Source organism: Nymphaea colorata, chromosome 10 (assembly GCF_008831285.2).
Source record: "Nymphaea colorata isolate Beijing-Zhang1983 chromosome 10, ASM883128v2, whole genome shotgun sequence".
Taxonomy (NCBI): Eukaryota; Viridiplantae; Streptophyta; class Magnoliopsida; order Nymphaeales; family Nymphaeaceae; genus Nymphaea; species Nymphaea colorata.
In genome coordinates, this window is record NC_045147.1 from 5,755,681 (window position 1) to 5,827,769 (window position 72,089).

A 72,089-nucleotide genomic window follows, 5' to 3' on the forward strand; every position below is an offset into this window, starting at 1 on the left:
GATTTGAGGAACAAAAGTTTCAACAAAGTTGTGATATGAACCAAAGAAGCGAAAATGATTTTGAGAGAACCAAAATTCAGGAAATATTATTGGTTAAAATGATCAAAATGTACCATGGGAATCTAATGAAATTCATGTCAGAACAAAGATTCAAGTTTGTTCAAGCCAATCAAGCAAATGCATTTCAAAATGAGTGTTGAGTTGGTTCTATAATCAATACTTGAGAGTACCAGTTAGGCATAAAGTTGTATTTGCATCTATTTTGCAAAATTATGTGATTCATGAACTTTTATCTAGTCATGCCTTCTAAAGCCTTCTGAACTCAAGCATGTAAGTTTGAAGGGTGTCTCACTTCTAATACTCTAAGGCCAACTGGTATAGGAGTTAACAATCTGAAAGCTCATTACAAAGGTTTAGTAGAAAGCCCGATTAGCGAAGCTATACAACATCACCAAAGCAGTGAGACTTTGTAGTAGTTGTGGGGTGGTGAGCTTTTTTCCCCTACACTTGAAGTTGCTTGTATAGGCTGATTATAGAATAGATAATCAAAGTTGGATTACAAAAAAGAAGAGACAGTTTGGAATATGTAACTAGTGTGAATCAATTTTTCAACTTCGCTATCACACATAATGCAGTAGTGAATGGAAGAATGAGATGTTCTTGTGTGAGATACAATAATGTCCTCACTTAGGCAGCTAAAGATGTCGTCGATCACATCATATTTAATGGATTTGTACAAACGTATGTTTGTTGAGAATATCATGGGGAAAGAAGAATTTCACGTGAATTCACATCAAAAACAGTTATTAAAAACATTCACGGTTTCCTTTAAAATTTGTTTTTTGTAACTTTGAACTTTAGTTGTTCAGCTGTGACGTAATACAACTTCCAACATTTGTTATATATATATATATATATATATATATATATATATATATATATATATATACAACATAACTACTTGGATGGCTTTATTGTAAGCATGTTTATATTTGTATATGTGTTTTTGATTTTCGAAACTAATGTCAATTGTGGATTAGGAAAAAAATTTCAACAAATATTTACCATTGCATAGAATTGTGTCGATAAAAATTATTACCAACACACTGAACATTGATCAAAGTATTACTGACCCCTAGAAGCATGCTGATAAAATGTTTTACTAACGTCTAGTTGTCTGTCGATAAAAATTTTTAGACGTCCAGTAGAGTGCAGAAAAAAAACTTTTACCAACATCCAATTGAATGTCGATAGAAATTTGTATCGATGTCCACTAGAATGTTGGTAAAAGTTTTTTATTACTGACATCCAGGTAATCGTTTATTTAACTATGTTTATGACATCAGCAAACATGTCTACACCGATGCGCATAGAGACACATGTTATTAAAATGTCGATAATAGTTTTCACCGACATTATCATCACTGACGACAACTATAGATGTGGGTAAAAGTTTTACCGATGTTGATTCCTATTTTGCCGACTTTTTTTGGCTGTCAATGAATCCAATTTTTTTTTTTCATATGGGAAAGATAAAATTACCATTGAACTACTTTAGTACCTCAAAGCGAAGAGTTCAAGCTGATTTAATTCCTTTGCTTAGTGAAAAGTTCCTCCCATAACTGGTATTTCAGAAATTTTTTTGGTTGTTTGCCACTTATGCCAAGTTAGTAAATTTAATGCATGTATTCTGAATTCAGGAACCATGAGAATGATAAGGGGTAGTCATCTAGACATTCATATGCTATTTCGGATTTATGCCTTTTTTCTTCAATTGATTAGCATATATCTTGGTGGATTCCTTTTTTGGAACTCTCTTTTGGGCATCATTCCGAAATCTGTCACTATATATATATATATATATATGTCTGATTTTGTTGACATAGGTGTTGCTTTGATGGAGAACTACCATAAAAGTGCTTCCAATAAGTCATGGCAGGTTGGAACATGTGAAAGCTTGTGCTTTCCAGCATTCCCTTCTTAAATTAAAAGAGGAGGTCTACCTTGTAAAAAAAAGTGACCGTGATTGTTTTCTAGCTAGGATTAAAGGGCTAAAATAAAGATAGTCCCTTATTTGACATTTGCCAGTTTAAAAATAGGCCCATATTTGGCCAAAAGGTGATCCACAAATAGAAAATTTCTCCCTATAGAATTTGTTGGTGTTTTCAAAACCATATAGTTACGCTTTTGAACATGTTTGTTGCTAGCATATCATTGTTTATTGCTAGTTGGTTTCTAACAAACGTTACACCCCCGCCCAAGCTATCTTTTCATCAGTTCTTTTGACACAAGGGGTTTAGTGATCAAATTTATGAGAAATTCCTATCGTTAATATGTTTTTTTTTCCTCAGCTACCCTGAAAGGTGGTTTGTTGATACAAATGCAGTCCAAATTTTCACTAAGTGGTCAACTAATTTTACAGATATTATCCAAATCGACTTTCATCAGGTCAATGCTTCACATTCTTCACTGGTCATATATTTGTTAATAGTTGATGCATCCCTTGCCTTCAGTTCACCATTAGTGTTCATCTGGTCATTTGGTCTTACCGTTCACACCTTGATCTTCCTGCGTCCTGTGGACAAAGGAAAATTGAGGGTGAAGCAGCAAATTTTGGTTTTGTTTGGAAATAGATTTTTAGGAGAAATGGACCCCACCGATCGGTACGAGGATCGATTGTTCCTGCCGCCATTAATAGGGGTAATCGATCCAAGGTCACGGATTTCCTCAAGCATGATAAGTTATTTTTCCTACATGCACATGCAGAAATGGAATTTTAGATTTTGGATTTTAGAGTTTATTTTGAACAAGAATTAAATTTGATTGAGAATATTTCTATATTTCACAAATTTGGGAGATTATTTTGGAATGAGATTTTTGAATTAATCCAGGATTTTAGCAATTAAACTTTGATTTAGTCCAAAAATTGGAGTTAGGAAAGTGAGAATTTGGATATTGGATAGGATTGAGGATTTTGACATTGAATTTTGATTCGAATTAGGGATTACAATTGGATACAATTGGGGATTTCAAATTTTGTTTTCAAGTTGAGATCTTGAAATTGAGCATTGAAAATTGGAGATTTCTGCTAGACTTTGGTTTTTTTGCTTGAAAAATTCCTAGAATTGGAATTTGATTTTGAAACCAAATATCGAATTTGATAATTGATGTCTCAAATTTTTGGATCGTTGACATTTCTAAACTTGCAACAGCTGGAAATCAGCCAACATCTTGGGATTTTGAACTTGGGTTTTGGAAGTTTTGGGAAAAACTTGATTTGATTGGGGGGATTGGAAAATCAGATTTTGGATTTCAAGTCTAGCTTTTGAAAAATGTCGGTTTTTCAACCATTTTGAAATCTTGTGTTTTTGCATTGAAATAAGCAAGATGCTCAAGTTTTCGTCATAATATGACTGGGTCACAGTAGCGACTCCGACTTGACTCACTTAGATTTTGCAAAAGTGAGTGGGTGCATTCGTGAAGTGAGTGTATGCATGTATTTATAGTCTACATGTACATCCATGCTTTGCTCTCTTTTACTCCATGCGTAATTCAAATTAATCTTCACATAGATATAGGTCCACCTTGGAGGCGAGAAGTGTAGGACGTTGTTTGCATCCACAAAAATCATTTTTGGTTTTTGGAGTACTCTAGAAAAATGAGGTTTTATTTTGAAATAAGAGATAAATGGATTCAGCCATTGGTACGAGCATTGACTGTTTCTGGTGCCTTTAACGAGGGTAACCAATCCAATGGCTATTTTTATTCTTGATGCATTTCATTTTGACTTAAATATTTTTTCGTTATAAATGTATTGTAGTGTTTGAAAAAATATTGAAAATTTGATGTTTCAAAATTTTTTAGAAAGTTTTTGAATAGTCATTTGAGAGTATAAAATGCTTTGATTTGAGAAATTTTTACAAATAATTACTTGGAAACGTTTGAAGATCACCTTTTGAAGTTAATTTAATATTCTCTCAAGAAATTAAGTAGGTTTGAAACTTTGCTCTAATTCGATTGTCACCTAACTAGAGCTCCATCACATCTTGGTTCACAAGTGAATATGAATGTATGAATGCATTGACCCTACATGATTATGAGTAAATCATTCATTCCTACCATAACATTCATCTAAAAGCATTCCTTCCAACACATGCATCCAAGTTTCACTTTTTTATTTATAAAATTGTCATAAGTATTTTTATGAAAAGAGAAAAGCTTTTGAAAAAAAGACTGGGGTTGTAGAGCATCAAACATGATTCCGATATTAGGTCATTTATTGAGTTTTGGTTTTAATGAAGTCGGCAAATGAGAAATTAAAACTTCATATATTGGAAGAAAAATATCCAAAAGAATGGGAAAGAGAATATGTTTTAATAGGAATAGGAAAAAAGAGAGAGAGAAAGAGATTTTAAAATCATAAAATAAACGATTTTTTAAGAAGAAAAAGAGAGAGGTATATATATATATATATATATATATATATATATATATATATATATATATATATACACACGTATATGAAAGCTTGTAAAAAAGAAGTATTAAATCAAATGAAGAGGGAGAAGAAGATTTTAGAAAAAGAGAGAGAGAGAAAGAAAGAAAGAGAAAGTGAAACACACGTATATATATTCATTTATATATGTATGTATATAAAAATTTATAAAAGAATATGTTAAATCATAAAGAGAGAAAAACAAAGAGAGATAGTCATGTGCACGTATACATATATAACATGTATATACACAAATGCTTTCACGAGGGTTGAAATCAAGAAATAACTTAAAAATATCCGACTTCAATTGTTCTATGTAGGCCGGAGAGGAATTTAGGCTCATACAAGAGCCTATGCTAAGTCTCCAAGGCCTCATTAAAGAGGGTTCTTGCTTTGAAATTTTTTTTGAAAAACTTGATTCTAAATATTTTCATACATGAAGATAAAACCATAATTATTTCGTTTGTTACAAGAGATTATATTTCTTCCATCATTGCGTGTGGAAGAAAATCAAACAATGTAATAAAGCACTCATTAGGGTTCCTAATCTGGTAATTAAGAGAGAAACTAAACGTGAGAATAAAATGAAGATGCATTTTAACATGCACATATTCATGAAGGGTTTTCTTGGGTGGACAAATCTCAACTTCAAAATCAACATAATATTAAAAAAAAATCTCAAACCAAACACTCATTCTCGTTGTGCATTTGCTCATTAATTAAGGAAAGTTAATCCATCATACATGAGCATCATTTCAAAAATAAATGATGAGTAAAGCAATATAACAAGCATATTTTTTAAAATAAATGAAGAAATGAGATTTATTTTGCTTACTCATACTCCTAATGCACTCAATAGTAGCTCTCGACTTCGGAAAGAAATCTTTAGAGCTTTCTTGCACAGCTATAGGGAGGTGGCAAGAGAAAATGAAAAAAATGAAAACAAGAGAATGACTACATACCTTGAATATGGATGATATTAGGAATGAGTTTTCTCCTTTGGATGAACCTAGAGTCACCTCAAATGAAGCTCCAAGATAATGAAGGTGTCCCACAAAGAGATCTCCTCATGCTCTCTTGAAGGGTTTGAACTTGGAGAAGTTTGCTCCCAAGGTTGGAGTAGAAGAAGAAGAGGAGAAGCGAGAAATAGAAAGAGAGATCTAAGGAAAACTTTAGATTTTCAAGTAGAAAAATACTAGAGGTTTCCCAAGGGTTAGCTCATGCCCAAGAGGGAAGATTGTAAGGGTATTTATAAGGAGTTTTGGAGCCAAAACTCAAAATTTGATTTTTTTTTTTTTTTAAATTTAACAAGATTTTTATGAGAATTCCAAGTATTTTTGAATTATTTTCAATTTTTTTTTTAAATAGGTTTTGACTAAGTGGGATTGACCATTAGCCCTACAAATACCCCTTTGAGGTGTGAGTAAGGCTAACGCCCACCCAACAAAGCCAAAACCACCCCTCAAGGGGCGGTTTTAGCTTAGAAAAGGGCCTACGCAGCGCGGTCGAGCGTGACGTGCAACGACGCCAGATCGCGCGATTGCTCGTGTTGTGTCGAGTTCTCATAAAGGAGGGCGAAATGCCTCCCTTATTATCTCATGTGGACCAATAAGGGGTGGATTTCACCTCCCTAGCCTCCAAGAGGTTCGTTTATAAAATAAAATAAGAAAAACATGGGAATCATATTTTTAAATGTGTATTTATATGGGGTAAAAATGGTTTTTTGTTACAAATGGGGCCGATGCCGTTTTGAGTGACTCTGAGCTCATTCTAAATCGAAATTGAGTTCAATTAGTCACCCACGCATTCTAGTGAGAGATTTAAGCTCAAAAACACATCTTGGCGCTCAATAGTATCAAATTTTGTTGTTTTGATCACAGTTTTGGATTTTGAGTTTGAAATTCTCCATGTGGATCTAAACTTGGATTTTGGATCTAATTCAGATACGAGAATTGGATTTTGGATTTGAATCTCGCATCTAAAGTTGGGTTTTGAATTTGAATTTTGTGTTTGGGTTCTGACAAGGGTTTAGAGATTCATTTTGGATCAAATAGTCATGCATTTGTTCTAGGTCTATGTTTAGGGTCTAAAAATTAAATCCAAATGAAATAATTAAGAATTTTGTTTGGGTGAAAATGAAATACAGTTCTTTTGAAAAAAATTGGGTTGATAACAGATGTCCTTTAAGCTTAGTCATGATGCCAAGAAAAGCATTTGGGGTTAATGTTCGTGAGCTTAACTTTTGGTTTTGAAAACCGGATTTCAAGATGAATTTTGATTAAAGCATTGGTGAAGACGACTTTGAGTGATCAAGTTCCATCGTTTGTAAAATTGGGGATTTTGAGAAAACTTCTTTGAATGAGGAAAATCTCGTTTGTGAGTTCCTCTAGAGCTTTGGTTTTATTTGAATTTGATTTGGAAATGGACTTTGATTTTTCAAGTCGATTTCAATAGGTTTCCTAGATCGAGAGCATATTGTTTGGAGGTTCTAGAAATTGGATCTAGAGAAACTCTGTTTTGGGAACAAATTTTGAGTTGGAGATTGATAGAAAATTGCTTGATTTGAGAACTAGTGGCTTGCATTGGTTTTGAAAATGATCGACTATTTGGAAATGCATATTTTCCAAACGAGTTTGGTGAGAATCAAATTTCTCTAATAATTTTGGATTTGCCAAAAGTCCCTGTTTTGGATCTAGGGGCTTCTCTTGAAACCCAACTAGATGAATTTTTTAATGGTTGATTTTCAAAATCATAGAGATTTTTGAAGATTTCAGAAATTAGATAAGTTGAAGCGAGCCCATCTTGCTTGATTTGTTCCATTTTAAGATGGATCATACTCATCATGGATTGAGTAGATTCAATCCATTTTGGCAACATTATGAAATCCAATCCATTGTGCATTCAAGAGAACATCAATGCTTTGTTCATCTTTCTCTTCAAACATTCGTAGAGCATTTAATCACATAAATGGGTGAATGGAATTCTCGCCCAAATCGTGGTGCTCTTCTCTTCAATTTTGCACGAATGGGGATTCTTGAAATCAGGTTTTGAAAATGTCATTTCTGATTTTTGAAAACAGAAATTTGGCTCAAATAGGTTACGAGGATCATGGGGATGCATTACATTTTTGTCCTAACGACCCAGCTGAACATCATTCTTAGCTTTCTAAAATAGAGAAAATCTCAGCCCAAATAACATGCAAGTTGGAAAATGTACATATGGAATGTCCACCATTTTTATTATTCGTTTGTCATTTCCATTTGTCATTCATATGATGATGTACATATGAAAAGTCGACCATTTCTAGCAGCATAATAGTTAAGAAAATGTAACAAATCATGAGGAATAGAATGGAAAAACGTGCATGCAAGTTGCTGTTTTGGAACAGCAAAGGAGATGTTTTAGATTAGGTAGCTTGGCAAAGACCCCAAACCATGGAACTGGTTGGGATCTAGATCATGGTGAAGAATCATCAATATCTGGCAAGCTGAAAAGTAACTTGTTAATTTTAATTAAATAGCAAAAATGAAACCCATTGATTGAGCGTTAGATAGTTAAATACCAGGGGCATTTGAACCCTGTTTTTTGCTTTGATAGGAGGAAACGACTTTGCCAAGGCTGCTGCAAAGCAGGCCAGGGTGGAGTTGGTCTGACCAAGCCAGCAGCCAGCCAATTTGTGGCTGCCAAACAAGGTCCGATCCTCATTCTTTTAGGAAAAAATCAGACATGCATGGTAATATAATTAAATAACATGCAAGTTAGGGAAGTAGATGACCTGAGTTGCTTGAAAAATCGAAGCAAACACAGGCTGGAATGATGTCCAGAACAGGGCAGAACAGGAGTGCCGAGCTGGACTTGATGTTAGGGCTAAAATAATCCCGAGCAAGGGTTGGCTACTGAGCTGAACCACCTTGAGGGAGCCTGCCTTGATGGAGCTCGACTTAAGGACGCCTTGAGGAACCAGCTATGCTGCACAGAACCAGCTTGGGAGGCGTCCTTGCTGGCGATGCCTTGACCAAACAGCCGGCTGGAACAGCACGTTGCTTGGTTGAAGATTGGCTTGGCTGAGTCGTTTTAGATAGGGAGACGACTAGGTTGAGGTGCCTTGAGCAAATGAGTTGACTAGGCTGAAACGTCTAAACTGGGAGAGGGACTAGGCGGAGGCGCCTTGAGTGAAAGGGGGCGTCTAGGCCTGGCTCGGCTGGGCTATGACGTATCAAACAGGGACGTCTGGGCTAGGATCGAACTGTTGTCTTGAAGTTAGAATAAAATTGGTGATGCCTACCTCGTGTGTGCCTTGGTGGGACTGATCGGTTGGAGAGTTGGACCAAGTGATGTGGGATTGCACCAAGCTTGAAAGCTTCTTGGCAAGTAACGCCTCAAGCAAAGAATTGGCTGGACCAAGCTTGGAGGCGACGTCCTTGGACAGAGATCGGCTGGGGTTGTGGAGCTGGACCAGGCTTTAAAGTGCTTGGGCAGAATCAGATAACGGCTGGAGGAGTTGACGCCTAAGGCTGAAACGCCTCCTTGTGGCTGCTAGGAACTAGAGCAAGGGAGCATGAGAAGGCTGGAAGAGAGTGGCATGAGAGCTTGAGAGAGCTTCAGAGAGATGGCGTGAGAGCTTAAAAGAGATGCCAAGGGGTCCTTAGCTGATCCAAGTGCTGGATTGTATAGGCACCATGTCATGATGACTTAGTGCTAGACACTTTCCTTGAAAAGCAAAGGAATCAATGAGCAATCTCCATGATTTTGGCATGAGGAGGAAGCTAGAGCTGCATGCAAGGGGCACCTTCTCCCTTGCCAATCAGCTTTTCCTTTCTTGCATCTTTGTCTATCTTGCTTAGCTTGAAAATCAAGCAAGCATGTTGGAGCTATCTCTTCATGTCAGCTATAAAAATCTGGTTTTTAACCCGCTAGTTTGAATTCAAGGAAGAAAGAAGGGGAAAGGGGGACGTCCTTAATGGCTGGTTCTGCCTTCACTTAACCAGAACTTGATGGTAACCTTCTTGGGACCAGCTGAAAGGGCACACCCAAATGGCCTGCCCTATATATATATATATATTTTTTAAAAAAGCCTAGTTCAGCTTTCTTGAAATTGAAATTAGAGGAGGGGCAAGTCTTTTTCTTTTTTTTTACTTTCCTTTTTGCCTTTTTTGGAAATTCCAGACAAGAATGAAGAACGTCATATTCTTCGAATGCCTCCTTGGTTTTTCATTATTTCGAAAAACCGAATAGTTAATTTGGAAAATTATTGAAAGAGTAAGCTCCTTTGACCGACTCTTTGTTCGATTGGCCTATATCATTGACAATCTAGTCTAGAGCCTTTTGGCTCGTTTTAATTTGGAATGGGTCAATCCGACTGGGTTGGATCCATGTTAAATCCAAATTTGGATTCTTGTGAATTGTTTTCCTTGATAGTTTTTAGGAAAATTAAGGAAGTCTTCACTCTAGGAGATTCATTCCTAGACGTTTCTGAAAAGAGAATGGAGAGAGAGAGAGAGAGTCGCGCCAACTTATTTTGTCTCGTCTTGTTGGAAGAAGATTTTAATTCACAGTAATGAGAATTTTAATCGATTGAAAATTTGAGTTTTAGATCTCGATTTGGATTTATCAAACTTAATTTCAAAGTTTGACAAAAATCCAATTTTTTTCATTTCATTTTTATAAATTGTGCTAGTGAATCCTAAACTTGGATCTAGGACAGGGTTAGGCGGACATAGACTCTGGTCCTAGAATTTTCTTGATAATTTTCAAAATTGCCGTTTGAAAAAGTTTGGGAAAATTTAGGATGTAAACACTTACGTTAAAGTTTTGTCCTCTTGAATTTGGTGAAGGTATTTGTTTTTTTTTTTTTTTATGGATACTATGAAGAAGATGTCACCAATGAAGTGAACTTGTTGGCTGGAAGTTTTGGCTAGAGATTATGGAAGTTTTGGCTAGAGATTATTTAGTGGACACCAAATACAACAATATTGTTTCTGATATAACAGTGGGTAAAAAAGGCATCATTCAATAAAAAAGAAGTTAAAGATATTGAATTATTAATTCTTCATGAATTTTGAGCAGGGTTTCTGTTCTAGATTTAAGGAACAAAGGCCTTATCTACTGCTGGCAAAAGAGAGTCTCCAATTCTAGCAACAAATGAAGCTCAAAGGCAATTCTATCTTCAGTTTGAAAGGCAGACCCATTACTCCATTTCAGGAAAAAAAAAGCACTGCATTTCTTAATTATTGTCTGATGATGATATATGATAATGCATGAAATGAATTGATTTTAATATTATATTCATTCAATTTTGATGTGATTTAATTAATGAATCTCCAAGTTTATGTCCAAGGAGTCATAGTTCAAATTAGATCAAATCTGAGCTAAAACAAAGAAATTATATGTAAAACAGTGAAATTTGGCTCCCAAGCATAAAATCATCTTTTTCTATCTTAGAAACCAAAATTTTTTATTGAATTTAGGCCCTTGAGTCCTATTTCACATTTATTTAAACTTAGATCTTGCATTTTGTTTTAATAAATTTAGGATTATGTAGAAACTAGATGAATCAAAATGCCACCTGAATTCACTTTTTATAAGAACTCTTATCTCCATTTTTTTAAGAAGGGCACAGCTGCTCCCTTTCCCTCTCTCCCTTTTTTCGGTTTCTCTTGGCGAAGCCTTGGGAAGAAGAAGCTTCACCCAGCTTCTAGGTAATGCCCCTTTGGTGGAGCTTCATCCCACCGTGACCCATCTTCCATAAATGCCATTTTCTCTCTAAAACTTGTTGGCCCAGCTCAATGGATGAAGAATGGAAGCCAATGGAGGATTCTAGAGGCCGTATGAGATCTCCAATCTGGGATTCAAGATAACCACACCCCTTTCTAGGTAATTTCTCTCGATTTCTTGTATTTTACGTTAGATATTAGGTGTTTTTCATTGCGTACTAATGTTTAGGGCAAGATTTTTGAGTTTTCCTAGCTGTAGATTTTTGTTTTTAGGCAGATTTCTATTGATGTTGTTGCTTGGTCGCCTCTCTAATGTATGCATTTCATATTTTTCTCATTTAGGTTGAGTATTGTTAGTTGTATTTGTCGATTAGAGTAGAATAGCAAGAGTGGTTGTGTTGTCTCATGTTATAGCTGCTCTTTTCAGCAATTTCCAGCAAGAAAAGCCATCTTCTTGATAACTTTGTTTAGTTTTTCATTGTAGTGACCTAGAATCATGCATATATGTCAATCTTGTTGATTTCTTTAGAATTTTGCATTTACAATCATGTTTTAGCTAGGTTTTGGGCTTGAGAAGCTCACAAGCAACTTCATAGCTGCCCAATTAGACCGTTGGTTGCATTCCACTGCATTTGGTATTTATTCTCTTTTAGTCCCTTTTCTTTTCAGCATTAATTATTTATGTTTTAACAGATTGTTATAGATTAGGTAGTAAATAGTGTGTCCAAATTGATGGTTTTGTGGTTTTTAGCTAGGTGGAGCTTGCTGGTCATGGCAACAACTGTTAAGTTTTGTTTCTTCTAATTTCTTAATTTCTCAAGCATTAATTTTGTGTGTTTAGCATGTCTTAGGTAGAGACTATAGTTATGCCACTGTTTAACTAGTTAAAGTTGATAGAGTTTAGGTGTTAATGGCATTTACTTTATGTGTAGTAGTTAGGACTATTCAGTAGTCATTTTTATAGGTTTCCAATTAGTATCGAATTAATTTCTAGTAGTTAACTGTTATGTTCATTTCAAGTTCTTCGTTTTTTTTTTTCATATAAATTAGCTATCTTGCATTTTGATTCATTTTTCGATGTATCCTCCTTCGATGTAATGATTTATATTCAATTTAATTGTGTGTGTTGTTACTTACTTCATTTTGAAATTTTAGATTGGTGTGTGTGCATATTAATCCTTATTGTATTTTCTGTGTTATGCTTATTTCATGTTCAATTTAACTGTGTGTGCTGTTACTACACTCATTTGTTGCTTATTATATTTTTAATATAATTTTTATTAATAGAATGGTAGGATGAATAGTTATCTTTCAATTATATCAGTTTTTAGATAGAAAAATAGTTATTAATCCTTATTTGTAGCTAATTTAATATTGTGTGCTATTGTGCTTTGTATTTTCTAGTCTAAGTATATTGCATACCGGTAGTATCACTTAGTGTAGATGTAATTTCAGTAGTCAATGTAATTTTTTAGTCTAAATCATGTTTTTCTAGTGTAATTGATTATTATATTTCATTTCAATCAGTTTTTAGATAAATATTAGTTGATAACTAGTGGACATAGTTATTTTTAGTTTGTGGATTGCTACTTGTTGATTTTCTATGTTCTATAGAGAGAAAGTCCACAAGTTCGCATCAAGTTCACATCACGTATTGATTTTTATTGTATTTTCTGTAGTTTATAGTATAGTTTAGTAGGAAATATAGCAATATTTTGTTAAAAAATAGCTTTAGATGAAAATTAGTTGTTCATTAGTAGATACACATAATAGGAGCAGTTTTAAAGAGAGAAAGTGCATGTTTCACTTGAATGTTTGTTGTTTTGGTACATTTCTTTAGTTTGGTAATTTAGATTAGTATGCTTTGAAATTTATAGTTTGTAGTCTTTAGTTGTTAGCTTTAAGATCATTTTTGTATTCTAGTTGTCTATCTTAGTGGGTTTCATACTTTTGAGTTCACGCTCAAAATATGATCAAACTAGTTTAGACTTGGTTAATCGACATTAGTCAAGTCTAGATGTTTTTTACATAATAGACACTAAATACTGACTTGCATTTTGTATTAACAACCGGCTAGCATACACATACATGACTTTGCATATAAAGTGTCTTGTTTTTGTGCACAACCAATTGTGTAGAGTTGCCATTTTGTTTTTTAATATATTGTGCAGTTGAATACTCTTTATTGGATAATTCACAACCCGCTTGAGAGGGAAGTGGAGCAACAACAAATAGATTGAAGGCTGCACACGCTGGGGAAGATGGAGGCACCAATGAAGATTGAGTCATCAAGCATCTTCAAGAGTGCCATTGTTTTTAGATTTAGGATTTGAATTTCTTGTATTATAATTTTGTTGTATTTTAAAGACAAGTGTGTACTAGTTTGAAGAGCCCGTCCAACACCATTGAACATTGAATTATCTTGGAGACTTTTAATTTCGTATAATAGAAGTACTTCAATTGAGTAAAATTTGTACTTGTTCTATACAGATTCTTCTTAAATTTGTCATGTCTTGATTATAGAAGTCAAGTTATTCAATTGTTGTCCATATAGTTTGACCCGGACTCACACTTGTGAAATCTGGTAAAAGTGTAACTGGTGCATGGTTTCACTTTGTATTACAATAGGTTGTTTAATTTTATATAAGTGGACGTGGATTGAGTTGTATTGTAAATTATAAATTTATCCAAAACCGCACTAATATATACGTAATCGTTTTCTCTTTTCTAGCGTTCTTTCAAGGAGCTCGAATTATATATGGCAATTAGTTTGAAGATCTTCATAGTGATTCAAAAGTATAATTCTAATGCCAACAATATCAATGATCTTCCAATGTCATTTTGCAAACTGCGTGTAGAAGCAGAGAGATTGAGTTAGGTATGGAGTTGCCTTGTCCCATCTGTTTTGGTTCATTAATGGTATCAGCTTTAGTGCTTCAACGTTTCTGATCACTAACAAGCACTTTGTTTAGCTTTTCTGAAATGGAAGATCCAAGTAATCTTGCATAACTGAGAAATTAAGGCCAATAAATGCATATTTTCTTTAAGATATTGTATAAATTATATATTAGAAGCTAATTATCTTTCTTTTTTTTAAGAAGTTATAGTTAACATGTCCACCTTTTGATCAGTGCATAGAAGCTGGCTGTTCACATCTTCCCATGTGATGTTATCTTCATGCGACCTTTTGTCCACGGGAAAATTAACGTCATGAGGTTGACTTGACTGATGATGGGAGATGGTTTTGTTGTTGTTAATGAAAGGAAATGACATACGAGAGTTTGCAAATTCATAAGTTTCTAAAGTGGATGTAGTTCACATGCAGAAAATAACTATTTTTATTTATTACTTGTAAAAATGTGCTAGTTAGAGCTTGGCCTATACTATATGATGAGAAAAGAGGAGATGGAAAATGACTAAAAGATGTAGCTGAAGAAGATAAGAGAAAGTATGCAAGTATTGGAAACACCATGCCAATCACTTGACCAACCATTGAACTAAAGAATATTAGAAACTCAATTTTACCTTTCATTTGGAGGTGGACATAGAAAAATGTCAGATGTGTAGTCGTAAATAAGACATGGTATTATATGACAGGTTTGAATATTCCAAACTGTTATTTAATGACAGTTATCTTTATATTTCTAAGAAAAACTGCCATTTTTTGTGTTTTTTATTTTCTATGCCATAATAATTTGACTACTACCAAAAACACTTTTAGTGAGATTTTTAACTTAAATCTTGCAGTATTTTTAAATTGCCCTAAATCATAGGTATGTCATTAAAAGTTTTTACTGGCAGTTCCCCCATCTGCATCAATGTTTGTTATGGCATGACATGGACGCCACTAAAGGGTCTCTAGTGACTATTGAAACTTGCCATAAAATGGTGATGTTGACATACTAAGTGTGTCTCACTGACAATGGCAATGACACTTTATCACTGCCATAGGAAACTTTTCAGTGACACTTATGTTCTACCAGTGCAAACTATTAGTGGTGTTTAAAGAATGCTACTGAAAGCGCTTTTAACGACAACCCTAAAAAGCGATAAAAACGTCTACAATGACATATTGTGTGCATGACTAAAAGGTTTTCAGTGGCCTATATATAGTCAACACCACAGAAGGTGCCATTGTTGGCGTTCGGGAAATTTGCCATTTGAATACCATTAGTGTCCAAGTATTCTCTAGCATTTAAAGTGGGGCTTTGATTTTCTTAGTGAAAGTCTTTAGTGGCACTTTTTGGACGCCACTAAACGTTGGGATCTTGTAGAATTAAGCCCTTCTAAACCATCAAGATTATAAACATGAACTACTTTTAGTTTTCTTTTGTAAGATGGTAAATGAAGTTAGGTATAAAATAGAATAACTTGGAAAATAGTCTTGTGACGTAAAAATGTCGTGTCACGTTAGGTGGAGTAAGCTCGAGCCAGCATTGCTTGAGGACAACAAGAGGATGGAGCAGACATAGCAACTTGTTCCTCGAGGGCAGATCATCTTGGCTGCCTACAGGAGAATGCTCATCATAATTTATGGTGGTATCCTTATGACGACGTATCCTATGACTCTAAATGTAGGATTCTTGATCTGTCGGCATGGTTGTATAAACGGCAAGATTGACACAGGTTGCATGTAAGTGGTGCTAAGGACTTTCTTCTGGGTACTGGCTATGTCACGGGCCGAGTTTCTCCAGCCCGCGCGGCGCCGAAGGCGTTCCCCAAAGCCTTCGGCCAGCCGTCTCTCTCTTAAGCTAGCGGAAGCATTCATCTTTTCTTCGGGACTGTGGACTAGACGAGGAGTGCTAAGCACTTGGCACACCATCATCCAGGTTTATCCCATTGTCGATCATCGGCAAGTCGTGGCCATGAGGCCCTGTCAGAACTTCGTCATTCCTCCAAGTGTCTATCTACATCCAAACGAAATCTTGGTGAGGATAGACTTCCCTTAGGAGGAAGTCCCCAGCCGAAGCCAGTTGACGACTACATGTCATTAAGTAAGGCGGCCGACCATCGCCCTACTCGACGATAAGCATTCACTTGCTCACCCCCGCGTGACTCTACGTGGTTGTGGAACGCAGCGTATGCGCCCACTGGGGGGAATTACCCCTAACTCACGCGCACCCTCTTCTGTATCCAAACACTATGCGTGAGGAACCCACTGGATTCCCCAACGACGGACTTGCACTTCCAAAGGGACTGTTGATCTTGATGCATTTAAACGCATTGTCACTGCACCACCGCGCTGCACATTCCATGTGCATTGCTTTCTGCTTGACTCGGCGACCGAATGATCCCACATGCCTTCCAATTATGTCTAAGCTGGCAAAGCAGCATCACCTTTTACTGGCTTGGCCGAGCCAGACACAGTCGACCAGCAACAGGCTATGTGCAGCAGGTTTTGTTTCTGCAGTCTTCACCATTTTGCTACTGCCTTGATTTTGGGCAGTTGGGGTGTCTGAACATGTGGGCTACCGAATCTGGTTACGTACACATTTGTGTACACGGAAAATTATGCGCAGTATTATGCACAGTGGTGTGTAATTACCAAAATGTCCCCTTTGAAATTTAAAAAAAAAATTCTTTAAAAAGGCCAAACATGATTGTGAAAAAAAGTTAAAAATGTCTAATCTGTCTAATACTTTATAAAAAATTTCAAACATACTCAACCCTTTTTGGTGTATATTTGTATGGAACTAGATACATTTTCCTATTAAAGGCCAAAGCGGGTTATATATATATTGTTCCCATGTATGAAATTTCATGTGTCATTTTAATAATGACAAAAAATGACCATGATTAATACAAAAAGAAATTTTTTATAGAATAAAAAAAGGAAACCTCAAAAAAAAAATTTGGAGATTCGATAAAGATAATATTTGTTAGGCTATATATGCATATCGTTATGACCAATATACCCTTCTAAGCACTAAAAAAATGTTTTCATTTTTTTGTCACTCATAGCATTATCTTATTATCTCATGTTTATATTTAGTGTTATCTCATACATCTGTTTGTTATATCATTATCTCATAAATATTATCTCATATTTATGTTCAGGGTTATCTCATACATTTGTATGTTATTTCATTATCTCATACTTATGTTTAGCATTATTTCATACATCTCTCTATCTCATACACATTATCTTATACTTATTTGTTATTTCATATATATTTGTTATTTCATGCATATGTATATGTAATGTTTGAGCATAAAAATAAATATACATATTAACAATAGGGTTTCCATGCGTACAAAACTTGCTCTTAAGTCTGAACGCTGAAGCTGTTATATATGCCATCCCCGTCTTCAAATTTCTCTTATTAAAGGCAGGTGAGTAGCTGCTACCTAGCAGTTAGCAGTTATTGGAAGGTCGAGCTAACGCTCTAGTCTGATCGTATATATGGGGGTCTGAATTGAAGGATGTGGCCTCAACACCGTAAATCCAATCCAAACTACGGTTTGACAAGATCGCCTGACAGAACGAGTGGCCCAATTGCCGAAAGTGGGAGATCGATTCTACTGAAGTCCCCCAGCGATATGGATTTTCGTTGTAATTCACTTTCTTTATGCATGATTTTTGTGTAATTAACAACGACATTTGAATTTGAAATATTTTTTTTCCTAATTTATGTTATATATATATAGTGAGATCGATTGGGGTATGGAGGGACTTTGCCTATCACTTGAAACAAGCTAGTGAAAGGCAGTGTTTCTGCCGGCTCCCCTATGTGCCGGCCATGGTTTTCCCAACACGGGCAAGCCTGTCGTTGCGTAAAAGCAGGGCATGACTTCTCCCGGCATGTCAAATGTTGGTAGAGGCTGTTTAGGGATGTGAAATCAAAGTACTTTGTTGATAAAAAAAATCTATTTTGACAGTCAAAACTAAAGATATGATAGCACTTGATTATTTCCCAAAAATGTAATAAGATGAGTTTATTTGGTTCATTGTAGAACCCATTGTTGGTAAAGAAAACCTATATATATATATATATATATATATATATATATATATATATATATATATATATATATATACACACGATGATCATTATATAGATATAAAGAAATAAGTTTCAATTAATTGGGAAAAATTTCTCAGATTTTGCTTACATGTTTGCAAAGCAAGTAAACATAAAGGCCATTTCATAATTACCTAAACTAAGTTAAGAATGAAATTATGCATTCTGTATGAACATGTCACTTAAATGCTTGTGCTATAAAAAATCAAGAAATATTTTGCTTTTAGTTTCTCTGAATTTTTCCGCTTATAATATTTAAGATGCCTCTTACCGCCTACTAAGATCATGACATGAGATTGCCTCTACGTAATTGCTAAAACTATCACCTGCTTATAATCGAACATAAGGCTTTTAAAATCATTTGCTTCGTTGTGAAATGTGACATATGCAAGTAATAAGTCCTTTTGTTGACCTTTGGTAACCGTTGGTCCTTGCTGTACGCGGCAAATGCAACTAGCTGGTCGATCCTTTTTGAGAAAATATGAGGGTGTTTTGGCAACGTCATTATCTTTCTTTCTCTCTCATAATTAATGGTCTGACATTTCTTTACCCCTCGTAGTTGATAGCCTGACCTCTCTCTCTCTCTCTCTCTCTCTCTCTATATATATATATATATATATATATATATATATATATATATATATATATATATATATATATAGAGTTAGCTGCCATTGGAGTTACAATTAGCTAGATACCTTCTCTCTTTCCCTTAATTTAAATTAAAATGAAATGGAAACAGTTCAATGTCATCAAAATCCGTTGTTCAATTGAATAAAAAAGCCTAATACAGGGTTCAACAAATCGCAGAATTGAATTGGAATCAGAATTGTTAGTAAATTGGATGGATTAGTGATGTGTTTTAATTTTAAGAAACAAATAAAAATCAAAACAACAAATGAATAGGACAACAAAAAAATGATAGAAAGGCATAAACACCTTAGGAAAAAGCTTAACATACTAAAAACGACAAAATAAAAGATGACAAACAAATTAATTCATGAATTGAGCATAATCTAAATATAATAATTAGAGACAGTGCAGTGTCTCTATTCATTACTACTCTCTTGTTCTAACTTTCATAAATCATGCACTTTGAAAACAATTTTCCAGAAAATTAAACATAATGTAAGACAATTAAGCATAATGTGGACAAGCAATGAATAGATAAAGTGGGTGCAAGTAATGGTAAATTATTTGGAAAATTTAGTCGGGTATCTATATTAAGACGGCTGCGGAGAACGTAGCTATAAAAGGAGAAGGGCTAAAAGATAATTCGTTTAAAACGCGAAAGTTTGATCTTAAAGATTCTTGAGGTTATCGTGTAGCCCGTTCATACGAACGGGCCTGATTCCGAACCGTGTGGGTATGTGTGGGTCTGATGGGACAATTTTAATTGAGGTGATGAAGAATCATAAAGTTGGAAACGGGAATAAATATATGACAATGTAATTGATGTTCCAAAAAACGAAGACAAAAAGCAACAATGGAGCAGGAAACTGGCAACCTCAATGCTGTTATAGATCCAGATCAAGATTTGGCTTCACAATTTAGATCTGCATTGGATATATGCCCTAAAAAAACCAATGTCACATCTAGATCTAAGAATCTTTCATGAGGTTTGGTGAGAGTTATGATGAATTATTAATTTCTAGGTGGGGTCGGGGTTGGATCAAAATGTAAACATGAGGCACCAAACACTTGCTTGACCTCAGAAGCAGGAAGTTTCTTGTTGGCAGTTTGGAATTTGATATGAAAAGGAAAGACTAAAGCGACAGGAACCGACTCAAGACTTGTATGGTTTATATCGATAAAAGATTGTTAAATTAATTCACATTGATTTAACATTACAGGCGAGAGTGAATGATTCCATTTTGATACTAGCAAATTTGCTAAAATACAGAACTAGCAGTTCATAGAAATTTAATTTCTTGGCAGCCATATTCACAGTTTGCAGTAAATTGGAAAGATGTATCTATAGATTGTAATGATCCTTGAAGTGAAAGTGGTCAGGAAATGGATGCTTTGGAAAATACTACATTAGAATATGAACAAATTTACTAAAATGCAGAACTAGCAGCTCATAGAAATTTAATTTCTTGGCAACCATATTCACAGTTTGCAGTAAATTGGAAGGATGTATCTATAGATTGTAATGATCCTTGAAGTGAAAATGGTCAGGAAATGGATGCTTTGGAAAATACTACATTAGAATATGAACAAATTTACTAAAATGCAGAACTAGCAGTTCATATAAATTTAATTTCTTGGCAGCCATATTCACAGTTTGCAGTAAATTGGAAGGATGTATCTATAGATCGTAATGATCCTTGAAGTGGAAGTGGTCAGGAAATGGATGCTTTGGAAAATACTACATTAAAATTTGAAATTACTCGGGGAAACCAACTAGGAATCAGGGAAATGAATTGTGGAAACTATTCGTGGTCATGCACCAGGAGAAAGATTATCACTTTTTCCTGAAAAGAAAATTAATGTAAGAAGGCGCTGTGCAACTTAAAACAACAATTATTTGCAGGCTTTCGTTTGTTAGATTTTTGTAAAGAAAATCCAAAAAAATGCATACAAAATGAAAAAAAAAGGTTTCTTCTTAAAACTCCCGTCGCCAACAGCATGTCAAAGGAGGGTGTCTGCTCTAACCAGAATTATATATAGGAGGAAGCCTGTTAGCAATCCTTTTTTTTAAATAAAAAAAAACTTTTTCCACAACCCGACAAAAGCTGTTCAACATTCACCAAAGATTTAAAACTCTTCGACAACAGGAAATTGAAATCAAAAGAAAAAAACAGTTGATTAATCCGCTGAACCGTAAGTTCAAGAAGAAAGAGTGACATTTCCTTGATTACTTGCATGTGTACCATTAAAGGACTCTTAACGCATTAAAAATGGGTGCCAACTTAAGACAGCTATTAAGTTCCTTGTTTTTATTTTTTTTAATGATCAACCTAATTGATTAACTAAAAACCAGATCAACAGTGAGACATAGTTAAAAAAAGAAAAAAAAAATCAGTAGCAATGAAAGTAAGTAGGTCAAACAAACAATGGGGATAGGGGTGAATTGGGCAGCTGCACATGAGGCGGTCACCCAACTTCCACCTGCATCAAGCTAACTTACGTTAAAATAGAGTGGAGGCCCCACTTCCCTTGGTTGGGATGAGAAAAAGCACACATCCCCATTAGTTCAGAAGCACCAATTGCATGAATACACATGAGAAGAAGGGGAAGATTTCTTTCAAGCCCAACTATTTTATCCTATTTCACAAGGAATTGAATTTCTTTTGCGGTTTTCTGTAAAGTGAATATTCGCTTACGAAATTGTGAAACAAATCGCGCTTTATTGGTGCAAACGTCCTCGTTAAGGGAAGTCAAACTAAAAAATGAGCAGTATAAGAAAATCATCCTAGCAAAATATGGCCTCCAGACATGTGAAATCTATATGTCTAAATTAGTGATACACTCACCAAATTACGTGCTGCCAAAAAGGATATCTACTAGTTATTAGCGATTTATCAATAGCTATCAAGAAAAACTCTAGGCAACACGAAGCGGAAGAGGTTTTAGAGTTTGATTTCCAAGGTGCCGCTTACAATTATACAAAAAACCCGAGTCTCCCAAAAATGAACGAATGTAACAAAATAATAAAATAGAAAGCCGCATTTCCAAAAGATTGATCTAGTCAGTGTAAATTATTCACGCTGGAAACTTAGTCCTAAGAAGAATGGTTCTCATGCATTTTTTTTTGGTTTGAAAGCCAGGCGTATGTTAGAGAACTCGGGAAAATGAGCCCTTGTATTATTTCAATATAAAATTCGGCTCTAACTGAAAATTTCAAGAGAAAAAAGAAAGCGTCTTCCTATAAAAAAAAAAAAGTGATGATCACCGGCGTCTTCCTAAAAAAAAAAAAAAAGTGATGATCACCGCCCTCGTTCATCCTTCCTTTTGGTCTCCGGCCCTCCGCCCTCATTCAAACCAACACGACGGTGTTGATAATGAGAAAATGACATTGAAAACCTTGCTGGCGTTTGTTTTTATAGCTGCCCATCTGACCTGCACTAGATTTTCTACGTTGGTTGGTTGGGTTTGGCTGATCAACCCCCAGTCAGACTGCCATCATCACCTCTGACCTCCCCTACACGTAATGCACTCCCTTGCAGTAGGCAAATTTTCTCAAATCCAGATGTGGGCAACCGACAACTGAATCTACTGTGGAATTTTTGGGCCGTTTTGATCAAGAGTCACGCGTTAAACTCGAGTAAACTGCAATAACTTTTTCCTCTCTTCTTTTCTTGCCCTCACCATCGTGTGTTTTAATGAGGGAGGAGGGTCCAGAGAACAAAAATAGATCCTTTGAATCAAATGGGGTAGTTGCGAGCTAACTCCACAAAGCGGATAGGTGAGCACTGGGCAGATATCACGTGGAGCTCTAATGATCACCGCTTCTACCTTCCCTCTATTTTATTCATGCTCATAGTTGAAGTGGCAGGTGCTCCTTATGGTTCCCCTCTTTTCCGTCTATTAACTTTTTTGTTCTTTTTATGTTGCGGGGATTCTTGGAAAGGTGTTCCAAATGCAACGGGATTTTGGGTTGTGAGGTAGTAGCTTTCTGGTGTTGCTTGTTGGTTGAGATTTTGTAGTAGTGGTGCTTCAAGTTTCGTTCCGATTTTTCTCTATTTGCTGAATACCACAGGCAAAATGTTAATTGATTTCGTAATCTCGTTGAAGTGGTTTGACTCGTTGATTTAGGGGCGAGATGTTTTGTACTGAATAGTGGGGTTCTAAATTTCCCTTGTTGGCACGTCAGATCACGTATTATTTTCCACTTTCGTCATAGGTTTTTTGGTTATCTCATTGTCTTTTGTTGGTCATTCATGTTTGCATTTGTTTCTCGGCTTACTGATTACACTGGGGAGGCTCTGTTTTTCGTTTCATATACTATGATCGCTATTTTCGAGAAACTCCCTCGGCCTGCAGGCAGGGAGGGGAAGTTGAACTAAAATGCCAACTGAGAGTTGACGAAATCCCCAATGTCGATCTGTTGTTTGTTTCTAATTGTGGGACCGGCGGGCAAAACTAGATTGAATTATGGGTTCTAAAAAATGGTGTGTCATTTTCATTAGTTTCGCAAGTCATAAATGTCATCATTCTCCTAAATGCTTTGGGATTTGAGAGCTTCTGAAGTGGTTTTCACTTACATATTCAGTTGAGTTCTCATGACGGAGTTGCAGAAGGGGTTCGCCATGGGTGACGCTCTGCTTAACGGTGTTCCGAGCGGGAAAGTTCAAGCAAGAAATGGGGCGTCTGTGTCACGGATCGATGAGTTCTGCTACGCGCTTGGTGGGAAAAAACCAATTCATAGTGTCTTGATCGCTAACAATGGGATGGCTGCTGTCAAGTTCATGAGAAGTATTAGAACGTGGGCCTATGAGGTGTTTGGAACAGAGAAAGCTATTCTTTTGGTGGCCATGGCAACTCCAGAAGATATGCGAATTAATGCCGAGCATATCAGAATTGCAGATCAGTTTGTAGAAGTGCCTGGAGGAACCAACAACAATAACTACGCCAATGTGCAGCTTATCGTGGAGGTGAGGTGTTAAGTTACTTTTAATTTGATTTTTTAGCTTCCTGCGCTTGGTATGGACAACTTTTATTCCAAACGCTTGCTATGAATAACCTTGAATCTATTAGTTTTAGTACCGACCTACCTAATGGGTTTCCTAAGAGGGAATCATCAGTCGGTAGAACAGAGAGTTTATTGGTTTTTAATTTGTGTCTTCTAGATCTTCCTTGTTCTTTTCTGTCTAAAGCTTTCCATCAGTCATGTGGTTAGTCTTACAAGGTTTTCTAGCTTTGAACCAGTACACTTGTACTGAAGTCTGTGGTTCATACAGATGGCAGAAAGGACACATGTCTCTGCAGTATGGCCCGGTTGGGGTCATGCATCAGAGAATCCTGAACTTCCTGATGCGTTAAATGCTAAGGGGATTGTATTTCTTGGACCTCCAGCTTCATCAATGTCTGCTCTAGGAGACAAAATTGGATCATCTTTGATTGCTCAAGCAGCATCAGTACCAACACTCCCTTGGAGCGGCTCACATGTAATTTTCTTTGGGTGTTATTTATTTCATCAGAAGAAGCATCTTTTATTATCTCCTTTGAGCATATGCACCAAGCAGACTGGACATGAACTTCGACTGTTTGTGTTGATATTAGGTTAAAATACCTCCTGAGAGCTGCTTGGATTCTATTCCGGATGATATCTACCGTGATGCATGCGTATCTACAACAGAGGATGCTGTGGCAAGCTGCCAGGTGGTTGGTTACCCAGCCATGATAAAAGCTTCTTGGGGAGGAGGTGGTAAGGGGATAAGAAAGGTTCGTATCATATAACAGATCTTGAAAAATGAAAAGTGAATTGGAACCCTTTGATATCATTGACACCGAAAGTCTGTTTTGAACATAAGGCTTTAGAATGTCTTCTTCTTGTGCTTGCCCCTAATCATGTGGACATCCCATGTGGCATCCTTATTGAAGTTGGATACCTTCTTAATATAAATTTTGCACAAAGGATCAAGTTGACTTCTAGTCAGATGGCAGATTTACAAACAACAAAATGTTGCACAGAGCAAAAAACACAGTTATCTTCATACCACTGTGGCTTCATACGTCCTCTATATGATCTCTAATTTTCAATTTATCAGAAATATTGGCACGAGTGAGATATATGCTTATGTGGGCTTTTGACCTAGAGATTGGGGAAGGAGTTTCCTTTTAGAAGAAAAGAAAGCCATTGACCAAAATGTGAGAGTAATGTGGTAGTAAAGCTAGTAACATGAACCACATGAACTGTTCCTTGAAGTATAGCAAAGTAAATGGAACTTGCTATTGTTAATTTGTGCTCAAGAGAAATCTTGTACATATACTGACTCTTTATACTGACTCTTTTTCGTGTAGGTTCATAATGATGATGAAGTGAGGGCCTTGTTCAAACAAGTCCAAGGTGAAGTTCCTGGATCTCCAATATTCATTATGAAGGTTGCATCCCAGGTATTGTCTTGTTTAACTTCTTCTGCAAACGATGTAGGCATGTCAATATTTTATTAGCTGATAGTTGCGCATACAGAAATGGTGTTTCTGTGAGAAGCCTAAGCAACTTAAGGAACTACATGCCCTAGCGAACTAACATCACATTCAGTGGTTCATTTCTGCATCTATTCTCGTGTAACCTTTGCTCATTGAGAACTGGGAAGAACTGACACATAAGATGCTGAAATATGAGAAAGAAGCAAATGACTAGTCAAGTAAAGTCTTTTCTGGCTATTAGATGGTTGTTAGCCATCTATTAGCAGATGGTGCAATCTTTTCCTGCAAGTATGGAAGCTGAACTATTCTTACGGTGTATTTCTGTATGGATGTTGTCTGACAAAAAAGTTGGTTAATCAGAAGAGCTTTCTTTGAAGTTTAGCTTTTAGTTTGGAACTAATCAGTTCAAGCTGATGCATTTGTCTCCAAACATGACATTTTTCTATGGTGCATGCAGAGCCGACATCTAGAAGTTCAGTTACTCTGTGATCAGTATGGAAATGTTGCAGCACTGCATAGCCGTGACTGTAGTGTCCAGAGACGGCATCAGAAGGTATATTGTCCAGACATATGTTTGAGTTCATAGTTTCCTTGCTATCAGTTTTACTCTAGTTTACTATGACATGAACTTTTTAGTTGTTCATGTCTGGGTTCATGCATTATTACGCTAACTTAGAAAAACAGATAATTTGTTCAGTTTATTAAGTTGGCCAATTCCTTTCTTAATCCATCCTCAGTAGTTAGACCTAATTCATACAGATGCAGCATTTCTGTGCTTGCATCCGTGTCAACAGGCTGCAGCTACTGGTGCAGCACCAGTTCGGCAGACTGCACACACTCCTTTCTTTACTGTAATGGAAAAGAAAAGAGAAAAACTAGCGTCATGGCAGTGACATCATGGCACTCTTTCTTTTTCTCCTTTCTCTGTCTTTCCTTTTTCCTTCCTTTTTTTCCCCTTTTTCTTTTTCCCTTCTGCTTTCCTTTCCGTCTCTCTCTCCAGTGATGCATGACCCTGTCTCTCTTTGTCAGTAAAAAGGGTCATCCCTTTTTAGATGTTTTCGTCTTTAAAAAAATGACACAGGGTGTCATCCTTAAAAAATGATGACACCCTTTTTGAAAAATAAAAAAAATAATCAATTAGTTATAAGTACGGTGTATCTATATATATATATATGTATATATATATAGCCTGGATTCCCATGGCCAGGTTTTGGCCGGTGGGAATTAAGCAGCTGGGGTTCCAACTGTATGTTGGAATCCAAGCTCATTGTGTGTGTGCGTCCTTGCTGCACCTGCACCCTGCAACTGTGTGATGCAGAGCTGAATGTTTTACATTCATATGATACAGATTATTGAGGAAGGCCCAATCACAGTAGCACCTCTTGAGACTGTGAAACAACTCGAACAGGCAGCTAGGAGGCTGGCTAAATGTGTGAATTATGTAGGAGCTGCTACTGTTGAATATTTATACAGCATGGATACAGGGGAATACTATTTCTTGGAGCTGAACCCACGATTACAGGTTTGTAGATTTTAATGCATTCTATGCTTTATATTACGTTTATTTGAACTTGTTGGGTTACATGTATCCTCTCTGTTATAGGTCGAGCATCCTGTGACTGAGTGGATAGCTGAAATCAATTTGCCTGCTGCTCAAGTTTGTGTTGGGATGGGTATTCCCCTTTGGCAAATTCCAGGTATAATTCATTTTTCATTCATGTGCTATGCTTTCTGTTAAGTGCTTAAACCTGCTTTTGTATCTTATAGAAATAAGACGCTTTTATGGGATGGATGCTGGTGGGGGGTATGATGCCTGGAAGAAAACATGCATTTCTGCCGCACCGTTTGATTTTGACTTGGCAGAGTCAATGAGACCAAAAGGCCACTGTGTGGCTGTGCGGGTGACAAGTGAGGACCCAGACGATGGTTTCAAGCCTACTAGCGGGAAAGTGCAGGTTGGACAACTGGATTAATTTTTATGGTCCTTATATTGCATGTTACACATTTGTCTCATCTGAAAATAATTGGAAATATTTCTTCACATTCACAGGAATTGACCTTCAAAGGCAAGCCAAACGTGTGGGCCTACTTCTCGATTAAGGTTACAATACCAGCAATTTTTAGTGTGTTTTTTTTTGCGACGAACTTTTCTGAGTGTCAAATAAACTTTCTCTTTACTAACAAACTTTGATTCCTTTAGTGGAGTCTGCAGGCAACTTCATTAGTTATTTCATGGGCCTTGAGCTTGATCGTCTTTTATGTATGAATGTCTGATCAGTTCATTTTTTATGTAATTGCAGTCTGGTGGAGGTATTCATGAATTTTCTGATTCTCAATTTGGTAGGTCTCTATTTAATGCATGACTTATATTTCTTTTCTCAAGGCAGCTGCTGCTGAATAACTTGTGCATGTGATGCAGGACATGTATTTGCCTTTGGTGAGTCCAGAGCCCTAGCAATAGCAAACATGGTACTTGGGCTAAAGGAGGTCCAAATTAGAGGTGAAATACGTACAAATGTTGACTACAGCATAGATCTTTTACATGTAAGCCATTTTTCATTGATGACTTTGCTGTCCTAGAGATGTATTGTGTTTCAAAGTTGTGTTATCTTCTGTTTGAAGCTTTTATACATTTGAATAATTAATGTGGGACTTTAATTCTTATTTGTTCTAATTGAAATTAACATGTTCACCTGTAGATAATGATACAGGTTTTGAGATTCATCTTGTGTTTCTAGGCTGCAGAATATAGAGATAATAAGATCCACACTGGGTGGCTTGACAGTAGAATTGCTATGCGAGTTAGAGCTGAAAGACCTCCATGGTATATTTCAGTGGTTGCAGGAGCTCTTTTTGTAAGATTTGCTCTCTTCACATTTGTTACTTGGTAGTTGGTTTTTTAATGCTAAGCATAACACACAAAGTTTGTGATTTTCTAAAACCTGATAAAAGCTTTTATATGACTTCCCCAGAAAGCATGGAGTGCTAGTGCTGCAACAGTTTCTGAGTATGTTGGTTATCTGGAAAAGGGGCAGATTCCCCCTAAGGTATATCATTGTTCTTTAAGTGATGTACATGTAAGGAATGAACTTGTTCTCTTAAGGCATTGTAGATTATGTTTGTAATGACTATTCTCTAAAATTGCAGCATATTTCTCTTGTCAACTCTGTGGTTTCGCTGAATATTGAAGGAAGCAAATACACGGTAGGTCCTTCAGGTTTAGACCGATGGTTGCATAGCCTTTTCTAGAACAATTTTCAAAATTTTATTCATGATATTCTTGCTTCTCACACATTTCATGCATGGACTATAGATTGAAATGGTAAGAGGAGGACCAGGTAAGTATAGATTAAAAATGAATCAATCAGAGATTGAAGCAGAAATCCATACTTTGCGTGATGGGGGACTATTGATGCAGGCAAGTGTCTCTTTTTTCCTCATAAGATTATGTAGATGTTGATAAAGCTTTAAACTTATGAGGAATGCCCCTTTTATATGATCTTTTTCAGTAATCTATTACAGAGATAGCATGCTCATATTTAATGAACTATGTTCCTTGCATTAATAGAGATATTAATATTCTGGAATAACACGCTTTGTACATCGTTAGATCAAAGTCCTTAACTGGTTTTTTCCTTCTGCATTTGTGGAATTTAATAACGGAAGACCCAGCCCCCTTCCCTCCTGCTTTCTGCCCCTGATCCATATCTGTCGATCTGTTTATCATCCAAATAGCTAATCTAGCATTTACTTCCCTATCTATCTGCTTCTTGGTCTTCATGGCCATTTACATATCCACATTGTGTGTTGACCTTGGCTATTGCCTGCTTCCTGCACCTGCATGGCATTTTCCTTTCTCAAAAAAAACTGAATTGTACCTTCCTAAGTTTTTCTGGTCTTCGGGAGAGGTACAAATCTGAGAATGAAACCAGAATTATTTTAATCTTGGGTTGTTAATTTAAATCATCACATGATGGGGTAAACTTCATGAATGTCATGGATCATGCTGTGTTCATTATTATATTTTCTTCACTTTAGCCTTGCCATTTTAGTTTCTCCTTTTTGTTTCCACTGGTTTGAGTCATGATTAACATATGAATGAATGTTCAAACAATTGAAGTCTTCCTGCTATTTTATCCATATCTAAGTTGAGTTGACAGAGAACTTCGTGTGCTACAGTTGGATGGCAAGAGCCATGTTATTTATGCAGAGGAAGAGGCTGCTGGTACTCGCCTTCTCATTGATGGAAGAACATGCTTATTACAGGTAAATTGTTCTCTCCAGGTCCTTTTTTTTCCAGCGGCATATATATATATATATATATATTCTGCTTGTCTTTAGTGGGAAACCTTTTGCATTTTGTACAAGAGTATATGCTGCTCTTCTGTTTTGGCCTTGCCCTTTAAGACCAATACTTCACAATTGAGAAACACTGGAACCTGATTCTGCCACTTTGCTTTCCAAATTAGAGAAAGTATGAAAGTTTACTTTCAGTTTACAGTTTGATAACTTTGTAATGTCACCTAGTTTAATGTTGAGCTAGCCGTATTTCAATAAAACAAAATTTTGTTTTGTGAGCTGCTATTTTGAAGTTGTTCTTATGTCAAGCTCCACAGACCACAAAGATTCTAAGGTGTGTGTTAAGTGCACACTCAGATATAGTACCTGGCGGGTGAAGTACTAGAAAAAACTTCCAGTTTTTCATTCATATAGAAATGTTGTTTAGCTGCTTAGGTTCTAATTTCATAAAAGCTTTAAACAAATCCTTTTCGCTTAGCCTTATGGTTTTGTTCCTTTAAATTTGATCTTCCAGAATGATCATGATCCTTCCAAGTTAGTGGCTGAAACACCATGCAAATTACTACGTTTCTTGGTTCCGGATGGCAGTCACCTTGATGCTGATGCTCCATATGCAGAAGTTGAAGTTATGAAGATGTGCATGCCATTGTTGCTACCTGCTTCTGGAACTATCCATTTTGTAATGTCTGAGGGCCAGGCAATGCAGGTAATTTTGTATGTAGAGCTTTCGATGACACTCAACTCCATGTGCTTGCAGTTTTTTCTGTGCTTGTCTGGTTTCTGTTTCTATATGATGAAGTTAATACCCTAAGCTTGCAGCCATGAGAGGTATTAGTGTATAATAATTAGCTAAATTAGTTGTATACTTCAGGCAGGTGATCTTATTGCTAGGCTTGATCTTGACGATACATCAGCTGTAAGGAAAGCTGAGCCATTTCATGGATGTTTTCCACTTCTTGGTCCTCCCACTGCAGTAGCTGGAAAGGTCCACCAGCGTTGTGCTTCTAGTATAAATGCTGCTCGCATGATTCTTGCAGGCTACGAACATGACATTGATGAAGTAAGTTGTAAACTTGTTCAATCACTTGTATTTTCATACTTGTTATGGTGTCAACTTTGCATGGATAACTCAGGAATCTGGATATGTTTGATCTTTTAATTCTTAGATTGGATCTGTTCTATTGATAATATCAGAGATTGAAAGCATCAAGATTGATACCTCTGCACAAGTAGTTTTATTTGTAAGATGAAGTTACCATTTTTGTTCCTTTTCTGGCTCGTATAAGTGCTGCTGCATAATTCTTGCAAAGCATTATATTGACAAAGTAAGTTGGTAAACTGATTCAGTGCCTCGTATGGTCACCTTGTTAATGTCCCAACTTTTTATGGATGAGTCAGGAATCTGAATATGTTTGGCCTTTTAATCCTTAAGTTGGTTTTGGTATGTATTTTTATAATTCATATTGGAGGTTCACTAGGAAAATGGCATGATTAGTACCTCTGCATAGGCAGATTTATTGAGAGATTCAGCTACTATTTTTTTTTTTCGTTTTCTTATTTAGAACTGTAAATTTCAAGTTTTTTGGCGCAAGCAGGTGTTCTGTTAACTTAAAAATTCTTTGGTCCCAGATAAGCCAAAATTTTTGACAAAGAAAATACTGCAGTCTAATCATGTTTCCTACTAACCTATCTTGCTAAGACTAAGAATGTGCATAAGGTTTGTATTTAACAATTTCTATTACTCAGAGTGGTAAGCAGTCTATATATTTAGAATTTTAGTACATGCAACTGTTGCTTGGAAAATTTGTTGAAATTTGTAGGCACAGGCAAGATGACAAATCCATATCTAGTGAAGTGTCTTCTTCTATACATCATTTATGTCTTAGACTGAAACATGTTATTGTAAAGCTTGAAAGCTTCAAATTTTTTAATTTTTCTGAATAAAAATTTGGACTTGATGATGAAAAAGTCCAATTAAGATCTTTACGGACATGAGATGTTCTGGTAAAAGCTATGTTCTCATTGCATTAAAGAATTAGCCAGGAAAGAAATACAGGAGAGAAGGTAATTGTGGCCTGGATAATTTCGTGCAATCTTTGGCCACTGTCTGCTTATTCGAAAAATGTAGCTCCTATTCTAGGCACACTCTTTCAGGACCTTCACTTGTTACTTCAATTGGAATAAGTACTTTAAAATAATGAAACATTTCCAAGAGTAACTATTTGTCTACCACGTAGGAATTTATTTATAGAGACGCACCCACACACACATAAACAGCCAATACATCCTGTAGAAACACACACCAAGATGGAGAGAAAGAAAAGGAACACACAATATACGTGGAAAACCTCAAAGAGAGGTGAAAAACCACGGAGAAGCTCTAACCTAGGTGCACAACCGCAACCCTAGGAGAGAGAAAATGTTATTCCACTTAATCAATAATTACACCATAAGTGGGATTAAATAAGGGGGAAAAACGCCTAGGGTACCGAGCCACTCTCGGTACCCGTGCCCACGGGACCGGGTCTGGATCCAGACCCGGTTCCCTATACATGATATGTTAACACTCCCCCTCAAGCTTGGCATACATGTCAAACATGCCAAGCTTGCTTACATTTTTCTCGAATTGAGATGTACATAAGGCTTTGGTTAGAACATCTGCAATTTGATCTTCAGACTTCATATAAGGTAGGATCAACTCCTTTGAATCTATGCGTTCCCGTATGAAGTGGCGATCAATCTCCACATGTTTAGTTCTGTCATGCAGAACGGGATTATTCGCAAGATTAATTGCAGACTTGTTGTCGCAGTACATCCTCATCTTCTCTTCTGTTTCAACCCAATATCTGTTAGGAGAATCTTTAACCATAACATTTCTGTAACTCCCATAGCCACAGCCCTGTATTCAGCCTCAGCACTGGATCTAGAGCATACTTCCTGCCTCTTACTTCTCCAAACAACCAGGTTACCCCCCAGAAAGATGCAGTACCCTGTGGTAGACCTCCTAGTATCAGTACATCCTGCCCAATCTGCGTCAGAGTATCCTTCAATATTAAGTTGGTCTTGCTGAGTATAGAGTAATTCTTTTCCTGGGTCATTCTTTAGGTACCCCAACACTCTTTCTGCACTCTTCCAGTGACAATCAGTAGGAGCATGCATAAACTGACTCAACACATTCACAGCATAAGTAATATCAGGGCGAGTAAGAGTAAGATAGATGAGTTTACCAACCAGCCTCTGATACCGCCCTATTCCTTCCTCATCTAGGATGTTACCAGTTTTGATGCTTATCTTTGTACCAGACTTCATTGGAGTTAGAAATGGTCTGCACCCAAGTTTGCTTGTCTCCTTTAGAAGATCCAAAGTGTATTTCCTTTGGCTCATAACCAGTCCTGTCTCTGACCGAGCAATCTCTATCCCCAGAAAGTACCTTAGTTTACCCAAATCTTTAAGATCAAATTCAGCAGCTAACCTCTCCTTCATCTTCTTTTTCTTTTCTTCATCGTCACCTGTGACTATCATATCATCAACATACACAAGAAGAAGACTCACCAGGCCATCTCTCTGCTTAATGAATAAGGTGTGATCACCATTTCCCTGTTTGTATCCATTTGTCTTCATCACTATCCTCAGTCTTTCAAACCATGCTCTAGGAGACTGCTTTAATCCATACAAGGCTTTCTTGAGATGACAGCATTTTCCGCTTTGAACATATCCAGGAGGCATACTCATATAGACCTCTTCTTCTACATGGCCATTCAGGAATGCGTTCTTAACATCAAGTTGATCCATGCTCCACCCCTTTTTCACGGCAAGTGCTAATATGACCCTCACAGTTTTTAGTTTGGCAACAGGGGCAAAGGTTTCAAGATAATCAATACCATATTTCTGGCTGAACCCCTTTGCAACAAGCCGAGCCTTATACCTTTCCACAGTACCATCTGGTTTGTACTTCACATTGAACACCCACTTTGAACCAACTAAATGAGTCCCTTTGGGAATATCCACAACTTCCCAAGTGTCATTCTTTGCCAATGCATTCATCTCCTCTGTCATGGCCTGTAGCCATTTAGGATCCTCTCTAGCATCTTCCACACACCTGGGAATAACAGACTTAGACAAGGATGTTATAAAGCATTTGTAATTCTTACTCAATTTCGCATAAGAGACAAATCTCTGAATAGGATGAGAAGTACAAGACCTGGTGCCCTTGCGCAGGGCTATAGGAAGCTCTTCATTGATTAGACTTGGGTCATCCGGGGAGCTCACAGGATTGGGATTGGTTACATCAACATTTTCAATCACAACTGTCTTCTTCCTTCTGTACACCTGGCCAAACAAATGATCACGGGCTGTAGGCTGATTATCAACAAGACCCTCGTCCATGTGATGGTCTCTATCATCTCTGACTGTGTCTGCCACACTGTCACTGGCCTTGTAATCCAAGAAATCCGTAAACTGAATCAACTGATTTGAGGAATACTCTTCACTACTGTGCCCTAGATACTCCCCCTGAAGAGGATTCACATGAAAGTATGCCTCATGTTCATGGAAGATGACGTCCCGGGAAACATAGACTTTAGAGGTGGTAGGATCAACACATTTGTATCCCTTCTGAGTGGAGGAATACCCCAGGAAGACAGCCTTGACAGACCGAGGATCAAGTTTCTTGAGGGTGGGACTATGGTCATGAACAAAACAGACACACCCGAACACCCGAGGAGTAAGAGGCCAGAGATTCTGAGTAGGCCAAAGCATAGAGTACGGGGAATGGCCTTGCAACACACGGGTAGGCATACGGTTGATAAGGTGAGCACTAGTGAGAAGCGCATCACCCCAGTAGCGCTTGGGAACCTGACGATGGAACAGAAGGGCCCGGGTAACATCAAGCAAATGGCGATTCTTCCGTTCAGCCACGCCATTTTGAGGAGGTGTGTAACTACATGACGTTTCATGAACAATACCCTTGCTCTTCAAGAAATCATCTAGGGATTGAGAGACATACTCTCTAGCATTATCGGTGCGAAAAGCTTGGACAGACGTCTGAAACTGAGTCTCAACAAAGGCCACAAAGTTTTTGACAATAACGGGAACTTCACTACGTTCTTTCAACAGATACACGAACGTACAACGGGAGTAATCATCAATAAGGGTCATAAAGTAATGAAAACCACGACAAGTGGGTACTCCCGAAGGACCCCAAACATCAGAATGAACCAAAGCAAATGGACGAGTGGTTTTATTGAATGAAATAGGGTACGAGGCCCTAACATGTTTAGCCAACTGACACACTTCACAGGTGAAGGAGTCCATGGAAACAGAATGAAACAAACTAGGAAACAACTTCTTAATCAATGGAAACGGAAGATGACCAAGCCTCTCGTGCCATCGCATAATAGTAGATCTGTCTTCTACGCCTGACAACTGTCCACTAGTGGCTGAAATAAGAGCGGACGCAACCTGCCCAGGCAGTCTGTAGAGTCCATCAATAGCCGAACCAATCCCAATCTTCTGCCCCGTCACCAAGTCCTGCAGAAAACACCGATCAGCAGAAAAGATTAGATTACAGTTCAGTTCTTTAGTAATATTGCTGACAGATAGCAAATTCACAGGAATATTGGGAACATGAAGAGCATTATGAAGACAGTATTTATTTAACAAGGACAAACTCCCTTTTCCAGCCACAGAGATAGAAGAACCATCAGCCATAGATACACGTTGCTGCCCCGAAGACAATTTGTATTCTTGGAACATCTTAGGGTCCCCTGTCATATGATGCGTAGCACCACTGTCAACAATCCAATCACCATGTGAGGAATTACCTTGGTCACTAGTAGCCACGAGAGCTTGGGCTAACTTAGCCCCCTCAGACGTGGAAGTATCCTCCTGAGTAGTAGACAGCCGGCTGATATACGCTTGCAGTTCTTTGATTTGATCGGAGGAAAGCTTAGATTTGGCAACATTTGACGGACTACTCTGACTAGGCTCAGGCACAGAAGGACTCCGGCGGCTAGAAGGAGGACGACCCCGGACAAGCCGCCTCTCAGGATGAAGATCCCAACAAAAATCAACAGAATGTCCTGATTTGTTGCAATGGCTACACCGCCGAACAGGACGCTGTCCAATCCCAGAAACACGACTAACAAAGGCTGAAGGAGAACTCCCCTGACTGGTGTCAATATGCATCACCTGTCGACGCTGTTCTTCAGATTCCACACGGGCATACACCTCTTCAATTCCGGGGACCTCGTCACAATTAAGAATTTGGCTCCTAATGGATTCAAATTCATCGCGTAAGCCTCCGAGGAAAAGAAACGTCCGATCCATCCATTCTTTGTCCCAGTACAAGGCATGATCAGACCCACAGTGCCAGTCATCATTCACATGGTAGTCAAGTTCCTCCCACTTAGTCTTTAGGGCTGCAAAGAAGGCGGCTACAGACAAGTCACCCTGTTTAAGAGAGTATATGCTACGTTTGATTTGGTACGTACGCAATACTCTCTTCTTACGGCCATACATCCGTGCAAGCACAGTCCACATGTCGTAGGCAGTCGATTTACGCAAGATCAAAGGCTGAATATCTGTAGAAACAGAACTAATAATCCATACTTTAACCTGACTATCTTCCAACGTCCAAGTAGCCCATCGCGGATCGGTTTTTGAAGGTGCAGGCTTCTCCCCAGTAATGTAGGGCAGGCGACCACGACTGGTTATCCCAATTTCTAGGGCAGCCGACCAAGAGAGATAGTTATCCTTGTTCAGCCGGATGGAGGTGACTTGAACAGGCAAGATCTCGCTCTTGGTATTGCTGCCCGAGTCTAGGGCATCATCGATCTTGAGGGACATCTCCTCGGCCATCACAATCACCAAGGAGAAAGAATACCCAGCACCAGAGACGACAAACAAGAGGCAGCGGCGCTGTGGAAGAGAGCGACGGCGGTGGGCAGCGGTGGCGCGGGACAGCTGCGGCGCTGAAATGGGCGACGGCGGCGCTGGACAGCGGCAACGCAGCAGAGAACAACCTCGCTGGACGATGGCGGCGCAGCTGGCAGCGCTGGACGGCGGCGGCAGAAAAAAACGACGGAAACAGCAGCAGCAAAGAAACACGGCGGAAACACGACTATCACACCAACGATCTCTCACGCGTTGGCTCTGATACCTGGCTCTGATACCATGTAGAAACACACACCAAGATGGAGAGAAAGAAAAGGAACACACAATATACGTGGAAAACCTCAAAGAGAGGTGAAAAACCACGGAGAAGCTCTAACCTAGGTGCACAACCGCAACCCTAGGAGAGAGAAAATGTTATTCCACTTAATCAACAATTACACCATAAGTGGGATTAAATAAGGGGGAAAAACGCCTAGGGTACCGAGCCACTCTCGGTACCTGTGCCCATGGGACCGGGTCTGGATTCAGACCCGGTTCCCTATACATGATATGTTAACACATCCCTTATCCATTCAGTTAGTTCATTCTTGTTGATCTCTTAGTTTTAGCTTCAGTTGTTGCTTCTTTGGGATAAACAGTGTAACACTTGCTTTTTGCAGGTTGTCCATGATTTGCTGATTTGCCTAGATAGTCCTGAGCTACCATTTCTGCAATGGCAAGAATGCATGGCAGTTTTGGCAACCCGTCTTCAGAAAGATCTCAAGAATGAGGTAGCGTGAACCTTTGTTTATGTTGTGTGTGATTCGTGAACTTCTAAGTTCCTTATAGTGCCCTGTCATAAACAAGGAAAATCACAGGCTAGACAATGAAAGATGGTGCATTCTATGGTTCTTCACTATCATCTTTGAACGTCACTGCCCCTTAAGCCTGTGTTTATGAAATTACAGATGTGATGCTGTGACCAAGAATCACAGGTTGAGAAATCAAGGCTATGATTTCTCAGCTGGTGGTTCTTGACGTGTGACCAAAACAAGCATCCTTTTGGAACTTTGTTTGCCTTCGCAACATTTTACTTTTTTGAAGCCAACTAAAATATTAGATGAGCTGATTGTCCATGTGTGGTGCAAATGTCTAGTTGGACACAAAGTTTAAGGAGTATGAGGTCAACTCAAATTCACAGAACAGAGACTTTCCTGCCAAACTGCTGAGGGGGGTTCTGGAGGTCAGTCTGCTTTCTCTTCATCACAAGTCTGGATTCATACTAAATGATAAGAATGCCTGTTTATTTGCAACTTTTACCATTTATAATCTTTATTATTATCCTAATAAATACTGATGATCCTTTTCATGCAGGAACACCTTGCATCCTACTCGGAGAAAGACAGAGCTGCCCAAGAAAGACTTTCGGAGCCTCTGATGAATCTTGTCAAGTCGTATGAAGGTGGAAGAGAAAGTCATGCTCGTCTGATTGTTCAATCTCTGCTTGAGGAGTATCTGTCTGTTGAAGAACTCTTTAGTCAAAACATCCAGGTGAGAATTGCATTTTTGTTGTGTTGTCCTCCTGCTTTTGGTTCAGTGGGTATTAGCAATTTGGAAGCTGATGCATATTGAAGTGATAGAAAAGCTGAACCATGCTTATGCGGGCTTGGCAACTGTTAACATAGTGGTAACTTTGAAGAACAACCTGATAGTCTGAGGCTCTGAATGGTCTGCACGGAAACCCAAACATCCATCCTGTGTATCTTAGTAGAAATAGAATAGCCAGTCATTGACTCTCATGTTAGGTTGAGTCCACAAATTGATTTAGGAACCACCTGGGCATCAGTATGAACTATGAAGATCGTGTGGAAGTGGAGCCATGTGAGTACCCTTTTCTGTGTATGTGGAAAGGTAAAAGAGTAGATTCTGATCCTGAAGGAACATGGTGCATAAGAATGGGTCTGATTATTTGAATCTTTCCTGTAAGCATATTGATGCCACCTGAATGGATCTTTGAGCAGCCAGATTGAGAGCGGCAGATTATGTGTGTGCTTTATGCTACTATCTCATCTATGAAAGGCACTGGTATAAGTTATGGAGGACAACATTGATTTGTAAGTTATAGATGATATCAGTGATTTTATGTCTCATGGTAACTCTGTTGAAATCCATGTCACTGTGCTCTCCTGTTGGTCGATATGTTTTTGGGTTAGCATTTGTTCTTATGTCATAATCTTTGTATGTCATTGTTACTTTGAATCATTGTCACAAAAAACGGCGTTATATTTAAAAAAACGCGTATTTAACGTAGAAAAAGTTCCAGACGAAAAAAACGGCAAAAAGAGGCGTTTTTTTGAAAAAAACGGCAAAATTAAAAAACGTGTATAAAACGCGCATAAAACGATTTTTTACATTTTCTTTTAACGTGCGAGTGCAAAATGGCATAGCTTGTAATATTTTTTAAGACGTTGGCTTTTTTTTAAACTTGTTCGACCTTTTAGTGGCAAAAAAGTATTTTAACATAAGAAAAGAGGGCTTAGGGTTAACTTGAAATCGAAAACTTGTTGAGGGCCTTGAGGCTTCGAACGTTCGAGTCTTCGAGACAGAGAGGCGTAACAGGGCAGGGCTTAGTCTTCTTCTTCGAGTGAGGTGAGAACTTCTTCCTTCGTCCGTTCCTCGACCTCACCTCTCAATCGGCTGAAGAGGAGGGCATTCGAGATTCGGCTGGTTTCGTCTGATCGTCTTCTTCTCGTTTTCATCCAGCTGAAGAGGAGGGCATTCGAGATTCAACTTCTTTCGTCTCCAATCTCCATCTCTTCTTGGGAAGACGATTAGGACATGTTTTTTTCACTTTCCAACTGAAATGACTTCATTTGTGTTGTAAAGCCATGAAGGCAAAAAACTTTTGTTAGTTATGTATTTGTTATTTCATTATCTAATTTTAATGTGTTGCTTATCTTGTCATTTTTCAATGTTTCTTTTAATTTCTCATTTACTTTCTTTTTATATAATTATCAGGATTATTTATTTATTTTTTAAAAATTTGCCGTCTTTTTCCCGTTTTATTCCCGAGATTTTCGGCTTCCCCGTATTATACCCGTTTTTTTCATCGCGGTATTATACCCATTTTTTTCATCGCGGTATTATACCCGTCCACGTCTTTTGTGACAATGCTTTGAATCAATAAAGCAAGGGAACTTCTGAAATTTCATCGCATGCACCGTTATTTGCAGGCTGATGTCATTGAGCGGCTCCGTTTACAACACAAAAAGGACCTGTTGAAAGTTGTTGATATGGTCCTTTCTCATCAGGTGTTATTGACATTACTTGTCTATTTCATTTATCAGCTTCCCTTCATGCTGTATTTTTTTGGTTTTCTGCCTTTTCACCAGATAAAGATCTTTATAGGCATCACTTACACAAGCTTTGGCCTAAATGTGCAAATTGCAGGGTATCAGGAGCAAAAATAAGTTAATACTACGTCTCATGGAAGCATTGGTTTACCCTAATCCTGCTGCATACAGAGATAAATTAATTCGCTTCTCAGTACTCAATCACACAATCTATTCTGAGGTCTTATCTCACCTTCACCTGGAACAAGGAACTTCTTTATGTCTGTGCAAAATATTGTGTATCATAATGATAAATTTCCTCATCTTTGATGCCTAGATTATCTAGGAGGCTTTTTATTGACAATTTATTCTAAAAACAAACAAGGGTCACACATTGCCTGGTTGCCTTTCCCTAGATTCCCTATTCAAAAATCATAAGCATGGTAATTACAATCATCTTAGTTTTTGTGGCCAAGTGTTTCCATGTCATATAAATATAAGGTGCAAATATTCTGCATCACCCGATGAATTAGTTAGCATGAGGAAGCTTCTACCAAATCAAAATTGCGAGAAATAGAGATTGGAAAAACAAATTGAAATTATTCGCTCTGGATTCTTCTGTTTTTCTGAGAAATGCTTGACTTATTTCTGCAGTTGGCACTAAAGTCAAGTCAGCTGCTTGAACAAACCAAACTGAGTGAGCTTCGCACGAGCATTGCTAGAAGTCTTTCAGAACTTGAGATGTTCACAGAAGAAGGCGAGAAAATCTTTACTCCACGGAGAAAAAGTGCAATTGAGGAAAGGATGGAAGATCTTGTAGGTGCCCCTTTGGCTGTCGAAGATGCCCTTGTAGCATTATTCGACCACAGTGACCATACTCTTCAAAGGCGTGTCGTGGAGACATACATCCGCAGACTGTATCAGGTACTGATTCACTGTGCAATACTTGAAATGCATTAATCATGAGCTGCCGTTGACTTTTTCATGTTTCTTTTTTCTTCCCCCTCATCATAGCCATATCTCGTGAAGGGAAGCATACGTATGCAGTGGCACCGTCATGGCCTTATTGCTTCATGGGAATTTTGTGAAAAGTTCTTGATAAAGAATAATTTTGAAGAACCAAGGCCTGCTCTGTTTAATTGGGAGAAGAATGGGAAGAGAAGATGGGGTGTGATGGTCATCATAAAATCGCTTCAGATTTTAACGTCAGTGATTACTGTTGCACTGAAGGAAGCTGCTCATTGCTCATATTATGGTGCTAACGGTGAAATTTTGCAAAATGGATCTTCAGAGCCAGCTTCCAGTGGAAACATGCTCCACATTGCACTAGTTGGCATGAATAATCAGATGAGCCTCCTTCAGGATAGGTTTGTATTGGTTGCTTTTGTTCACCTTTTGCTTGGAATTGTTAACTAAGACAAATTTCATGTGGAGAAGATGAAACTTTTGAGTAACTGTTTCTCAAATCCCATGTTTAATTTTTTCTAGTGCAAGTGATGGTGGTTCACCTGGAAGCGAGGTTTGCAAGGAGACAAAAATTTTGGTTGAGATGTTATCTTATTTATACTTGCGGATATGAACATTTTATTTGAGATGTGATCTCACTTACATACATATGAATCTGAATTTCCAGGGTTTCTCACAATTCATTATGTATGAATTTTACAGTGGTGACGAAGATCAGGCCCAAGAAAGAATAACCAAACTAGCCAAGACACTGAAAGAAAGGTCAATAGTATCCAGCCTTCTTGAAGCAGGCATAAATGTTGTGAGCTGCATCATACAAAGGGATGAAGGGCGTGCTCCCATGAGGCATTCATTCCACTGGTCTGCTGGAAAGCAGTACTATGAAGAAGAGCCTCTACTCCGTCACCTAGAACCTCCTCTGTCTACATTCCTTGAATTGGTGAGTCTCCATTTTCTTTTCAGAATATGTTCTTTCATCAGCTTTTATTTTATTTCTGTAGTTTGATATTTTCTTTTTCGCAGGAGAAACTGAAAGGATATAAAAAGCTGCAATATAGACCATCCAGAGATCGCCAGTGGCATCTGTACACAGTAACAGACAAGCCACCGCAGAGGATGTTTCTGCGGACGCTTGTTAGGCAACCCATTTCATCTGCTGACTCCTCTGTAATTCATGGGTTAGATGTGGGCAAAGATCTGCTAGAAAAAGCTTTTTCCTTCACATCCACCAGCATCTTAAAGTCATTGATAGGAGCTCTGGAAGAGTTAGAATTGCATTCACACAATAAAACAATGAAATCTGATCATGTGCACATGTATCTTTGCATCTTGCGTGAACAAAAGTTGTCCGATCTTCCAGATTCCTCTGGCCTTTCCCAAGCTTCATGGTAACAAATGTTCCTGTTTTTTTATGATTCATTTTTTCTTATGTGAATTAGAAAGTAATATCCTCATCATTTTCTTTCATCTTCTTATGCTTTCAGGATGCGTGATGTAAACATGGAAAATGAGACTAAAATTGTTGCTATTTTGGAAGACTTAGCATATTCCATATTTGAATGCGTTGGCGTAAGGATGTACCGTTTATCAGTTTGTGAATGGGAGGTAAAACTTCAATTGGCTGATGCTGAAGACTTAAGTGGCGCTTGGAGAATTGTGGTTACAAATGTCACTGGTCATACTTGCACTGTCGATGTAAGTTTGAATGGAATGGAATGTCGTGCTTTATTTGTGACAATTTCTTTACCCATTTTATTTAGCAGATATCAGGATGCAGTAAAAACTTGGTAATAAGCCAAAAAAATTGGACCAAGGTTAACAACTTTGCATGGTTTATTCTTCAGTACTGACAGTGGAAAGCATGTACTGCAGATATACCGAGAGGTGGAAGATATCAGAACCCATGAAGTGGTTTATCAGTCTGTCTGTTCTTCCCCCGCTTCTTTGCATGGTACTCCAGTTACCGCACAGTATCATCCACTGGCAATCATCGACATAAAACGTCTCTCTGCAAGAAACAGCAATACCACTTACTGCTATGATTTTCCCCTGGCAAGTGCTCATTTTTGCCGATTCACCAGGTCGATGGTCCACTTAAAACCTTTAGCTTCTAAGATACTTTCTTTGTTCTTGCAGGCCTTTGAAACAGCATTGAGACGATCATGGAGCTCTTACCCTTCTGATAGATCTTTTTCCAGTGGTCAAAGCCTTCTGAAAGTCCATGAGCTTGTTTTTGCAGACAAGAAGGGTGCCTGGGGTACTCCTCTGGTGGCTGTTGAACGTCCCACTGCTCAGAATGATGTAGGCATGGTAGCTTGGTCCATGAACATGTCTACTCCAGAGTTTCCTAATGGTCGCACAATCTTGGTTGTAGCAAATGATATGACATTTAGAGCGGGATCTTTTGGACCTAGAGAGGATGCATTCTTCCTCTCCGTGACAGAACTAGCTTGTGAGAAAAAGCTTCCTCTGATTTATTTGGCTGCAAATGCAGGAGCCAGAATAGGAGTTGCAGAAGAGGTAAAAGCTTGCTTTCAAGTTGGATGGGCTGATGAGAGAAATCCAGAGCGGGGATTTCAGTATGTCTATTTGACGCCAGAAGATTTTGCTCGAATAGGATCATCTGTAATTGCACATGAGTTGAAGCTGGAGAATGGTGAAACAAGGTGGGTTATTGACACTATTGTGGGAAGGGAGGATGGATTGGGAGTTGAGAATTTATCAGGTAGTGGTGCCATTGCTGGTGCCTTTTCCAAAGCATATGGTGAAACCTTTACATTGACATATGTAACTGGCCGCACAGTTGGCATCGGAGCTTATCTTGCTCGGTTAGGCATGAGGTGCATCCAGAGGCTCGATTCACCCATAATTCTGACTGGGTTTTCTGCCCTAAATAAACTTCTGGGTAGGGAGGTGTACAGCTCCCAGATACAGTTGGGAGGCCCCAAAGTCATGGGAACCAACGGTGTAGTTCATTTGACTGTGTCTGATGACCTTGAAGGTATCGCTGCCATTCTAAAGTGGCTCAGCTATGTCCCTGCTGTCATAGGTGGCCCCCTTCCTATCTTGACATCTTTAGATCCTATAGAAAGACCAGTTGAATATTGTCCAGAGATCTCTTGCGACCCCAGAGCAGCTATTTGTGGTGCTCAAGACAGCAATGGAAGGTGGATTGGAGGTATTTTTGACCGTAATAGTTTCATAGAGACTTTGGAAGGTTGGGCAAGGACGGTGGTTACAGGTCGGGCAAGACTTGGGGGAATTCCTTTAGGCATTATTGCTGTTGAGACACAGACTGTGATGCAAGTTATCCCAGCTGACCCTGGTCAACTTGACTCTCATGAAAGGGTTGTTCCTCAAGCGGGGCAAGTCTGGTTTCCTGATTCTGCTACTAAAACAGCACAGGCCTTATTGGATTTCAACAAAGAAGAGCTTCCCTTGTTTATCATGGCTAACTGGAGAGGTTTCTCTGGTGGGCAAAGAGATCTTTTTGAAGGAATTCTGCAGGCTGGATCCACCATCGTTGAGAATCTTCGCACATACAATCAGCCGGTCTTTGTGTATATTCCAAAGACTGGTGAACTTCGTGGTGGAGCATGGGTGGTTGTTGATAGCCGAATCAACCCAGACCACATTGAGATGTACGCTGAAACAACAGCCAAAGGTAATGTACTTGAACCAGAAGGGATAATTGAAATCAAATTCCGGCCAAAGGAGCTGATTGAGTGCATGGGTCGGTTGGATCCTGTACTGAATGCATTGAAGAAAGAGCTTTCAGAAGCAAATGGTTTAGCATCTCCTGGTAGTGTCGAAATCCTGCAACAGAAAATTAAATCTCGAGAAAAGCAGCTGTTACCAGTCTATACTCAAATTGCAATTCGATTTGCTGAGTTGCATGAGACATCTGTACGGATGGCTGCCAAAGGTGTAACCTTGGATGTTGTAAACTGGGAAACCTCAAGGTCATTCTTCTACAGAAGGTTACACCGGAGGGTCGCAGAAGCATCCCTTGTGAGGTCTGTCATGGATGCTGCTGGGGAACGGTTGCCCCCAAGAGAAGCTCTTGTCCTAATAAAGAAATGGTTCATGGATCATAGCCCCAGCAACCACCCAAGCAATGGATGGGTGGATGATTCTTCCTTTTTTGCTTGGAAAGATGATCCCACAAACTATGAGAAGCACCTGCAGGAGTTAAGAATTAAAAGATTGTTCTCGTTGTTTTCAAATCTTGGATCTTCCACACCAGACTTAAGAGCTCTCCCTCAATGTTTTGCCATTCTTCTTGACAAGGTTCGTATTTGGAAATATATGTTAATTTAGTGATATTGATGCTATCGACTTCCGCCACATTTTGTTCTGATTTCTGGATGAGAAGCACTCAGTCAGTGCGCACATGTATATCTGCATATAGATATATGCACTTACGGGGGTTCTTTTTCTCAGGTTGAACCGTCAAGCCGCACACAACTGATGGAGGACATGAAGCAAATTTTGGAGAAAAAGTAGGGGCATGAAGGAAGCCTTTTGTTTGTTTCTTTTTCTTGTTTATTATTTGCAGGTGGAACACCTGTTCTAGTAATACTATTGTATTTCTCAAAGTTCAGATGACCTTATATTTGATGACCTTCTCTGTCTTCGGCATCTGATTGTATCCAATAAAATTCATCCTCGTGTGAAAAGTGGTTTTACGTCTGAAAATTTAGAAGGGCGGCAAGTTATCTTTCTTCTCTTATCCTGAGTAAGGCGCACACATTTTGAGCATGGAAATTTAGAATGACAGAAAGTATCTCTTACCCTGAATGATACAGAGCGCACACATGTATAGGGGGAGAACCTTACAGGCCTGGGCGACTCTTTATCCCTCCCCACCCCAACCCAACCCAACACAACCCCACATTCTCTCTCTCTTATTCGCCCTTGAACTGCTGCTCTCTCTATTCTAGCCATCCATTGTTTGCTCTTGCTTTTTTCTGTGTCACATAGAAGCAGGTGCAAGTGCCGGTTGTGCTGCATTTTCCAACAAAAACACCATCGGTGTTGAACAGTAGCAGAGACAGAAATTTTGGACTAACAGGCACCCTTAGCTTAAGTTTCAAACTTGAAGAAACACTCGTATGTAAAAACAATAAAGAAGGAAAATGTAAATAAAACAAATTTTATTGATTGGTGCAGCCAATTTCCCACAGCAACCACGACATTTCTACGTTGCTTGTGTCGAGGAATGCACACTTTGCAACAAATTTTAGCAACACAAAATAAAAAGAAACCATGCAGTTATAGATGTAGCTGGCTATTTATGGTACACACACACAAAATATATATATATAGAGAGAGAGAGAGAGTAGAACAATTTCAGGTCTGTAGTTGAGAGAAAAAAAACAAGACAAAAATGTGCAAATTAATATTATATAACAAAAATGTCCTATCACTTTTTTTCATTGTTTTTATCTCAACTACTGATTAAAAAAAGTTTAAAAGTAAAGATTGTTTCTTATCCATCTAGCATCTAAGTGCCTAGCATCTCTACGTGTCTCTCTCTCTCCCCTTAAAATTGTTCACAAGTAAAAATAAATAGTAATTAATGATTGACATAAAATTTTATCAATAGCTCAATAGAAAGAAACTGATTTGTTTGTTGTCCCACCTAATGCCGCAAAATAGAAGGGCCCTAGCCGCACTTATCAGGACTCCGGTGCAATAATCTTTAAGAGTCCGGACTACTTAGCTGCATTTCCTCCATTGTTATTGCTAGCTTTTTTCCACCACATTTCCTCTCTCCCCCCTCCCCCGCACCCCTACCCCCACCAACCCACCCAAAAGCACTACCCCTTTTTTTGCTTCTCTTGGTTGCTTTCTCCATTCAGTGAACCAATGATTTTTCATTTCTTTCTGAATCTTCTGCACCCGGTTTCTTTTTGTCGATTTCCATATGGTGTTAGGGCCTCCCAAACCTAGAGCCCTTGGACGCTAGTCCTGGACGAGATCTTACAGTCTTTGGTAGTGTGCTCTAGTTTTTCTGTTGTGATTTCATTATGGAGAGATTCCTCATTAGAGTGCTGATAACCATAGGAGATCTGGCGATCAGAGATAGATGGTCACTGTTGCAACAAGAGTGCAACAGTGTCCCTTTCTCATGATCGCCCGAATACACCAACTCTCTATGGATGTTGAGTAGATTGTTGCAGACCTGGAGCAGTATTGGGCATGTAGATAATAAAACAACTTCAGTCATAAATAAGATCGTTGGTCGGGCAGATTGAGAACATTAAAATGATTTCTGTTTATATATTTCTGGTTAATGAGTTTCTGGCTGTCGTCAAGTTTTTCAGAACAGTTAAGTTCTAACGTCGTGTATTGAATGCCCAAATGATTCCCATGGAGGCTGCCTGAGTATACATAATCTGACGTGATTTTTTTTTCTTCGAGACCGTTGTATGATTTTATTGGATTTTGTCCCCGAAGCTTATAAAATGTATGATCTGTCGTGATTCGTGTGGTATCCTAAATACTTGTGATAGAGAAGAAAATCAGACGCGGGTATGATTGCACGGGGTCTGTCAGACCCATTACTTTATGAAAAGGAAACCCTACAAATAAACGAGACACATCTGGCGCTATTGGCCAGCACCATGTCATGTTATAGTCCTAGCATGAGAACATCCAGCTCAGTCTAAGTCTCTGAGTGGGGACTCGCTTTCAAAAACATAGATCTTCAAATGCACGTTTTCAAAACCAAACTTCTAAAAATTATGTTTTCTAAAAACAGTTGGTTCATACATGGTCAAGATCTAAGCATAGAGTTAACCCATGTCTAAGTATTATAGGATCCAACTTAGACTGGCCCTAAAACCCAGTACAAGTAAGTCATAAACCCTAGATCTAGCTCTCTTTGGCCTACCCCTATAAAATCTCTCACTGCTTAATTAAGACCTAGGATTGAATCCACTACAAGCAACCATGATTTGATCAAACTCTAGCTAGGTTAACTGAACTCTAATCCAATCCCAAGTCCTTGTCCAAGCTAACTCATATTATGAAGCCTCAATTACATTAAGACTAGTTAAACTTAGATCCAAATCAATTGAACCTCAAACATGCATTATTGGATCTTAAATTTTGGATTTTATGGTGAATCGGATCCAAGATCTGAATAAGATGAAATCAGACTTTAGATTTATATTCAGATTTCATAACAATGATAAGATTGAATATGGATCATAAATTGCAAGCATTAGATCTGGAATTTAACCTTTGGAACTCAATTTAGATTATTTAGATCAAACCTTAAGGATTTGGATCTTGCATTGTAAAAGTTGGATCTTAGATATCATTTTACAATATGAACTATAAATCTTGGTTTAAGCGCTAGTGGTTCCTCAAGTAGACCTTAAAGCCTAAATCCCCACCATAAGTTCGGATAAAGGAATCTAGATTCATGCAAATTGATATTTAGATCATGAATTGAACTAAGATTTGAGTCTAAACTCATTAGGACCAGGTCCCTTGCCTTACAAGCTTAGAGATTGGATCTTGATCATCCATAATCTAGCTGCATGCATACGTGTTAGATTTATCTATAAATCAATGACAAGCCAGACACGAACCAAGTTTCATTTTGAGTTTTCATGGTCACAAGTCCTATTTATGATGATCCAATCAGATTTTAAAATTTGCAATATTCCAAATTCATCATGCATTTGCTTTCTTAGGGTTTGGGTGACATTTAATTCATAGATATTGGAATATAAAGTATAATCATTGGTTTAGTTACCCCTAGTAATGGAGCCAGGAACGGTCAAACCTTGAATTGATAGGTTGGGTTCCGTCTCTTGGATGCTCACAAGTGGAAAAAAAAGGCGAGTAATGTAATACATTTTCTCATCCGCAAATGGTTTTCATGCAAGATTAATTTTTTTACATGAAAACAGAAGTGGCGACTATGATGAGACCCGAGTCTGTCCTGACTAGACTAAGTGCATATATGACTAAGTTATGAGTGTTATCCAAGCTATAGAGCCCCTATGTGTCCCATATAGCTCTAAATATGTATGATTTTTATGTTTGAATCAAGACCAAGAATTGAGAGGGATTTATTCATGTTCACATAGATTTAATCCCCTCTCAATTTAGGTGATGTTTGAAAACAATGTTTATTCCTCCTCTAATTTCAACCTCTACATTAGGTCATATTGTATTAGAGCCTATTGATTGAGCATGGGCTCATGTATTTCAAATTTTTTCTAAACCAATAAGTCCTGGTTATCAAGTCACGGGATACTCCCTATATGTATTAGCTTGGGGTGGTTCATTACTAAACCAACCTACTGGAGGTATGTATTGGCCTCTCCTTACTCGTACTGAGGTAGTATCTTGATATATTGATGAGTGATCAAGGAGAAAACGAGGACCCCTTAAAAATTTAAAACCCATGTGAGGGCTTATGCTATGCACATTGATTTCTTGTCCAAGTATATATGCATGAACTATGTATAGAATTACTAATGATTCCAAACCATGAGAGACTCAATTTAGGTGACCAAGCTAGTTTTTCAAAATGTCTGCATGATAACGCTGTCATTAGGTGCATTGTATGAGAAATTCTGTATGAACTATGTTTTATTATTGATTATTGTATTCATGCATATAATTTTATCAAAACTTGAATGTGAGTTTTGAACTATATCTTGTTTTTTGTCAAAATCATCCAAAATTTTCATATAGTCAAGTCTCTAGATTGCCATTTAAAATGTTTATTCAGCTTGATCTAAAACAAAATTGTCCATGATATTGTTTGAACCTCCAATTGGGTCAACCCAATCACCAAGCCTAGCTACTTTTATTTTAGTTGTGATTTGATGTATGTCAAGCTTTCTACATTTCATTCAAATTGTGCCCTTGTTTGTTTTCATGTTTTATCCCTCATCATGATTCTCTCTCTCTCTCTCTTTTTATTCTAGTACTCGCCGATTGTTCACCATACACAAGGCAACACAAGCACTCATCATGAACCCATGTACAAGATCACAAGGAGATGAGGGAAGAGAGCCAGAAGCTCCATAAATAGAGCAGCTTAAGGTCAACCCAGTATTAATGTTAGCCATTCAGAAGATGATATAACTTATGATAACAAAAGGAGGTGGACCCATGGGTGGACCTAGCAACAAGAAACCTGAATGTTCAACCAAGGGAAAGAGTCCTTAGACCACACCACAAGCAGGTTCTAGGATCCCCTGCAGTTTAGAATTGAGGAAATGCTGAAGACCATTAGAAGAACCCATAATAGAGGTAAGAAGGTCTACAATAGAGATTTTTGTGAGGAGCTTGATGACGAGGACCTTGATGGATTTTCAAGCAAAATTCAGCAAATTCAAGAGCATAGAAAATGCTCACACTCATATGTCAATTTTCTTCATCGAGTGTGAAAAATTTAGATATAAAAATGCCTTTATTCATTTTTTTTTGCAAAGTCTTGAGGGGGAAGCTGCTCAATGGTACGTAGAGACCATTGAGCCCTCTTAGATGAGAGATTCAATGAGGTTGTTAGCACTTCCATTGAGAAATACGAGTTCAACCTCTCAGTCATTCCCAAAATATACATCTTAATGAGCATTCACCAAGAACACAGGGAATCTGCTCGTGACTACATCCAGAGGTGGCAGATAGCTGGCTGCAATCTCAAAACCCCTATGCTCAAAGTCCATGCCCTCACCTGATTTTGGGAAGATTTCAAGAACACCTAAGGCATCAGCTCATATAGGATGAGTACAAAGCATTCTATGATTTAACAAACAAGCAGAGAGGATTCTAACAACCATTAGAAATGGCTATCTCAGGTCAGATGCTAGGCAAGGTAGTGGAAAGAAGGATGACTATAGGAAGTTGGACAAATCACAAGTAGACACCCACTTTGTGGTTAAGAATCCTCACGTAAATGTTGTGTAGGGTAATCAGTAGACCTAGCTGCAAACATACAAGAACAACAACAATGGGGAAAACAAGCAATTTAAGGCATCATTGTCCAAAGGTGACATCAAGAAATATCCCGTTTGGATGAACAACAAAAAGTTCACCCCACTTGAGTAAAAGTGGGAGGAAATTTTCTAATATCTTCTTGCAGGGGGACTTTGCAAGCTCCTTAAAGCGGCTGACCTCTAGGGATAAAGGGGAAAAAAAGAGACTAATTTTGCAAATTTTATCGAGCACTAGGCCACAACACTGATGACCATATCCCACTCAAACATATCATTCAATATTGCATAGACAAGGAAATACTAGTGGAAGGTGATGTCTCTAAGTCTTCAAAAATCTGTTGTTCCATGATCATGAGTAGAACGTCGAAGCTTAGATTCAAGCTTGTTATTGCTTTATTTTTTATTTTCCATGCACTGTAATGATGTTAGAGTCCCATCCTCAAATATAAAGCAACAGAAATTAATTATTCCTTAAACAAGTGTGTCACTCATTCTTGTCCAATCATCTTTGTATTCTTTCCTATTCCTTGGTGGCCAGACTATCTTATGATCTCAGCATTCCATTTGTCACCTTTACATTGGGGCATCCTTTGTTTTAGATTGAATAGCCACATGATCTTCAATGGATTTTTGAAACAATTGTTTTCAAAATCTTCCAGACAAGATAACTCTTCAAACAAAACCTCAATCACTATGAAATTCACATCTTGGACGTTCAAATAAAAACTTCAAGAGGTTTTGAATTTAAAAATTCACAAGAATCTCTCACAAGCATACAAACACATGCAGACAGTGCACTAATTTCATGCTATGAAGCATGCAAGTTTTAAAATTTCATGCTTTGATACATGATTTCGTGCTTGGGCACACATTTTCGTACTTTACTACATGATTTTGTGCTTCGGTACTTATAATTTTTTACAAATTTCACGCTTCAACACATAATTTTATTTGATGCATTCAAGTATCTACAAGCACATAAGCATACAAGAACTCATACTACAGTACGAGATCCACAAGCATGCATGCATTCATACTACAATATGAGATCAACAAGAAACAAGCACTCGTACTACGGTATGAGACCTAGAAGCATATAAGCATTCATACTACAATATGAGATCAATAAGAAACAAGCACTCGTACTACGGTATGAGACCTAGAAGCATATAAGCACTTATAGTTTGCGACGAGACCCACAAGCACACAAGCACTCATACTTTGGCACAAGACCTACAAGCATACAAGCACTTATACTTTCGTATGAGATCCACAAACAAGCTTAAACACATTCGTACTTTCATACAAGATCCACATGCATACAACCACTCATGTTTGGGTAAGAGATTCTCAAGCATACAGACACTCACATTTTGATGTGAGATTTTCCATGCTGCGAGCCCACAAAGACGCAAGCATACAAGCACATGTACACCAATGAATGAATTTCACAAGCATAAAACCTTTTACAAGCATACCACCATCCAAAATGCACAAGCACAAAAGCATTCCAAATTTACGAGCAAACAAGCCTTTAAGAACCTTACAAGCATATAAGCACATGCATGCTGGTACAAGAATTTCACAAGCTTTCATTTGATGAGAAGTTAATTTAAAATTTTGTATCCAAGAAAAGCATGTCAAGGTCATTTTTGTATTCTTTTAGGAGAAGAATCATTCTTAGATATGATAAATAAGTGAAGAGGAGGTCTTGATAGGACTACAACATGAGCTATGAGAAGAATTTGAGAAACTGAGGGAGTCAGTTTAGAAAATGTTACTAGATTCGATGACCAAATGGACATAAGGATCTAATGAAATATGTGCAAGGACTTAAACTAGCCTAAGCTAGACAGGCACGATACTGCAAAATGAGAGTTGAAAGAGGTCAAGCATAGTTGTTTTTCTTGATCAGTACTCAAGAGTGGTGGATGTAAAGTTTGACTTGCATCCATTCTGAGAAGTTAAGTGACCTATAAACTATTGTCGAGTCGTGTCCACTAAAGTCTTTTGAACTTGAGTAAGTAAGCCCAAGGGGTGTTCTACACCACATACCCTAAGGTCAATAGGTTTGAGAGCTATCACCCAAAACTTGTTATAAGGGTTTGGTAGAATGTCTGACAAACATGACATTGCAAAGGACAAAACTATATTTAACGATCAAAACAATGAGGCTCTGCAGTAGCCTATGAGTTGATGAGGCATTTCTCTAGAGAAGAAGGTTTCTTAACAAAGATACACAAAAAGATGAGAAGATAATGCTAAAACTGCCAAAAGGATGAATACAAGAAAAACCAAAATCAAAGAAAGAAAACAAGCAAAAAGTAAGAGTATTTGCCTAAAAAGCAAAGGCCTGGTTAGGTCAAAATTTATCATATGAACCATGAATTTTCTAGTAGAAACAATGAGACACCAAGATTGTCACACTGACCTTTTTACCCCCAAATATTTTTTTTGTTTAAACATAAACCATCGAGGTGCGATGACACAATAATTCAAAAGAATTTATGCATGTCAAAAGACAGTGGAGCAAACTTTTTATTATGTAGTAAATTTCAATTCGTATAAAATCACTTCATATTCCTCAGTGAGACACATGATAAAAATGTGCCAAAACAATAATATTGATGTCTAACAAAACAAGACATCAATGAGACCTAAAACATGACGCATCGGCACTACAATAGACCCAAAATCTCCCCAATATGATGTGAGTTGAGCCATCTGATCAACTTGCTACCCCGAGTCCACCAAAACCTGAAAAAGAAAAACAACAAAAGGCATAAACTTCACAGTATGTCAACAAACTAGATAAATCACTAACCCTCAAGGTAAGGGCACAAATCTAAGATGTAACATATACGAAAAACATAAACACTATCACATCATGATAGCAGCCTAAAGTCGCATAACTTGTCATGGAAGCCCCTCACATATTCCACGACATGTAGGGACCACTCAATGGCCACAATTAACACACCCAATAATCACATTCACTTCATGCATATTCACTTCATTTACATTCTTTTTATTTACAATCATTTCATTTACATTAGCTTTAGTAAATTGACAGCTCCTATGAGTCTAAACACAGACACGTGCACACCATGGGTGACCTACAGTTGGGAGACAAACCCTGTGGTGGTCCGAAATGATACAGATCTGTTAATGCTGCTGTGGTAAAGCAATCATCTATGGATGTGTGAATTTCAAGGATAGTTACTTAGCCTTCCCTATGACACCTTTGTTAGGAAGGTGGAAGCCTAACGCTCCAAGCACATCACACATTGATATCTTGGGGCCTTGCACCACTTGCGCTCTGAGTAGCCGAGACCAGTGGCAAGGGTGGGACATCTCCGAAATACGTTGCCATATCCCACTTGTTTCATATTAATCTTTATTTACTTATCATTAGGAAAACACATTCACAAAATGACCGACAAGCACATGAGGTTGGTTCACTTCACGAGTGCACCAATACCTTAAGACACCTCCCTACGAGGGCTACACACACAATCAATACTCTTAGCTAGCCGTCATAACTTTTTGGGTATATCTACCCTTCAAATTCATTCAATTGCATCATGCCCACGACAATTGAAAAATATTGTAATATTCACATCAATCAAACATATCAATCACATCTGACAAAACTTAGCCGAACCACTGAGAGTAGTCTCGTTCTGTGATTGGCTCGTAGCTGTCCTACACAATTACCATTCTAAAATGCTTTAGAATGCACAATCAGGGTCGAGGAGATACTCGACTCGATACTCCACCTAATCTTCCCTAAGCAGTTATAATTGCTAGCATGCACATGCAATTGCGTAATAATTTTAAAAAACACCAATCTCATAATCATTCTATTATACACATACATTCATTCCACACAACATAATCATAGGATCCAATGATCCTGAAAGGCATGCATTCTAACTTTGGCCCCAAACAGGGACTGGCCTGAAACGCTACCATACCTGTCGTGCACGTCGCCAAAATACCCAAAACACATCAAACTCCGAATCTTGTTGCTCAAGGTCTACTCGACGTGCTTGGTGTACATGCAAAAACAATCAAGTGATAAGATCCCTACTCGTTTTGTTTTAAAAATCTATACAAGTACGAAAAGTGATCATTGAGGCATAGGTCATCGCCTCAAGAGGGTGCTGATAGGTAGTATCGGCCCATAAAGCCCTCCAATAGGTCTCTTCCCAACTCCTTGTGGTTGTGACCAAACGATTAAACTCAAAACTTCAATTCCACCTATCACCATTACGTTTCTCACTTGCTTTCTTAGTTGAGGCATCTTCCTAGTACTTTCACTTCCCAACATACATACTCTTTCCCATACGACAATGCAATACACACATCAACAATAGCATGCGCCATGAGTTCACAAAAGCGGTTCTACACCTACTCTACAACTAAAATCTCTACCATGCTTTCTAACCGCTTCAAAAATTAACCCATTATGCTAAAAAGATAATTATATCCATAGATCCTCATCCCTCCAAAATAGTCCTAGACCTTTCCCAATATAGTAAAGTCTCGAACGTGCCTAAATCATCAAATCTTGAATCTAACATGCTTAAATAATAATTATACATGCATTAATAGAAAATATTAGACAACTTAGGCTCGATTAGGCCTCACTCACCCCACTCTTAGGATCCTAACAGCTGTAGTGCTCCCAGCAGCCACACCAACTGCTCGACTAAGCACCAACACCAAAGATTGTTTGCTGCCGTTGCCTCCAACCGTTTCAATTCATTGGTATAAGGGGAAAGACGCATCCCCAAGCTACAATCCAACCAACCATAGACAATTAGAGTAAGAATGAGCGAAAGAGACATCAAGAAATAGGTCTACCATTAGAAGAGGGCATCTGGTTGTGAGGGAGATGGTTCAGCTGATTATGACACACACACAAGTTAGGGAGAGACAACAATCAAGCGTGGGGAAAAAGATAGGCAAGAGGGAGAATGCCGAGAGACACGCGACAGTGAGAGATGCTGAGAGTGAGGAAAGGCTGACAGGATGGAGAGTGTGAGCATGAGAGGAGACTCAAAACAGAGAGGGAGACTACCGATGAGAGGACAAGAGAGGGTGTGAGCGAGAGGTGCCACACACGGGTGGGAGAGATGGACATGGGGAGATGAAGACGAAGGATGGAGAGAGTGCGGGATAGAGCTGACGAGAGAGAATGCAGAAAGATATGCGAGAGTGACTAACGAGGGAGTGAGAGCTTATGGGAGAGAGAGGGACTGAAGAGAACTTGGACAGAGAGGAAGCAAACAGAAAACAGCAAGAGAGAGTGGAGTACCGGTGCGACAGAGGGTGAGAAGACGAAGAAGACATAATAGACAAGGAGAGAGTGCGAGTAGAGAGAGCATGAGCAGGAGAGAAGGAGACAACAGAGATCGATGAGAGGTAGAGGGATAGAAATGCGGTAGTGGGTGAGGAAGGAGGAAACAGAAAAAAAAAAAAAACAGAGAGAGATCAACAGGGCTCACCTGTGCATGGCTGCCGCCACCCTTCACCTCCATCATAGCTACCTTCTTCTGACTCCTGCTTCTGTGTGTCGATTTCACACCCACGAGATGAGAGAGCGAAGAAGATGGAGACGAAGAGGAAGACAAGGAAGAAGAACCGCTTGTCGGGCTTCCTCTTTGCACATGGAGCTTGGGTCTGAGTCTGGACCCTCATCCAGCCCATCCTACCCAAAAATGCTAAACGTTACAAAGATAGTGGCAAGTGTTTTACAAGGTTTTCTATGAAATTGAAAATAATTTCTGTAAGTCACGTCACAAGAATAAAAGGAAATTCACCATAGAGAACTCAATATCATAGATTAGGGAAAATTCCAACTCTAGGAAGGATGCAAGATGGAAAAGGTATGTCTTTTATTGGATACAAAATTTATAAGGAATGATATCAGATGATGGATTTCCAAAAGAGAAGTCTCAAGAAGTTCACCTAGCAATGATATCTATTGAATCAAGCTTTGCACAAACACCATTTTGAACAAGCATCATTAACAAGTAGCATGTACAAGCATCATCCACAAACATCACATATTTTGAACAAATATCTTTCAACCAATGTCTGATCCAAAAAAGCATGCCTAGTTTTTAAACTGGGGCATCTTTTTTTGATATGTTGAACAAGCACAAGCACCTTTTGCATGATTTGAAAGTTTAAGAACTCCGCTGTATACTAGGACATTTATTTTTCAAAATCTGGTGGGCATTATCTTATGCACTAAGCATGACATTCACTTAGTAGCAACACATGGCATCTATAAACAACTTAAAATTTTCACCATGACCAAACAACAATTTTACACTTCTACAAGAGGTTATGAACAGAGCTTTCAAAAGTGATTTTAAATGTAGAAGTCATCTGTAAAAAGAAAGGGGTCAAACGTACATTATTTAGACACATGATACCTACATTAGGATCACTTAGGTTGTGCCATGATGTTAAAACGATCATTTTACCCCTGAATGTCATAAAATATAAAAAACCTGGGTAATGATTTAGACAAACTCAACTAAGGTAATTCTTAGCTCTACAAGTTTTAGAGGATAGTTAAAATCATCCCACCTTCTCCTTTGACCATCTCAAGTCAATTCACCCAAGATCAGGTAAGCTCACAAGAATTTAAAACTTCAATATTTAGCTCAACCATATATCCTTAAGTCCAACCAAGGTTAAGATATGTTTACCTTAGTGGAAAGAAAGTATTATTTCACTTAGGTTAATTTATGGATTTCTTTGATTCCTAGAGCTTTATCACAAGTCTTTGAGCCCAAGAACAACCATAGGGGTAAAATAGTCATTTTCTATTGATCCATATGTTCCATATGAACGTAGGAACATGTCATGAATATCTAACTTAATCAAGGTTATCATTTTCAATTCTTTAAAGCTCTAACTGGAAATTCTTTTCTCATTTTAGATACTTATCAATGGCCCAAATTTTCATCCTAATTTCCATTTAAATGTTTTACCCATGCCTGAGGGCAAAACAGCCATTTCATCTTCAATAATGACATCCTAGACTTAGGTTATATGTCACATATACTTAGTTTATAATATTTGAAGCATCAATTATAATCTTTTAATTAACATTTTTGGATACATAAACTATTGTCATCTAGATCTCTTGTTTGGAATTTTGATTGAAACCATATCTGGGATCCATTTCCTAGAACCTTCTCTAGATTTAGACCTTGATCTGAACCTCAGAACTATACCAAAGTTCACTTTTGTGGAATTTTCTTTGGGTTCAAATCATGATCAGAATGTTGGAACCATATCCCAAAAGAAAATGCATAAGCATGTATATAGAAGAAAAATCATGCTTGATTTGGTTCAATATGCCAGATGTCAATCTGAACAGTTGCTCATGACTAATGCAGAACGAATATTGTTTTCTTGTGACATCTAATAAAATAATTTTTTCGTGTTTGTATGGCTCCGGAACGAATTTTTTTTCGTGTGACATCTAATAAAATATATGGTTTGATGTATGTTTTCTCTACATTATGTTTACGTCAAATTCTCACCCCATGGAACATGTCAGCATAAGCAATTCCTCATGAATGGCTCAAAGCTTTGCAAAGATAAGCCTTTTTAAGTTAGAATCGATTTTCATGAAGACCGTTCTTTTTTGTTTTAGCATGCTTAGCTTAGGTTATTTCTGCTTTAGTTCTCATTTTAATTTTCTTTAAGCATACTTAGGTTTTAGCATTTCCAGATTTTTTAAAATTAGAATGTTAATTTTTCAGTCTGTAGGCTATGGACATCTCGGGTTAGGTATGTCCATTCTTCCTCTCTCACACGCTCTCTCTCTCTCTCTCTCTCTCTCTCTCTCTCTCTCTCTCTCTCTCTCTCTCTCTCTCTCTCTCTCTCTCTCTCGCGCGCGCTCTACCTCTCATTTCAGTATTTAGATTTTGGTTTATATTCTTGCTTTAATGCAAGTTCAAACATATACTTCATCTTTTGCATAATGATAGCATATATAGGATCATGCATCTAAATGCTAAACATAAGATTCATGTGGAAACTAAGTTTGGCTTGTTACTACCAAGTCATGCAACAACAGTCCTACCATCAAAACATCCAATTCAGTCTAGTCTCTATGCAGGCTCACTTTCAACAACATAGATTTTCAAATGCATGTTTTCAAAATCAAATCTCTATTAAAAACTATGTTTTCTAAAAAGCCTAGGTTCATGCATGGTTAAGATTTAAGCCCAGAGTTAAACCATGTCCATGTATTCTAGGGTATAACTTAGACCATCCCTAGAACCTACAAATACGTCATAAACCGACTCCCTTTATAGTTGTTACCAGCTCAATCCCATGGACGTGACCCGAAACCTAGGAGCCAGTAGCTAACAACCCTCCCCCCTTTGAACAACACCTTGTCCTCAAGGTGTGAGCATTTAAGGACCAATCATCGGTGAATGAGGGTAGTTCTCCCTGCTAGAGTTGAATTGCATTTTTGTATTTTGAATGTAACCAGTGTGCCCACTGTATCTATTCTGGTTGCTTGGCTTGGCAAGTTCTCCCTTGGTGTTTCTTGCTCAGCATGAATGAGGGTAGTTCTCCCTGCTAGAGTTGTATTGAATTTTTGTGCTTTGAATGTAACCAGTGTGCCCACTGAATCTATTCTGGTTGCTTGGCTTGGCAAGTTCTCCCTTGGTGTTTCTTGCTCAGCATGAATGAGGGTAGTTCTCCCTGCTAGAGTTGTATTGCATTTTTGTGCTTTGAATGTAACCAGTGTGCCCAATATATCTATTCTGGTTGCTTGGCTTGGCAAGTTCTCCCTTGGTGTTTCTTGCTCAGCATGAATGTATGTAGTTCCATAGACAACAGTTCTTGGGTCTTCAAGAAGTTTGTATAATTTGAATGTCATTTGGGAAGGGTAGAGCCAAACAGTGCATTCAATGTATGGCACAAGTCCTAGCGAGACAAGTTGAACATGATCCTGGCAGCTCTCAGTCCCAACCTCCACCTTATCTTTCATAATTTCTCCACATGGCCTACTCTTGGTATCATACTTAGTAGAATTATAGGCCTCAGCCTTGATGTAGTTTCACATCTCCACAAAATCCAGGGCCAAGAAAGTAATGTTGCAATTATTTCAGGGATCAATGTCTTTCTTTTCCATCTGGTGAAAAGGGGAAACTATGTTCACTCAACCTAGGTGTTCTGCAATATGAGTTGCTGCCATCTCAGTTTCAAGTTTTTTTACCTCAACTAGAGTGAGAAGGAAGTGCCAATTCAACTGCAAGACTTCAATTCTATCTATATATACATCCTTATGGCTTTGGTTGCAATCCTATAATCTGGTTTCTTAAAATACTCTTTTGTATGTCAGTCTGCCTCCAAGGTAAAACTTGTCATGATCAACATTCAGCAGTCCATCACTCGATCCCATGTTGATAAGGAACAAGGCCTCTATGCCACCACAATAGGGCTTATATGGGAATGGTTTTCCATTACCCTGGAAGAAAATATATCCACAGATATGGAGGCAGTGTGGCATGCCCCTAACATTGGTGGTTGTAACAAGCTGCCTTGTACATAAGGTGCAGGTTTGGTTCCACCATAGTATTCAATGGTTGGTCTTCCATATGCACGTGAGTATAGCCATACATCATTATTGATGTTTGAGGATTCATTTGTGGAGCCAAAGGCCTTGATGATACTTCGAACAGTTTCTATCATGCCATTAGAACTTCTCCAAGATTTTACTACAGTAGGGATGGTGCCTAGCCTAATAAAGCATGTGCCCCTCCTTGAGGAGTGAAGCTGATGTTTTGTAGAAAATTTCCCATGAACGTCATCTGCTACTTCCAGCACATACCTGTCTTTTCCCAAGTGTCCCATTAACTCAGTCTCAGTTTGAGCATCGACCAATGCATTCTTGAAACACATCAAAACAGATTCAATGTCCAGGTGTTTTGAGGTAGTTGGGGGCCAACCGTCAAGGACAACACTAAGTATAGCACATGATTGAAACATCATTTGGCAGTTGTGTAGAATCATACTAAAGCCATTGATCTACCTTTTGGAAACATCCTCCCCAAAGATAACTCTATGATAAGTATTTCTTCCACTAGCCTCGTTGTTGGTAAGGAGACAAGCAACCCAACACTCCACCACTGAAGAGCTTCCAATATTCTGAAAAATCTCAAGATTCTCCCGAGTGTAGGCAACCCAAACGTCTATATCTGAGATCAAATAATTGACCATAGGATTCCCTATATCATCCAACAGCACCTTTTCAGTTTCACAACTGGGCATCTTAGAAGGTTTAGTCCATTCGATAGGACTCAACTCCATGGACATCAACCACAAGATGGAATGACCTTTGCCACTATCAAACTTCTCAGGCATGAACTTGATGATGGGGGCACCAGTTTGACCAACACTTGAATTTACTATATCATCTTTACCCTCAGTATCCTGGTTCTGTTTGGGCTTGACCCATACCACAAATGTCTTTTCTTTGCAACAGTGTTCAATTGTCACATGAAAGTTTTTGTTTTCTGCAACTAAGCATTGGGCCTTCGAGCATAACTAGATTTTAGAGTGCATGCTTGTTGATGAGATCTAGGATATCCTTCTTTAAGAGTGGGGTGAAACCTATTGGTTCCCCATCAAGAACTACTGTTTTATTGAAGTGTGTGGGAGGGTGTAACATACCTGCTTGACCCTATGAATGCTGCCACGCTTGACCATGGTTGTGAAATAAAAGAAAAAATTCTTCGAAGAAACAACCCTTCGCTGAAGAATGAGCATCGTTGTTGTGTTTTCATGATTGGTCCCCATGCATTAATGGAATAGCTTCCATACTCACAATAGCGATACCACCAAAACTAAAAATGATGTTTGATGGCATCAAGAATTGGGATGCTGAAACTGTGAGTTCCATTTTTCAAAGGCAAAAGCTCCTCTGATTTGGGGTCATTTCCATAGCTTTGAGTGGTATAGCAGCTTCCATCTTACTCCACTCAACCCCTTGTTTAATGTTTTGAGATACGATGCCAACATATTGATTCGTGTCCTTAAATGTAGGACTACTAGGGTTTCCACAATTTATGGCTGCATCACTTGGCAAATCGAATGGTTCTTTCATCCTACAGAGATATGGCACACTCTCCCCCAGCGAGGCCATATAATCTGCCATAGAAATGGGGTTTTCCCCATTCGAGTCACCCATAGCCATCAAAACATCTTGTAATACTGGCAAGGAATTGAACTTCCCTGGTGAGATTCCATCTCCTAACCTTCTATCATAGGTTGTCAACAATGCGTGCTGGTTTGGGGGTGGTTAACAGTACCAGTAAGTGAGATTCCCAAATTCTTCCATTGCTAACAACCGATCTAGTTCTAAGGACTTCATCACGAAATCCAGCTCTGTAATGGCTGCTATGGTTTGATCCCAAGGGGGTTTCCCTGGCTGCATCAATGGCCTCTTATCCCTATTCATAAAATCATCTTCTTGACATCTCTTTTTTTCCAAATAGGAGTCGTCTTTGGGTGTCCAACTAGTGGAACTACCATCTCTGATACTAGGTGCTAGCGAAGTGATGGTCATACGCATGTGGTGTTGTGCATTTCAGAACACGACATCCTTGGGCATTGATGAGAGTGGAACGAGGCCCACATCTTCACCAACATTTTCTATGAACTCATCCACATTCTTCTTCTTATTATCAGTTTTACCTTCAGCATCGTCATACTCGTCTAAAAACTCTGGTGCATCTCTAGGTTCTACCTATTTTTTGCTATCAACAAGAATATTTTCTTGAGTTATGGGGTACCTGTTCTCTGGAACAACAACGCTTGTTATCGTCTTGCCGAGCAATTCCTCAAGAATTGTTCTCATCACCTGGTAACCTGTGACCATCGCCTGCAACTTCTCATCCATGCTGTCCATGGTCCGATTAATCGTTGAAGAAGTAGTCTCCATCTTTTCTAGTAGACACACCATGGTTTGTTGATTTGTATCCTTCAACATGTGCTTGCTTTAACTTGTTTGTGTGAATATTGATCAATCTATCAAAGAATTATTTTGCTGAAGTACTCAATAATCAGTTAATGCTCTTTGTTAGCTTGGTCATGCAATTAATAGGACCTACAAGCTCCCTGCTCGGTTTGAGTCAATGTTTACGGCTTTACGCCCTCCTGTAGTTGATCTTATTTGAATTGTATCGAATTGTTTGCATTTCTTAATGCACAACCATGCACACTAAGTTTTTTCAACTTTTGGAACATCTTGCAATTTACGTGCTCTCTCTCTCATTCACTCACTCACTCTCTCTCTCTCTCTCTCTCTCTCTACTTGGGTCAAGGATGAAGAATGAATCCGATCTTTTGTTGGTAAATGGGTTCCACCAGCATAAGATCAATAATTCATCCGCCTTCCCTTTCCTCTATATTTCATTATTTTGGTTTCTTGGCACTACTTCTGTGTTACAGGATATGAATATCCAACTAGATAGAACATGAGACCGAGCAAGGATTATATACGCTGATACCCAAATGTGCTTTGATGTTGAAATGGCCACAAATTCACAAGTGCTAGCATAAATTTATTTGTGTAAGAAAAAAACCAACTTTTTTGAGTGAGACATTAATTGCTCTTTGAAACTTAACATTTAGACAATAGTCATGATCCAGATGAAGGTATCAAGAAAACAAAGGAGGTTCTCAGTCTACAAACAAAAGACACACTTTGAAAGAAGCCTAGCTTCAGATTGACAACCTTAGATTGTTTAGAATTGAACGTGAAGACGTGATTAACATTTATGCCTATGGTGTTGTGCACTGGCTAGTTGTTTTAATTGCATGGATTTTTTTTCTTCATGGTTGTTGGTGTTTCTCCTACTGACTTGAATAGGATATTCTGAACTAACTACTACAAGTTTACTTCTCCATGTAGTTCTCTTTTGGCAAATCAGTTACTTAGAACATCCTAACCACCTTAGGAGAGATAACTCCTTTGAGGACATGTCTGTTGCAGTCTGGTTTTCTTTTAAAAAGTAATGGTTGCCTTTTGTTCTCTTTGACAGGATTTTATTTGGCTAAGCTGCTGATATTTGATGAGATAAAAAGGTGTGTCATGAAGAATCCACCTGTTTTGATATTTCTGTACAGAGAAACCCAGCATACGAGATATTTAACCATATTTGTCACACCCCAACACTTTTACCCCCAAACGACCTTCTTTTTCTTTTTGTTAAAATGTAAAACTTCGTGGTGTGATCACACAACAATTCAAAAGTAGCTATGCACATCAAAAGACAATGGAGCAAACATTTCATTATGTAGTAAATTTAGTTCATACAAGATCACTTTATATTTCTCAATAACTCACATGACAAAAATTTCCCAAAACAACAACATTAATGTCTAACAAAACGAGACGTCAATGAGACCCCAAACATGACACACCGACACTACAATGGACCCAAAATCTACCCAATAGGATGTGAGTTGAGCCATCTGATCAACTTGCTGCTCCAAATTTGCCAAAACCTGAAAAAAGAAAACAATAGAAGGCTTAGCCTGCACAGTATAACAATAAACTAGATAAATTCTTAACCCTCTAAGGTAAGAGCTCAAATATGAGATGTAACACATACAAAAAACATAAACACTATCATATCATATCATGATAGTAGCCTAAAGTTACATAACTTGTCATGAAAGCCCCTTACATATTCCATGACATGTAGGAACCACTCAATCACCACAATTAACACACTCAATAATTACATTCACTTCATTCACATTCACTTCATTCACATTTGTTTAATTTACAATAATTTCATTTACATTAACTTTAGTGAATTGACAGCTCGTATGAGGGTAAACATAGGCGCGTGCACACCACGGGTGACCTATAGTTGGGAGACAACCCCCACGGTGGCCCGAAATGATATGGATCCATTCGCGCTGCAGTAGTAGAGAAATCATCCATAGATATGTGAATTTCAAGGAGAGTTGCTCAACTTTCCCTACCAATCATCCACAGATCTGTAAATTCCAAGGAGAGTTGCTCAGCCTTCCCTAGGACACTCAGGTTGGAAAGAAGGGAGCCCAACACTCCAAGCACATCACACAATGATATACTGGGGCTTTGCACTGCCTGCGCTTCGAGCAGGTAAGACCAATGGCGAGGGCGGGACATATCCCAAACATATTGCTAGAACCCACCGGCTTCTCATCTATTATTCTTTATTAACTTATCATTCTGAAAACATATTCATAAAATAACTGACTGGCACATGAGGTTGGTTAACTTCAAGAGTGCATTTATAACTCAAGATACCTCCCTGCGAGGGCTACACATACAACCAATACCCTTAGCTCTAGCCATCATAACTTTACAGGTACATCTACCCTTAAAAATCATTCAATTGCATCATGCCCACGACAGTACATACAAAACATGTTGCAACATTCACATCAATCAAACATATCAATTACTTCTTACAAAACTTAGCTGAACCACATATAGTAGTCTCGATCTGTGACTGGCTCGTAAATGTCCTATGCAATTATCATTCTATGATGTTTTCTAATGCACAATCAGGGTCGAACAGAAACTCAACTCGATACCCCACCTAATCTGTCCTAAGCAGTTATAATTGCTACCATGCACATGTAATTACATAGTAATTTTAAAAACAAAATCAATTTTATAATCTTTCAATTACATGCATACATTCATTCAACACAACACAGTTATATGATCCAATGATCCTGAAAAGGCACACATTCTAACTTTGGCCTCGGACAAAGATTTGCTTGGAATGCTGCCATACCTGCAGCGCATCGCCAAAATTACCCAAAATTGCCTTGTGCTTCGAATCTTGTTGCTCAAGGTCTACTTGACTTGCCCGGTGTACCTGTAAAAACAATTAAGTGATAAGTTTTATACTCGTTTCTCTTTAAAATCTAAACAAGTATGAAATAGGATTATTAAGGCGTAGATCATCGCCTCAAGAGGGTGCTGATAGGTAGTATCGGCCCATAAAGCCTTCCAATAGGTCTCTTCCCAATTCATTGTGACCAAATGGTTAAACTCAAAATTTCGATTCAACCTATCAACAGTATGTTTCTAACTTGTTTTCTTAGTTGAGGCATCTTCCCAGTAATTATGCTTCCCAACTTACATACTCTTTCCCAACAAACAACACAATATGCACATCAACAAAAGCATAGGTCATGAGTTTGCTAAACGGTTTCAAACCCTATCAACAATATCAAATCTCTACCATGCTTTCTAACCGCTTAAAAAATTAACCCATCATGCTAAAAAGATAATTATATAACTTCTTAAAGCAAAAATCCAATAGAATTAGGCTAGTTTAACGTACTCACTCGCTTTTAGTGTCTTAGTTGTTATAGTGTCCCCGGCAGCCACCTCAAGTGCTCGACTAATCCCTAAGCGGCTAAAATTATATGCTGCCTCCACCTCCAACGCTTTCTATTCATTGTTACGAGGGAAGGACGTGTTTTGCAAGCTGCAATTCAACCAATAGCATTAAATAGGGTGAGAATCAGTGAAAGAGAGATCAAAAGAGAGATCAAAAGAGAGGTCTGCCATTAGAAGAGGGCATCCGGTCATGAGGGAAGTGGTTCAGCTGATTTTGTCACATGCTCGGGTTAGGGAGAGACAACAATCGGGCATGGGAAAAAAAGTCAGGCAAGAAGGAGAATGCAGAGACAGTGCTCAGCTGAAGGTGAGAGACGGTTAGAGTGAGAAATGCTGCGAGTGAGAGGGGACTGGCGGTAGAGAGAGTGCGAGCAGAGGGATGAGAGAGTAGTGAAGGAGGGAGAGAGAGTGGGAGAGAGGGGAATGAGCAGAGAGAATGTGAGAGAAACAAACAAGGGTTGAGAGTTCACAAGAGAGAGAGGGATCAAGCAGAGGGAACTTGGACAGAGAGGGAGACAACATATAACGACAAGAGGGGGATGGACAGAGATATGTAGAGGGCGATGAAGAAAGAGAAACAGAAAAGACAGAGAGAGATCGAGAGGGCTCACTTGTGCACTGCCGCCGCCCTTCACCTCCCCATCGCTGCCCTTCTTCTACCTCCTGTTTTCTCTGCATCATGCACGAACCAGCGACAGAGACGAACCAGCGACAAAGACGAAGAGGGAGAGCCGACGTCGGGCTCCTCTTCACGTGGGTAGGGTTCGGGCATGGGTCTGGACCTTGATCCTGCCCGATCTGCCCCACTCGCCAAATGTTACAATATTAGAGTGCAATATTTCTCTTGCATTTATCTATCAAGTTCTAGGGAGGAAAGAAATAAAAGGAAGGAGGAAGAAAGTGAAGAAAGAATTTCAATTTGGGGCAGAGGGATGAAACCAAGTTAAAGCATCTGTTTAGGTATGTAATGCTATTTTTTTTTATCTTTGTCATAAAATGCATGTTATGAGTAAGATGCATGTTAGATCATCAAGTTGTAACTACATTGCGTAAGATCAAAGTATTGATTCCAAACTTTGTTTAACATTTGCTTCATTAACAATTCATGACATGGTAAATAGCTAAATGTACTCCAACATGCTTGAATGACTTGTTTTTTTAGCATTATAGTGGTAGGTATTAAACTCTTTGATCGATGCATTAGTTACTTTAACAAGCAGACAAGCTTGCCCCATTTGTACATTTTGCAAATGGCAATATGCTGCAGGCAGCAGCAACATGTAGCTTGCGAGAATGGAGGTAGTGCTTTTTGAGACTCTTACTAGCATTTGTTAAACAGCGGCTGAACTCATGTCTCTCCCAAACCAGCGCATGCCCAACACTGATGGGTTGCCAAGATCGTGCACTTATTAAACGCCAAGAAAGTCAATAAATGCTGAGTGTAATTGTTGCTTTTCTTGTTACTAGACCCTCTTTTACTTGTCATTTTGTTATGGTTATGCATAGAAGATTCTTGTTTCCTTGTATCTTTGTTCTTTCTCTTTTTAAAAAAGTTTTTTGTGAACTTTTAATATTTAGAAGTTACAATTTGCCATTTTCCACTTAGTAGCACACATGTGGAGCAAATTAATCGAGATGCGTGCGTCTTCTCCGGATTGTTTTCTGGTTCCAATGTTATTCTCAATGAAAAAGTCTTGAGTTGAACATTTTCCCTTCTTGTCCATTTGCTTACAGGTTATTGTTGTGATTTTTGGCTGTGATTTTTGTCTTGCTTTGTTGCGAAGTTTTTTGCTCTCTCTCTCTCTCTCTCTCCATCTCCTGTCTTTTGTCTCTTTCTTTACCTATTGCATTGATTCTTCATCTTCTTAATAACCTCCTTTTTTTGGTCCCCTTTAAGTTTTAGAGCTAGTTTTACAATTCATCTTCACCTCCACACATCAGTGTCTCTAATTTGGTTTTAGAGCTAGCGACAAATAGGGGTTTTATCAAAATGTATTTTGGGAAACAGGAAAGGAAGAGTATGGGATCAAGACAAAGAGTATCGCGGATGTTTTGTTGCAGATTTTGCATCGTGTTCAACCCAATTTGTTTCTTTCTTCAGCTTCTTGACGGGAAGCAATTTGACATTTCTTTGATATTAGCTTTCTAGTGTATAAAAGAACAGGTTTTTGTGGGCTCCAGTTGCAAGTCCACTTGGGTCAAGGATGAAGAATGAATCCGATCTTTGGTTGGTGCATGCGTTCCACTAACGTAAGATTAATATGTCATCCGCCTCCCCTTTCTTCTGTATTTTGTTTTTTTGGTTTCCCATTAGACAATAAAAAGATTTCTTCTATATTTTGTTTTTTTGGTCTTCCAATGGAACTTGCTTATAAAATACATGGTGTTGCTTCTGTGTTGTAGGATACGAATATCCAAGTAGATAAAACATGAAACCAAGCAAGGATTATATATGCTGATGCCAAGACGTGCTTAAATGTTGAAGTGGCCACAAGTGTTGTCGGCTAGATATACTTTATTGATGTAAAAAAAAAGTACCTTTCTGAATGGGACGTTCATTGCTCTTTGAAGCTTCACTTGTGGACAATGGTCATGAACCAGCAGAGCTCAACCTCACATCCCTCATGTCCAAACTGGGTAGCAAGGGCTACATGGATTTGCTTGTCACCATCGACAACATCAATACCTACATGGGAAACATTGTCGGAGATCTCACCGTCTTCTGACCCATTGACAACATCAAGTTGGTGGAAGGTGGGAGATTCATGCTTATGGTGTTGGTCGCCGTCTTCTGTTGATTGCTTGATTTAATTGCATATACAGTAGTGTCTATAAGCGATTTACACAAGACCATATACGATAAACTTGAATTTATGCAGACATGCGATTTGAAAAATGTAAGTCTTAAGTCATGAAAAAGACAAAGGTGATAGAGGAGAAAGTCATTGGGTCATGATAACAAAGTGTTTTTTAGTTCAATCAAAGCATGTGATGAAGGGATATCCTTCATTAGAGCATTCTTGTTTAAATTTTATATATCTGTTGCAGATATCTCATTTTTTAATGATCAGAATAACTGTTAATCAGTTGTTATCAAATACTTTGGGGCTTGGTCCTGGGTAACATTGATGAACAAAGTTGATGACTGAATCCAAAATGATGTTAGAAATTGACCATTTCACATGAATCGAGTTTGCCAACAAAATAACCAGTAAAGGAGTTTTAAGATGCTTCATCCAAAGCTTTCGAAAGAGGATGTTAGGAGCAAATTGTGGTAGGAATCCCACCTAGTTTATGAAAGAAGTTGATCTTTAATTTTCGTCGGTCCAACAAGCAACTTTCTCGGCACGATGCACTAGAAGGCCGTATGAATATTAACAAGGGGATGTAAATGGTTCTCTCCTGTTTGATGCGCTTCTTTTACTTCCTGCAGCTCAAAATGCTATTGAGGTTGGAGTATAGGGAATAATTGTTTCGAATCATGGTGGTCGCCAAATTGACTTTGCACATGCTGCAATTTCTTCCCTTGAGGAGGTAATGTCGATTCATTTCAAATGATTCTGAAATTGCTATTTCTTGACAAAAACAAGCTTTTCTTTTTTCCTTCTCAAAACGGAGTGCAAGAAAACTTCTATCCTTTTTTGTCCTTCCCCTGATAAGCTACTGACACATGTGAGAGATGCATGATTCCCCTCCCCTTTGGTGTTCCTATTTGAAGCATAGGATGTTCAAGCTGTTGCTGGTAAAGTTCTTCTTATGCTTGATGGAGGAATTAGGCATGGGACAAACATGTTCAAAGCCTTGGCTCTTGGTGCCCAAGCCATTCTGGTCATCTCTCTCTTTCTCTCTGTATATACATGCTCAATGAGGTTACCAATTTGCTCTATCAATTTGTTTTGCTTTGATATTTTTGAAGATATAGCAGGAATTCATTAAGTAGTGGTCTACATTTTCTCATTCTAGGACATGAAAATGGTGGATTTGCTTTGATTTGCGCATTTTGTTTTTTGGTTTTATTGCTAAGAGGGTTGTATCTTAGCAAGTTTTGTTTGTGCTATCTAGCTAGGGGTGTGGTCTATGGTTTGTCATACCCTTTTATTGTATTTTTAGATAGGAAAACTATAATTTGTGCACAGGCAAAGAAATCTTGGGGAGCCTTTTGTTCCATTTGATCTTGAACATGAGTTCTAATGAAAAGTATTTCAGACCATTCAATCCAATCCAACTCAGTCTTGAAAGTGGCCTTTTAGTTGGCTAGAAGAGTGAGTTGTTGGTGTAGACATTTTTTCTTGGTAATCAATGATCAAACCCCATGCAAGGAAACCTTACAACATGAGAATTTGGGGAATTTTGTCTGCCACAAGACTCTATTTTTATGAAGAGACTTTGAGAAGAACTTGTCCCTTGTGTTGTTATCCTTTCGCAAAATCATCATTTCACAAAGTTCTTGTGTAGCTGGAACACAAAACTAGTCAAAGCTTTGGTGGATAGCCTTACATTCTGAATCTAACAGAGTCCAAACCCATAGTTTCCTTTATTATTTACACAATGATTATATAAATTTTGCTGCGTATGATTGGTTTATCTTGGGCTTCCTTCGAGAAAAGAGAAGAGCTTAACTCAAACCATTTTGTGAAATTTTCACTCAGTTGATGACCCAATATTATGGAAACTTGTCACCGTTAGATCAACCTTTTGTGTAAAGGGCTCTATTTTTATGGGAGAGTTGGTGAAGTTCGGTCCTCTACAAACCAAGCCATCTTGTTTTACATTCACCCACTCTTTAGGGAGTAGAGTTCCTTCTTCCTGGTGACATAACATTGGATGTCAAAAACTTTTGTAAAAGAGAAAATTTTAAATTTCCTTAAAAGCCTTTTAAAATTGTCTTCTCACTCAATTATGCCTTTGCTTTATCTTTAGTAACTCCTTGAGTGAGGAGAAAATTTCAAGTTTTTGTTACCAATCAATGGAATTGAAAAAATGAAGAAATCCTAGACATGTGCAATAAAAAAATCCTATAAAGCTGAGAAAGTCAAGACAAGGAAATGCTATTGACTTTGGTGATTAAGCATCTACAAGGATTTAGGGAAAAAATATACCGAGAGAGAAGCCACAATGCTCTATAAAATCTTGGCAGGTAGCAAAATGAGAGTTGAGAGATGGGCTTGGGGCTTGTGTAATCATTCGACTGGGTCAGTAATCAAGAGTACCGGGTAGGCACATAGGTGATTTATGTTTATTTTGCGAAGATAATGACTTATGAACCTTTAGCTCATCGAACACTCGTAAGTTGAAACGGGTGGGACACATGATAAATCTACACATATCCACCAAAGCGGTGGAGCTTCATAGTAGCCTTTGGAGTGGTAAGGTATTTCCTCAAAGGTGAAGGTCGGCATGAACAGAAAAATCAAAACAAAATAAAAAAAATTAAAAGGCAAAATGTCAAATGTAAAAAGAAAAAAAGTAAAAGGTGACTGCCAAGAGATGAAAAGCATGAAGGCTGAACTCACAGGAATTGAATGTGACAATCTTTCATGGATGTGCAATTATGGGGTCAATATCTTTTCCTCTTTTTGATTACCTAAGATGTTGAGGGTGATTCATTTATGTTCATATTTTGAAAATTGAATAATATCTTTTCTAGAGATTCGATAGCATGGATGCAAAATGAATCTTGATGCTTGTACGGTACTATGGATAAACGAAGGGCATGTTATTTGTAGAACACAGGCACTCAAGCTTATGAGTTAAATAGATCATTTTAAACTATTTCAAAGTAAAAAATTGACATCTCTTGTTATGTTTCAAGGCTTCATAGGCATATGAGGAACTAACCAATCCCCCTGGTCTT

General features: G+C 38.2%; 1 protein-coding gene across 6 annotated transcripts; it reads left to right on the forward strand.

Moving 5' to 3' along the window:
• The first annotated feature begins 22,183 nt into the window (after positions 1–22,183).
• Positions 22,184–45,525, forward strand: LOC116262998 (acetyl-CoA carboxylase 1-like). 6 transcript variants are annotated; one of them, XM_031642561.2, is made up of 32 exons: positions 22,184–22,500; positions 23,449–23,830; positions 24,137–24,343; positions 24,459–24,620; positions 25,200–25,292; positions 25,786–25,881; positions 26,677–26,850; positions 26,932–27,025; positions 27,096–27,283; positions 27,379–27,429; positions 27,629–27,668; positions 27,748–27,872; positions 28,067–28,183; positions 28,301–28,375; positions 28,476–28,532; positions 28,642–28,746; positions 29,508–29,594; positions 30,142–30,333; positions 30,499–30,687; positions 37,181–37,291; positions 37,657–37,743; positions 37,875–38,051; positions 39,734–39,811; positions 39,951–40,073; positions 40,487–40,756; positions 40,847–41,199; positions 41,501–41,738; positions 41,822–42,186; positions 42,283–42,493; positions 42,671–42,850; positions 42,935–45,088; positions 45,242–45,525. In XM_031642561.2, exons 2-32 carry the CDS (start codon positions 23,459–23,461, stop codon positions 45,302–45,304), a joined length of 6,834 nt encoding a protein of 2,277 aa, XP_031498421.1. In that variant the 5' UTR covers positions 22,184–22,500; positions 23,449–23,458; the 3' UTR covers positions 45,305–45,525. The 6 variants fall into 6 exon arrangements, with proteins under 6 accessions (XP_031498421.1, XP_031498419.1, XP_031498418.1 ...); XM_031642559.2 differs by lacking the exon at positions 22,184–22,500 and adding an exon at positions 22,507–22,641; XM_031642558.2 differs by lacking the exon at positions 22,184–22,500 and adding an exon at positions 22,579–22,731.
• The last annotated feature ends 26,564 nt before the right edge of the window (positions 45,526–72,089 follow it).

Excerpts from the sequence above, each read along its gene's own strand:
- LOC116262998 (XM_031642556.2), top strand. The coding sequence starts at position 22,784 with ATGTTGCGGGGATTCTTGGAAAGGTGTTCCAAATGCAACGGGATTTTG. Across the intron at positions 26,851-26,931 it reads AGCTGAACCCACGATTACAG|GTCGAGCATCCTGTGACTGA; the intron begins GTTTGTAGATTT and ends TCTCTGTTATAG. Across the intron at positions 27,873-28,066 it reads ACAGCATAGATCTTTTACAT|GCTGCAGAATATAGAGATAA; the intron begins GTAAGCCATTTT and ends TTGTGTTTCTAG.